The 72,089-nt window shown below is 32.0% G+C and overlaps 6 protein-coding genes and 1 long non-coding RNA gene across 9 annotated transcripts in view; 1 reads left to right on the top strand and 6 right to left on the bottom strand.

Annotated features, from left to right (window-relative positions):
• LOC131623144 (uncharacterized) overlaps positions 1–1,245 on the bottom strand; it is a 1,834-nt gene extending 589 nt beyond the window's left edge. Inside the window, exons 1-2 of the long non-coding RNA XR_009290154.1 lie at positions 772–1,245; positions 479–546 (exon numbers count right to left, since the gene is read on the bottom strand). This is a non-coding gene — a long non-coding RNA (uncharacterized LOC131623144). The remainder of the gene's footprint in view (positions 1–478; positions 547–771) is intronic.
• Positions 1,246–18,809: 17,564 nt separating this feature from the next.
• On the top strand, positions 18,810–20,126 carry LOC131623143 (uncharacterized). Its single transcript, XM_058894150.1, has 2 exons — positions 18,810–19,036; positions 19,444–20,126. Exons 1-2 carry the CDS (start codon positions 18,866–18,868, stop codon positions 19,969–19,971), a joined length of 699 nt encoding a protein of 232 aa, XP_058750133.1. The 5' UTR covers positions 18,810–18,865; the 3' UTR covers positions 19,972–20,126.
• Positions 20,127–24,981: 4,855 nt separating this feature from the next.
• LOC131623141 (kunitz-type trypsin inhibitor-like 2 protein) lies at positions 24,982–25,957 on the bottom strand. Its single transcript, XM_058894149.1, has one exon. It carries the CDS (start codon positions 25,912–25,914, stop codon positions 25,243–25,245), a length of 672 nt encoding a protein of 223 aa, XP_058750132.1. The 5' UTR covers positions 25,915–25,957; the 3' UTR covers positions 24,982–25,242.
• Positions 25,958–34,062: 8,105 nt separating this feature from the next.
• LOC131623150 (DEAD-box ATP-dependent RNA helicase 28-like) lies at positions 34,063–42,811 on the bottom strand. Of its 2 annotated transcripts, none has more exons than XM_058894158.1 (4): positions 42,731–42,811; positions 42,385–42,599; positions 35,070–35,322; positions 34,063–34,573 (listed from the first exon to the last, which is right to left on the bottom strand). In XM_058894158.1, the coding sequence occupies exons 1-3, from the start codon at positions 42,803–42,805 to the stop codon at positions 35,286–35,288; spliced, it is 327 nt and encodes a 108-aa protein (XP_058750141.1). In that variant the 5' UTR covers positions 42,806–42,811; the 3' UTR covers positions 34,063–34,573; positions 35,070–35,285. The 2 variants fall into 2 exon arrangements, with proteins under 2 accessions (XP_058750141.1, XP_058750140.1); XM_058894157.1 differs by having other exon boundaries at positions 35,070–35,264.
• Positions 42,731–44,667, bottom strand: LOC131623149 (DEAD-box ATP-dependent RNA helicase 3, chloroplastic-like). 2 transcript variants are annotated; one of them, XM_058894156.1, is made up of 6 exons: positions 44,451–44,667; positions 44,242–44,297; positions 43,829–43,978; positions 43,603–43,742; positions 42,980–43,385; positions 42,731–42,811 (listed from the first exon to the last, which is right to left on the bottom strand). In XM_058894156.1, exons 1-5 carry the CDS (start codon positions 44,554–44,556, stop codon positions 43,013–43,015), a joined length of 825 nt encoding a protein of 274 aa, XP_058750139.1. In that variant the 5' UTR covers positions 44,557–44,667; the 3' UTR covers positions 42,731–42,811; positions 42,980–43,012. The 2 variants fall into 2 exon arrangements, with proteins under 2 accessions (XP_058750139.1, XP_058750138.1); XM_058894155.1 differs by having other exon boundaries at positions 43,829–43,990; positions 44,451–44,666.
• Positions 44,668–45,736: 1,069 nt separating this feature from the next.
• LOC131623140 (kunitz-type trypsin inhibitor-like 1 protein) lies at positions 45,737–46,711 on the bottom strand. The gene has a single exon (XM_058894148.1). It carries the CDS (start codon positions 46,659–46,661, stop codon positions 45,999–46,001), a length of 663 nt encoding a protein of 220 aa, XP_058750131.1. The 5' UTR covers positions 46,662–46,711; the 3' UTR covers positions 45,737–45,998.
• Positions 46,712–58,315: 11,604 nt separating this feature from the next.
• Positions 58,316–59,312, bottom strand: LOC131623139 (kunitz-type trypsin inhibitor-like 1 protein). Its single transcript, XM_058894147.1, has one exon. The coding sequence runs from the start codon at positions 59,276–59,278 to the stop codon at positions 58,583–58,585; it is 696 nt and encodes a 231-aa protein (XP_058750130.1). The 5' UTR covers positions 59,279–59,312; the 3' UTR covers positions 58,316–58,582.
• Between the last annotated feature and the right edge of the window lie 12,777 nt (positions 59,313–72,089).

The raw sequence follows: 72,089 nt of genomic DNA, 5'->3' as shown, positions 1-72,089 counted from the left end.
AAATCCAAACATTCAAGAGCCAAGGGCCATGCACGTTCAAGCTTTTACACATTGCATACATTTAACTTACACACAATCTTGAGTCATTTTCTAACCTACATAACTTAACAAAACCATTCAGAACAATAAACTATCACCATTCATCATTCATGTCAATTCACCATGCAACATCAAAGGAAATTCAATTTTGATACAAAACAGTCCCAAAGCCAACATACTAACAGTTGATTGCAGATTCTCTAATGTTTTTCAAACTACTTCAATTAGTATAACATTTCTAACTAACAGGAAATAGTATCCAAAATACACATCAAAACCCAAGCATTAATCAAACATCCTCTTATTTGAAGTCAATATGCAGAGGCAGCGCAATATGGTGTTATATTCAGAGTACCTCAATGGCTCACATAAAACCAAAGGGGCATACGGTTCAGAGATCTATGCATATTAAACATGTACCAAACTTGCTGCAACATACCTATTGTGCCAATGAACCTACTCCAGTTTTGAGCCATGCTCCAGTCCAAAAACCGACTTGCCACGACTCTGCAAAACAAAATAACCAAATAACATGAAAAAATAATAAGCACTCAACCTCATCAATTTACTTCATCATATACTTTCCCAAACAAATCAAAACCATATTGTTTAGAGAAACTCACTATGACAAAACTTACATTTAGAGAAACTCAACAACGTCTAAGATTCACTATTTATGAGTAGCATCATATTTTCAAGGAAATAAAAACAAAAATACATGAAATAGAATACCAGATTCATCCATGTTCGAAGTCTGAGGTCTTGAGGTGAAATTAGAATCAAGCTTTTCTTATTGTTTCCTCTTCTTCTCCACACCTAATAGCATGCTCCTCAATTTTCTGGCGAAAAACATTAAGGAACAGAGAAGCAAATTAAAGAAAGAAAGATGTAGATCTTCACCTCCCTTTCAACCAGCACCGTCATCGGCATCAACCATCTCAAACAGCCAAACAATGCCCTAAAATTTACTACCCATTACAAAACAAAAACAAAAACAAAAGAAATATAGAAAACAACAGAATATATTAAGCATAATTTGAAAATTGAAAATTCAAAACATCTATTAATATGGTTTAGGCAAGATTCAAATGAATGAATCTCGGGAAAGGATTTTTGCAATGTAAATAGTGATTTTCTCAAGAATAGAATATTTATGATGGATGTTCAATTTTGTCTGCCACCATAAATGCATCCATACATCCCTTATTCGTTCAATTCAAGTTATTTGTTAATGGAATATAAATGGAATATAAAAAATATATATAAAATGCGACAAAAATTCTTGGTGTGCCACATCAGCGGTATTAAATACCAAATCAATATAAATCAAGTAATGTGCAATTAGTCTGTTTTACCCTTGTAATTAGATTAGATTAAATTTTTAATCAGTTGGGTTAACTTGTAATTATCAGATACTTTACATTTTATATATTTATATAGATTCACATAGACATAGTGGTCCACCCCACCATCACGTACAGCACACATCCTTCCTCTTTTTTCTCTTAATATCTTCTTTTTCTAATATTTATTTCGTTGTTTATTTAATTAGTTGATAATTATGACATTAGAATTTTAATAAATGAACTTTGGGTTTGTTTTTGTGTCTTCATTTTAGCACTCCCATGACTACTTGGCATACTTTTTAGAGATTTATTTCTTTTGGATTAGCTTGTTTATTTTTCTTATTATTTTGTTTATTTAATTTTATTATAAAAATAAAAAAAATCATAAAAATATATTTATTTTTTAAAATTTTTTATCAGATCAAATTAATTAAATTATTAGTTAATTTCTTTAAATAATTTTATTTAACTTAATTAATATTTTCATTTAATTTTTTTCTATAATTAAAAAACCTTTTTTCTTAATGCAAAAACCTCTTTTCTTAACCAAATCAAAAGATCGAGAGATAATTGGAACACACCTCTTGAATACCTTGATCTTTTGGATTAAAACACGTTAATTAAACAAGGACAACAAGTGACAATTGGACTCGCTTACTTTTGAATACCTTGGGTAAAGACGCACTAGGAAAACACCTATGCTCAAACCTTTACTAAAAGTCCGCAAATATCCTTTTTTACCAACTTGGATAACAAGTGAAAATTGGACTCGCATCCTTTTGAATATCTTGGGTGAACAACGCACTAGGAGCACACATATGCTCAAAATGTTCACTAAACATCCCTTCAAAAATCAACCAACAAACTCGTAGTTTTTACCTCCAAACTACAATTGCTCTGACTTTCCCATTGCACGAGGAAATGCGTAGGCACAAGATGCAATATCTTGGTGAGCACAATAATAAAAAAATAAAAACCCCTTTCTTTATCTTTTCTCGTAATAATTAGAAGAACACAAACATCACGCCAACACTCATTCACAAAACTAACCAAATGGATTCCATCGGGTATGATGGATGTGAGGGGTGTTAATACATTCCCCTCACATAACCGAATCCCGAACCCGTTCATGGTTGCGATGACCATCGTATCCATTTCTTTCTCTTATGGGTTTTATATGATATTCTCCCTTTCCTTTCTTGGAATAAATAAAGATCGGGGCGACTCTGTTTGTACCTCGAGCGTGCGATGCGCTCGACGGTGCGAATTTTTGGCCGGCCGCGACACCAACATAGTTCTAGTTATAAAGAAAAATGGGATTCTTAGGGTTTGTATAGATATTAGAGATTTAAATTCTGCAACCCCAAAAGACAAGTATTTGATGCTTGTGGAAGAAATGTTGGTGGATTATGCTACATGACATGAGTACATAAGCATGCTCGATGGATACTCTAGTAGTTACAACCAGATATTCATTGCCGACGAAGATGTCCCAAAAACAGCATTTTGATGCCCTGATACGTTAGGCACCTATGAATGGGTAGTGATGTCTTTTGGCCTAAAAAATGCTTGGGAAACTTACAAAAGGGAAATGAACTCAATTTTTCATAACTTTATCGAAATGTTTATGCAAATTTATATTGATGATATTTTTCTTAAGTCTGTTTCAAGAAAGAGTCATGTCGACCATCTTCGACAATCATTTGAAAGAATGAGAAAGTATGGTTTCAAAATGAATCCTCTTAAATGCGCTTTCTGTGTGTAGGCTTGGGATTTTTTAGGTTTTGTGGTTCACAAAAAAGGGATTGAGATAAATCAGAATATGACCAAGGCCGTCATGGAAGCGAAAGCGCCATTCACGAATAAGGAATTATAGTTTCTACTGGGTAAAATCAACTTCTTGAGTAGGTTTATTTCAAACTTAAGTGGCAAGACTCAAGCCTTCTCACCCTTGCTTCGACTGAAGAAAGAAGGTTATGAATGGGGGAAAGCTCAACAGGAAGCTTTCGACAAGATTAAGCATTATCTTGTTCAACCTCCAATACTTCCTCCTCCTTGTAGAAATAGAAGTATGAAATTGTACATATCTACATCTAATGTAACCTTAGGGAGCATGTTGGCTCGAGGGGATGAAAATGGCGTCAAAAGAGCCATTTACTACCTTAGTCGAGTTTTAAATGATGCAGAAACTATATATAGTTCAGTTGAAAAATTGTGTTTATTTCTATATTTTTCATGTACAAAGTTGAAGCACTATATAAAGCCAGTTGATGTCTATGTCTCTTCTCATTTTGATGTTATTAAGCATATGTTATCTAAACCTATATTTCACAGTCGAATCGGAAAATGGGCCCTTGCATTAACTGAATATTCATTAACATATACGCCTTTAAAAGCTGTAAAAGGGTAAATACTGGAAGACTTCATAGTCGACTCCATAAACGATAGTTCTTTAAATTACCTCGAACTAGTGCCTTGAAAGTTATATTTCGATGGCTCTAGTCATAAGCATGGAACAGGCGTGGGAGTCCTTATTATTTCTCCTAATAAAATCCCAACAAAATTCAAGTATAAGGTCAGAGGCTTTTTCTCAAGCAATGAGGCCGAATATGAGGCTTTGATAGCCGAGCTTGAAACCTTGTTAGAATTAGGGGCAACTCGAGTCAAAATAATGGGTGATTCTGAGTTAGTTATAAGACAAATCACAAAAGAATATAAATGTGTCAAGGAAAATCTTATTATGTATTTTGTGATAGCTAACATGCTCTTGCGAAGGTTCGTAGCGGTAAGAATTCGATATATACCTCGGCTTGAAAACCAAGAAGCCAATGATTTGGCTCAAATTGCTTCATGATATAAAATATCAAAAGAGAAGCTCCAAGAAGCAATCGAAGTCAGAGGAAGGGTCGTTTCAACCAAGATGTGCCCATCTGACCTGGAAACCACGAAGTTAGGGTATGCCGACGAAGAAAAATTTCAAAATTCTGGCCATAGACAGCTTAACACACGAAGATTGGAGAAAGCCAATAATAGAATATTTAAAAAATACAACGATTTCCATCGAACGAAAAATCAGGTACCGTGCTTTAAGTTTTGTTCTTATGAGTAATGAGTTATTTAAAAAGACACCTGAGAGAGTCTTCCTTAATTGTCTTAGCGAGTCTGAGGCATATTTAACCCTCTCTAGTGTCCATAGTGGGGCATGTGGGGCGCATCAAATGAAATGGTTTCTATTTCGACGATGATTATATTGTCCCACAATGCTTAAAGATTGCATAGAGTTCGCCAAGGGGTGTTAGGGGTGCAAAATGCATGCAGGAATACAACATGTCCCTGCAAGAGAATTACATTCGATATTGACACCTTGGCCTTTAAGAGGTTGGGCCTTAGACATAGTTGGAGAAATTCGACCAACTTTGTCGAGAGGACAACAGTATATCTTGGTAGGTATTGATTATTTTACCAAATGGGTTGAGGCGATACGATTGGCTTTTGTCGATCAAGAGGCATTGATCGAATTCATCCAGAAGCACATCATCTATAGATTTGGAATCCCAGAGACTATTACAACCGACCCAGGATCAGTTTTTACTGGTCGAAAGGTACGGGAATATGCTAATGAAATGGGATTCAAATTGTTAACATATACACCCTTTTATGCCCAAGCAAATGGCCAAGTCGAAGCGGCAAATAAAGTGATAATTGGCTTAATAAAAAAGCATGTAGGGAAAAAGCCAAATAATTGGCACAAAACATTAGACCAAATAAGCCATAACTACTACACCTTTTCGGGTAACGTATGGGCATGACGCAGTTTTACCAGTCGAAATATATCTGCAATCGATGAAGATTCAAAGACGCCGTACGATTCCATATGAGAATCATTGGAATATGATTTTTGATGAATTAGTTGATTTAGATGAGGAAAGATTAAATTCCTTAGAGTTTCTGAGAAGGCCAAAAAAGAAAGTAGAAAAGGCTTCTAACATGAAAGTTAAAGTTAAATCATTTCCGAATGATGATTTGGTTTGGAAAGTTATTTTGCCTATAGATCGAAAGAATAGGACCATGGGTAAATGGTCCCCTAAGTGGGAATGTCCTTTCCAAGTTATCAAAGTTTTTTCCAATGGTGCATATGAAATCGAAGAATTAAATGAAGATAAAAGAATCTTAAGAGTGAATGGAAAATATTTGAAAAAATATAGACCTACACTTGAAGAGATTAAAATATTACAAGAATAATACGCATAGAATAATCGAAGCCAACATTGGCAAATAAAGAAGTTTAAATTTTGCCAAAAATGGCTTTAGTCATTACAAAAAGGCCTTGAAAGGCCATAATTCAGTACAATAAAAAAAGAAAGGGTACAATTTCAAATGTGAATTTAGAAAGGGAGTGAAGCCTTCATCTTGTCCTATTTCGTTCTCTGCAACATCATACGCTTTTCACATAGGGATTTGAAGGAGGTAAGCCTATCAACCTCTTTTCCTAAGGCTTGGGCCTTATTGACATGTTGCATTCTCACTTCGACTTCTTTGCTCAACGCATTTTGGTCGAGTTGTTGAAGTTCTTCTTTGCGCTCCTTGGTCTTCAAGATTTTGCTTTGAAGTTCTTGGATTTGCAATTCCTTGGACAAGATGTTCTGATAGCAGGTGTCGATTTCCTTTATGTTCTCTTCATTCCCTCTCTCTAGATTCTAATTTGGAGAGGATTGTTGCTGAAGTGTCCCTGACCCGGTTGATATCAGCAACAATATGATTGATCATCAATCCTAGTCCGGACACCAGCCTTAAAATCATAAATATTGTGTGGTTTCCAACTATTGCCGGCTAACCTTGGATTACAAGGTGTTAGTGAGTTGTTCAACACATGTATAACATTATTCGACAACAAAACTCACGAGAGAAAAAAAATTTCTTTTCTTAGAAGAAATATTGCACAACGCGCCTCCAAATGGAAACACCACGCATGCAATCGTTTCAAAGAAAAGCTAAACTTTCGTTCCTGAGCCGATCGTGTCATGGAGGAATGAAGCTTCAAAATCACAAAATAAAAAAATCACGGTAAGAGCAAGAGGAATTAGACTACTCTTTAGATCCTTGGGGGAGATCGGGTTAGCCATGTTCCTCCTCAAGAGTAGGTAGAGAAACCACTAGCGATGGATGAATAAAAGTGTCATCTTTGCACTTGCATCCTAGATAGTTAGATATAGAATTGATGGAGAAGCCTCTTAAGCTGAATAAGTCTGATAGGAATGGATATCCCTACGAACACGTAAAAATTGTTAATAACCATTTGAACTACCTCCTCGATGATGACGCTTCTAAGTGCAAAATATTTGCACTAACTCTAATACAATAAACCATGCTCTAATTTAAAGCTTTGCGGGATAGGAGTATTGAGCCATGTGATGACCTACGCGAGAGCTTAAATTCTCATTTCACCGCCTGGAAAAGGCAGCTAGTGGTGACAAGTTCCCTAATAGGTATACCACGTGGAAATAATGAGAGCGTATAGTTGTGCATCGACCGATTCACACAAATTGGAATAGAAGGAGCTGAATAGGGTCTCAAATACTGGATTTTTTAGAATGGCATGATACCATACATCTCCTTCACGTATAAGCTAAATCGTAGGGAGGGTCGTAGTGTGAAATAACTACAAAGTAGAGCCCAACCCTTCATCGACCTAGAGGAGAAGCTTAATGCATGGATTTTCAATAGTCAAGGAACATAGATGGAAACTCCGACCGCTCATTTGGGAAAGCCTCAAACAGGAGGAAAGATTAATCTGATTGTAGAACCTATTACGATAAGATAATTGCATCTCTCTAAAAACTTGTGGATAAAAGATTTATCAAGTGTGCACCAACAAAGAATTCCCGAAGGTCGGGGTTAGAAGCCCTTTCCTGGTTCGGGAAACATCTAGACCTAACAAGACCAAATATTATCGCTTCCACAAGGGCCACGACCATTCCACCAACAAGTGCATCAAGCATAAAGATGGAATTGAAAGGCTAACAAAGAAAGGCCACTTATATAAATACACAAAAGGTAGCGAGGGAGACATGGAAGAATCACCAAAGCATAAATCTTCATCTAAATTTAGGGAAGTCATAGTAAATAGTAAAAGAACTAGTGGCACAGATAAAGAAGCCAGTAAGGGAAGGTAGTAGCATATTGCGGTCATTATTGGTGGAGAACCTCGGGCGAGGGCCCCATCAAAGTGAACTATGAAGAGAAATATTGGTGAAATGATGATCGTCCATAACAAAGACACGCGCACCATAACTAAAGCTCCATACATGCCAATATTAGGGCTACGGGACAATGATAAAGTTAGCGAAAATTTGATGTGTCACATATACTTATTGATGGAGGCAGCTCCTACGATATAGTATATTTGGAGCTATTCGAGAAGATGGGCCTTAGGAAAGAAAATTTATGGTCATACAAATGACCGGACCTGCATACATTTAATGGCACGAGCACCTACCCTTGGGGGTACTTAGAGCTAATGGTATGTGAAAAAGAAGGGATGGATGTTGGAATAGTGGACTCAAAGTTCCTAACGGTCCCCTACAAGAGCGTCTGCAAATGCATTTTTGGCAGACCCTTCGTGGCAACCCTTGACCGATAGCATCACCAGTCATCTCAAGCTCAAATTCCACAACCTTCAAGGTAGGCTGGTCACGGTTAATGCTTACCTAGAGGGAGATAAAAGGATCTACTAATAACTCTAATAGGAATAGTGGTGAAGAAAATCCATGGAAATTAATGTAGCCTCCATAAACGGAAAACTTAGGAGCATTAACATCCGTTCTCTCAAAAGTAGCGAAGCCGATGATATGCAAAAAGGGAGGAAAAACGGTGGCTAGCATGTTTGTAAGTGTACGATGAACTCCCAACTGCTAATGAAAATTTAAAAATCTCGAAATATTTTTTGTTTGTGATTATTTAAGATAATGACTAGTTTGGTGTACGGTCGAAGCCCAAACACAAAGACTTTGGGGTATTGTCATAAATGTCACGCGTGTGTGACTACTACAATCAAAACCCCACAATGCAAAGCCCAAACACAAAAAGTGGCAAAATCATTAAAATGGAAATAATAACCCACCCCACTTTAGGGGCCGGAGTGGGTTGGCCATAGTCAAGCTCGGATCAGGTTTTCATCTCGGAGGGGAGGGGGAAGGGGTAACGACACTTGGCTTTGCACGATTCTAGAGGTGTCCAATAAAAGTTGTGGGAAGACCTTGTAAGTTCATGCAAAGTTTGGAGTAAAGAACTCATGATCAAATATTTATGCCTTAAACAAATAAGAACAATGACGCCACACCTAATTCATTTAACTCTCTATTTATAGTGCATGATATTACAAAAAAAAAGTGTAATAAGAGGGTCGATAATCCTTAAGGGAGCCACTATTCCTCTCTTTGAGAAATTGGTCTGGCCGTACTTGCTATGTCGTAATACACAGATGATAGTGAAAATGCTCTACTTTAGGCAAGGTATTCTCCAAGTACTCTGAAACGGCTGTCGTACTATAAGCGAATGATTCAATTAAACTTCGAGCCAAAGATGCATTTTCAAGGCATGTGGTTTTTTAGATCTCCTTGAACCAAAGACAGGGACGCCTGCGTAGCCAATATAGTAGCCCACGTAGAAGCTAGAATTTATCTTTCATATTGATATACCCCTCACCAAAAGGGTTAGGTGGTAAACTAGAGAGTCGGGGAGATTGAGTGCACTCAAACCATCTCCCACCGTTGTAATAGAAAAAGAAGCTTTATGTGTTTTTTGCAGGTATGTATCCCGTTAAAGTGTCAAGCTATAAATACTTTCCTTTAGCTGTTGCTTGTGCTTGTGTTGCTGGTTGGACAGTAAAGCAATCGAACGGCCGATACCACCAATGGCCAAAATAGCAAAAGCGCACGTATATAGTATGCTAGAATTGAAAGTTTCTCCCCAACCACGTTTCTCAAGAACTCTACAATAGCAGAAGGACCAGACACATGCAAAGGGTGTTGGCGATCATTCAAAGCACCAACACCTCCAGCAGACCCTAAGGAGGAAGAAGTACTAACCGACCTCGAAGCATTTGTAATGCCTGCGAAAGTCTCAGTTGGCTGTGGATTCCGAGTCTTAGTTGGTGGAGCTCTTCTTCATCCTTCATTGAGTTTGCAAATAAATATTACCAAAGTAAGCACATTACAAATGATCGAATTGAAAACAAAGAGGTCAATTACAACTGAAACTCATCAAAAATGACCTTATTCTCCTTCTTGGTGCGAGCATCCACTAGCATGTGGATTTCGATAAGTCATTTCAAGTGCTTCCTTGAAGCTTCATCACGGGGAGTAACTCCCCTAGGAAAACTCAAATATTTGACGAAAGTTAAATATTTGGTAAAAATCCAAACGTTTACCTTTAATTTTATATGTTTAATTTCTATCAGATTTTTATTTAAGCTTCCAAATTTTTCTTTTGTACACACTTTTCAGAAAGTAAATTCATTCACAAAACTATAAGAATGAAGATAAGTAAATTATGAGAAAGATATTTTAATATTATGAAAATAAATTAGGGTTCCAGATATAGTGGTTAGGGTGCCAGACATATTTCTTGAAAATTAGGAGTTCCGGATTTTCGAGGGCCTTGTGTAGTAAGCCAAGTTGCACAAACAAAAATTCAACTTTGTCAGTGTTAGATTTAAGTCTCTTAGATAAGACTAAGAAGTTATCTTTTAGACTTAATACATCCTTTGTTCCCTTAAATTAATTTTATATTTCACTTTAGTCCCTTATTTAATAAATGTTACTTTTGAGTCCCTCAAATCACATTCCGTTACTCACATTAATCCCTTCTGTTAAATTTGGAAAAATCTGTTAACTTTTGTAGACGTGGCATGCCATCTGTATTTATTTGATTGACATGGAATTATTTTATTTGATTTAGAATATTTTGTTTATTAGAATTTATTAAGAATTATTTTTATAAGAAGTTACCTTCTTCTCTCATCCTCAAACCCTAGTCATTGCCTCTCTTTTCCATATATCTTCTTCTTTTTTTCTCTTATCCTTCTTTCTACAACAACAACAAATTCATATGGTGTTCTCCATCTCTCTTTTTTTCTCTTATCATATTGTTGGTTTTTTCTCAACACATGGAGTGCAAGGAATCCAATGAATCGTATTTTCTTTATGTCTAGATTTGGTTGGAATTTTGACTATCTTCTTATGGTTTTTTAGTGGAGAAAAAACATTAATCTAAGTTGTTGGTTGTGGTTTGTACAAGAGAAACGTTAACCTAGATCTAGTTGGAACTTTGACTATCTTCTAATTGCATTTTTGTTCAATCTGTTTATGATTCGTACAGGTTCTTCAGAATAATATTGATTGGTTGTGGAAACACCTCCTAAAATGGAACAAAAGAGCGTGTCTACTGAGAGAACCACTGAAGCTTTGAAGAATTTCAGTGATTTAGAGAGGTTAATTTAATGTAATTTATCAAGGAAATCCAATTGGTAAAATTGCTCATTTTGCAGCTATTTCATCTATTCATGAAGCTTCTATGTTGGAAGATTGTGATGAAATTCACATAATAGATTTTTGTATTGGAAATGGTGTTCAATGGTCTTTTTTATTGGAGGCGGTTTCGAAAATGAAGAAAAAATTGAAATTGACATCAATAGAAGGCGGTTTCAATTTGATGCTTGGTCTTCCTCATATGGGAATGGAAGAAGCATAAGAAAAAGTGCTTTTGAGTTTTTGAAAGTAGCTGAAGATTTGATCAAGAACTATGGTAGCAAAGGAATGATTACTTTTGGTGATGGTGATGCATTTAAAAAAAAATAGTATGAATTTTAAGTCACTTTTTTTAAAGGGAATTTGGTGCATTATAAGGCTTTGTTGGAATCTATTGAATAACAGTTTTCTAAAAAGTTCTCAGAAGCAAGAATGACTCCATTGTGGTGTTTATGTCCAGGATTTACAAATTTTTTAGTAGTAAAATGACTTTTTTAAAAAAGCTTATCCGAGAAAAGTTGTTATATTTTTTTTTACATATTATTAATAATTTGCGGGGGTTTTTAACCTTCGATAACAAAGTTCTGTAGTTTAAAAAAAATCAATTTTTTAATACATATGTTGAGTCACAAATGCTAAATAAGCCTTGTTATCATGCCAGATCATCCAACTTAACGTTTTCACACTCAAATTAGCAGAACGAACCAACTTGGATAACAGAAATTTTGCTAAAGGACTTAGTTGTAACATTTATTACTTAAAAGGACCAAAATGAAAACTGAAAATTAAATGATGAGACTTCGAATAAATAAGTCTATCTTTTAACTTTTCAAACTCTATCTCTAACTAAGATAAAACTTAAAAGTTTTGCAACAAAAAATATTGTACTACATATTAAAATATGTTTTAAGTGTCTGTTTCCAAATTTGTGTCAAATGACAAGGATAACGTATGTAAATATAAATCTTGGTCCTTAATTCTATTCATGCAATGTTTCTTTTCAAAAGCAAAGTCATAAAATTTTACGTGTCCGTTATGTCGCCGAAATGACGTTTTATCTAGTTTGCCTTTTTACTTTATCAATTCTAGTTCTTGACGTTTTAATTACGGTTCAATTGGAGTCAAAAGAAAATTACGGTTGGTTATGTTTGTTGTTATTTAATTTGATATAATTCTCTTTGTAGTGTTCTCCAATTAATCGATTTTTATTTTATTAATATGTAATTTTGTAATATATATATATATATATATATATATATATATATATATATATATATATATATATATATATATATATATATATATATCAAGTCTATAAATTTTAACACCAATCAGAAATTATTTGATAGGTTAAAGAGAATGATCAAATGACATTTTTTCCCATCTCATTGACATGTTGTTGGAGCAGTAAAGCGGCAGCAAAAAGTAAATATTTATTTAGTGTTATCTTATCGTCTCCACAGGGATTAATAATTTTAAATTGTTGTTCGATAGTTTCTTGCGTTATTATGTTTCGGTTAAAATGATTTAAAAACGGCAAATGCGGGAATTTAACATGTAAACAAGAAAGAATACATTGTTCGAAGAGTAGAGAACTCTCAAGTTTGCATTTCATCTACCATATCAAATAGTTACACTTACTACTCAGTTGTACTCGATCTAAATCACTCGTCAATATTATCACGTATCACTCACACAAAGGTTATCTCTAACGCAAAGTGATATATCGGCAGTTTTGATCTTGTCGGCGATGTCTCGCGCAACTCAATCAACACGGAGACATTAAGAGTCGATACCCAAAGTGAATACTAAGCCTAAATCCATCTCTAGAGTCTAGGACCTAGCAAATATTCATCCAAGAACAAGATTTGAGAAGTTTATGTCTAAAGCAACTCAAATTCAAGCACAAAGCAAAAACAAGGATAAACATCAATATTGATTTGTAAAGTAGATTTTACATAATACCAAGAGCAATAAAAATACATATAATCAAGGTAAAGTTACATACAAACTTCAACAAATAGAGATTACAAAGAGAAGAAAATAAGAGGAATCAAACATTTCTTAATTTGTCTACTTCAATCGATGAGAAATTCGATCTCGGGTCATCTATATGCAAACTCCATTGTTGTTTTCTAAGCTCTCAAGGCCAAAAAATGAAGGTTGATGGAGTTGAGAACAAATACCCCAAAACCATACCTAAAAAATGTGTGTTTTTTTCCCTAAATACACAATTCTGCCCAGCTCATCCCGCTTAGTGGAACAGAGCCCGCTAAGCCCACTCTACTGCAACTTGAGATCTTGTTTCGGCCATAACTTAAGAACCGTAACTCCGATTTACGTCCATTTTGAAGCGTTAAAAAGCTCATTCAAGATATATCTAACAAAGCCTAAATATAAATCAAATTGATGATTTTTATCATCTTTGGTTAGAGACTTATTCTTTGATGAATTGCTAAAAATTGTATTCTTGAAGCTTAGCCTTTGGCATTTATTACTCAATGCTCCAACCATGAATGAATACCTACAAAAGACATAAAAACTATCAAACGGTATATTATATATACAAAAACTCGATTAAAAATAATTCATACATATTTATACACAAAGTGGGAGATTATTCAAAGGATATTACAAAAGAATCGATAATTGCCACTAAAATATACACAAATATTACGATTATTTTACACTTAACACATTTCAAATGATTTCTAATTTATGTTAAATTTCATCAATATGATCTATATAAAAATAAATTTCAATCTAACGATAGATTTTGTTATATGTACATGCGGTAAAAGTTATCGAAGGTGCCATAATATACAATTTCATTTAGGTTAGATTTCAATATTCGACATGCTTTTATAATGGATATCTTTTAGGTTTCAAGCGAATCACTCATGGGAGCGTTTTAAACGTTGATAATCATTAAATGGATGACAAAGATTTGTTAAGGCCTGTGTATATAGTATAGAAAAACGTTTAACTATCACCTTGGTCATGATAAATCACCAATGTGAATGTGCATTTTTTTAATTACATTGTTTTTACATAATATTAAAAATACATTGTATGCAATAAAACTTCTATGATATCATGATTTAGATGCTATATGTCCCATGCAAGATGCTAGAGATCTGTTTCCAGGGCCAATGAGTATTTTTATTTTCTGCACTTGTAATTCATCCCAGAGATATGTTGTAGCGGTGATAAATATTTCCTCTTTTTGGGGCGGCTTCATGTTATTAAGGATTAGAGTAAAATATGTTTAACGAGTGTTTTTATGGTAAAATATGATTATTATACCCCTCAGTTTACCTAGAAAATGAAGGTAAAATATAATCTTCTTTAAAATATCACCTCGGTTTTGGATAAAAACCGAGGTGAATAATTATTTTTTATTTTAAATATTACATTGTTTACACAGAATATTAAGATAGATTGTTTACAACAAATCTTTTCCAAGGTTAAGCTCTCTTCTTTGTGTAAGTTGAAGCTCCTTGAGTTACAACTTCTAAAAGAACGATGCTTGAATGTCAGAACTTTGCATTCAAATTCACTATTTCTTTAGCAGTGTGTTTGTTTCAAGAGAGGAAATGTACAATAAATATTTGAAGCAAAATTGATTTTTTGCACTTGCAATCTATCAAATGTGCAAAAATATAACAACAACATCATCAAAACCATTATGAGAGATAGATTGCAAGGGCATAAAAACTTTTTGTTCTAGATAGAAAAACATTGAAGATTTTTCTGTCTTGCAATCCATCCCAGAGAATGATGCATGCGAATTTAGGGAAGCTTCATATAAGTAAGTATTAGGTTAAAATCTGTTTGACGAGTGCTTTTATAGTGAAATATGATTATTTGATCCCTCGGTTATATCGAAAAACTGAAGGGTTAGTTCATTTAATTTACACTTATAAATAAATAAAATGGAGAAAGGACCTCAAGCCACCTGATAGGTTAAGGTCCCATGACGTTAGACCTCAGGGCTGGCGGGTATGGAATGTCATCCATATGAAGGACCTCAAGCCATATCTTCTTGTAGATATTTTTCAAATGCAGGAAGCTCTTGCGGGTTTCCCATTTCGTTTGAACATCAGTCTGTCTCTGACAGGGGTGATGTAATGATTTTATGCAACTACTGCGAGTTATCCGGGTTACCAAAAGTCTGCTCTTTGACATCTCATGCCTTTTTCTCAGTTTTTCTTTCCTCATCCTTTATATAACACTCCTCCCTGGGTCCATTTTGAAACACTCCCAAAAATATTTCCTTGTTGGGGTGGATGACCTTGATAGTCGCCTCATTAAAGTGGGCGCGATATTCACTCAAACATTTAGAATATACTAGGAGAAAGTTGAAGAGGTTAGTTGTAGACATCTTTTGGTGCTAGTTTGCTGCAAACTGATGGACCTGTTTCTTCACAAGTTCCTGGTAGCTAGTGACTGAGAGTCTTGGTAGGTTCATGTATAAACTTTGCGCTTCATCTTTGAAGGTGCCAGAGGGAAGTTTGAATTTCAAGAAATTAAAGGCTTCAATAATTCTCATTTTCGTGTTGATGGAGGCAACAAGCTCGTTGCGTTAATCAAATTTGGACAATGAAGGCGACTAAAGTTCTCTGGAACTGGCGCGCCCAAAATCTCATTAGAGAGAGGTAAAGGTCTGGGATTTTAATTTTCTCAAGAGAGATAGCCTCCTTCTGTCATTGTTGGATGTGAAAGGCATTATCCTCAAAAATTCTGTTACGGTGACATAAGTCATCCATGGCGGCATGCATTTCTACCTAGCGTCCTCATCATTATTGAAATCACTGTTGGCCAGAGTTTCTACCTCCAAATTTATCATGTTGGATAAAGGGGTTGAACACGTGGGTCGCAATCTAGCCGAAAAATGTTATGGTATAGGGTTATTAGAGGTTTTAGAGTTTTTGTAGTGTTAGAGAAAGCTCACGTATGGATAGTGAGAAGCTCTATATCTCTCTCTCTCTCTCTCTCTCTCTCTCTATATATATATATATATATATATATATATATATATATATATCATGTTTTCGTAGTGAATTGAGTATCCAGACATTATCCTCAAAAATTATGTTATGGTGACATAAGTCATCCATGGCGGCATGCATTTCTACCTAGCGTCCTCATCATTACTGAAATCATTGTTGGCCTGAGTTTCTACCTCCAAATTTATCATGTTGGATAAAGGGGCTGGACACGTGGGTCGCAATCTAGCCGAACAATGTTATGGTACATAGGGTTATTAGAGGTTTTTAGAGTTTTTGTGGTGTTAGAGAAAGCTCACGTGTAGATAGTGAGAAGCGCTCTCTCTCTCTCTCTCTCTCTCTCTCTATATATATATATATATATATATATATATATATATATATATATATATATATATATATATATATTTATATATCATGTTTTCGTAGTGAATTGAGTGTCCGCTCTCAATCTTAGGGCTCTGAGATATTTATAAGAAGCTCTTAGGCTTGAGTCTTAGAAACAAAGAAAATATCTTGTTCAACTCATATTTTAAATATATATTAAATAAATATCTTGTTGAACTAACTAATAAATAAATATGTCATTAATTTAAATTCAATGGTTATTATTAAAAGTCTTCAGTTCTCATTATAGCAAAAGTTCTCATTTGATACGTCCCATATATATATATATATATATATATATATATATATATATATATATATATATATATATATATATATATATACGAGGAGAGATCAAATTATACCCGAATTGTTACACCATGAGTTACACTCGCTCAATAACTTCACATCGGATATTTATTTTTAAAAATCAACCGTTAGGTTGAAACATACTATCATATTGATCATACCTATAAAAGTTTAGAATAGTCTTTAATGATTTGTTATACCATCCAGATATCCAAAGATTAACCTCAAAATGAACTTTCATATAACGTTAATTTTGAGGTAATTCAATGACATAGTAAATCATTATAGATTAATCTCAAACTTTATAGATATGATATATATGATAGTATGTTTCAATCCAATGGTTGATTTTAAAAAATATTTATTCGAGATGAAGTTATGAGCAAGTGTAACTTCTAATGTAACTCTTCGGGTGTAACTCTCTCTCTCTCTCTCTATCTCTCTCTCTCTCTCTCTCTCTCTCTCTCTCTCTCTCTCTCTCTCTATCTATCTATCTCTCTATCTATCTATCTATCTATCTATCTATCTATCTATCTATCTATCTATCTATCTATCTATCTATCTATCTATCTATCTATCTATCTATCTATCTATCTATCTATCTATCTATCTATCTCTATCTATCTAGGCAGTTCATAAAATAATCAATTAAAAAGATGAAGGGGCATAAAACCTAACCAATTAAAAAATCGATAGTTGGACATGCCCAACCTATTACTAAAAAACTTTCATAAGTACAAATATGAAGTGAATCCCACCGAATATCATAGTTAACAAAAAACTTGCATTGGTTAATCTATTTGTAGATGCATTTTGCTCTCTGAAAATGTGATATAATCTAAAGAAGCGTAGGTTGTATAAAGTATGCTTGAACTTAATTAAAATATGCCTAGTGATAATATTCAAATTTGAAAATGATTGAATAGTTAGCATCGAGTCAGTTTGTAGCCAAGGATTTTTTTTTCTTTCTATTAGCATATTCAATATAGAAAGCATGATTTCATAGGGGGCTACCAGAGCGCTTTTCTGGAAAAAATGCTCTTATAGGGGGGCTACCAGAGCGCTTTTCTGGAAAAAGCGCTCTTATAGAGGGGGCTACCAGAGCGCTTTCAAAAGCGCTTTCGTTACCTACGGCAGCACTGGCTTTGGCAGCGCTTTAAAGCGCTTTAGTAGCCCAAAAAAATTGCTTTGGTAGCCCTTTTCCGTAGTAGTGAATTCAGTTTGAAAATAGATGCAAACTTTAATCTTAGATGAGAAAGCTTCCAAGAATCTTCCTAATTTATCTTTAAATGTGTCACCACAAGTTGATATTTCAGGATTTCCTCTTGAAAATTCATATATGTTGTACTTAAACCAATTATGACTAGGAAAGCACCGATTAACGTGTATGATTTTAGATGCCGGAGGAAGTCGAAATTTGATTTCAAAGTATTTAATAATTATAAACTCTTGAATTGAAGAGTACATGTTTCATTTAAAAGAAGTAGATGTCATATAGACCAATTGTTTAAGATGAAAAATGTCTTTATCAAGCTCAATGTTACAATTTTAAAATCTAATATCATTTCTTGTGTGTCAAATTTTCTAAATAATTATTATGATGAAGGTCATGATCAATTTTTAAATTTGAAAGTTTTAACTTCTACTAGCAAATTTGAATAAACTTTAAATAAATATATATATATATATATATATATATATATATATATATATATATATATATATATATATATATATATATTGAAATTTAAGTTTAATTTCCTGGTATAATGTTTTTTGATAACATATTTTTTTTAAAAATTTTAAAATAACTAATTTTTTTTATACATAGTTGAATAAATGGCTTACAAATGTCACCACAAATCTTACTAATCATTTGAAGCATGCAAAGGGGTGCTCAAATATATTTAAAAAAACAATAGTCAAATATATCTTTGTGTATCGCTACAAGATATTCAATTTATAAAATATTTAATTAAAATTTTTCAAAAGGATAATAAAAAAAGAAAGCATAAATAATTGATTATATGTCTTTATCTCACTCCTTTCATGAATAGAATATGAGAATATTTCAAACTAACCCTTAGGTTATCAATGTACCAATAGATGAAAAATATATATATATATATATATATATATATATATATATATATATATATATATATATATATATATATATAGATGTACACAAACACATAACCGATTGTGCCCATTCAGCTAAAGAAAATCACATATTCAAATTTAAAAAATGGTTGAGTGGGAAAAATATTATATGGATTTAATGTTTGTACCATGTGGATTTCTCATCCTTGTTTTATATCATTTCTGGTTATGGCATATGACTCGAACACAGCCATTCACCACAACTTTGGGAAGAGATGCAGATGGTAGAAGATTTTGGGTTCTTGCGATGATGAAGGTAACACATATATAAGACCATAACTTTAAATATATTTTGTTGTTCATATCATATAAATTTTTTTACATCTTGTAATTTGTTAATATTCTTTTAATCTTTTTTTACTTTGTTCCATATCAAATAATTATTTTCATGCAGAGATTTGGTCTAACTTTAATCAGAACCCCGCAAATAGACAATGAAATTGATCTATTTGAATTAATCGGTTACAAGATTGGATATCAATTTTTTTTTTTTTTAAAATTATCTTCATGCTCTAAGCTATATGCGTTTTAACTACATCCTCTACTTCAAATTATAAAATATATTTTGTTTTGTTTTGGTTTTTACCAATAATCACAAATAAATATTAAGGAAAATAATTACTTTTCAGTTCTACAGATTGAATTATTTACCAAAATATGCAGGATATTGAGAACAACCTCGTTGCAGTCCAAAGTCTTCGAAACCTAATAATGGGAACAACGCTAATGTCAACAACATCAATTTTCCTATGTGCTGGTCTAGGAGCAATTATAAGCAGCACTTATAGTGTCAAAAAACCAATCAAAGAATCAGTTTTTGGAGCACATGGTGATTTTGTGGTAGTACTAAAATATGCAATAGTACTAACAATATTATCATTCTCATTTGTGTGCAACACTCTCTCTTCAGCATTTATCAATCAAGTGAATATGCTAATTTGCATTCCACAAAATGTTAAGTCTATGGTGACCCCAGAATATTTGTCCCAACATATTGCAAAGGCTATGTTACTAAACTTAGTTGGAAATAGGCTTTTCTATACTGCAATTACAATTCAACTTTGGATCTTTGGGCCATTGTTACCTTTCCTCTCTTCAATGTTAATGGTTTGTATACTATATAATCTTGACTTTGTTGGTGGGACCCGCCCTAAGAATGAAGAGATGGATTTTATACATAGTGATGCATGAGTGATACTACTAAAAATATATTACATTATAGAGTCGTTTAATATGAATCCGATGTAAAGATGGAATTTACTTTTTTTAAGAATGATATTGAAATGTTTAATTTGTATCTTAAATAAACCTAACTTGTGAAATTAATAGAAACTTATTTTTATTTATGATATGTAAAAAAAATTGAATGGAAAATAATTATATATATATATATATATATATATATATATATATATATATATATATATATATATATATATATATATAGTGGAGCTACCAAGAAAGATAGGGAAAGAAAAAGCACAACTGACGACCTACTAAGAAATCATTTTTAAGTAAATGAGATACACCTATCTTTCAAGGCCTCCTCGTCAATTGGAGATCTTGTTAAGATAAAATTATTAGTGGTTTTCCATAAAGTCTAAGCCACGAAATGCCAAATCATTATAAGACATTTTCTACTCCTAGCCAAATCCACCAAGTAGGAAAAATCCTATATCATAAGATTGCAAAAATAGAACAAGTGATAAATATATGGGAGGCAAACTCTAAATACATAGCACATAAACTGTAAGAAAGACCACAACAAAGATCTAAAATAACTCGCCCGATACGTATACTCTTTCTGGTCGGGATCTTATCTTGGAGAAGTTGTCAAGAAAACAAAAACACTTTTGAGGAAGCCTAACTACCTAAAATGGAAGCTAAGAACATGCTAAACTAGATGCTAAGGAAGAAATAGAAGCATGAGACTAAAAAATATTGCGGTAGGCATATACGACAATGTAGATATACTAGTCACTCCTAGTGACCAGTGAAACAATGACTCTCTAGTGAGAAAGTAATACTCTGAATGGTTAGGAGAAGGTCATCCCCCAAATCTTACTCATGGTCAAAGAGAGGTATCCTTCATTGATAAGGAAAAAGGGAAGTGACCTTGAGATAAATGTTAATTATAAATTGCTTGAATTATTTTATTTCGTTTATGTTACTCTTGGTCCTGTCTAAATAAATATTTCTCACTTAATTCTCTCCAATCCGAATAATCATTTGAAGGTCCGACTTCTTGTTGGGTAGGTAATGGAGGAGAATGAATGGTGAAATCATTTGACATTGGGACACCTGTTTGGGTTTCTTCTAGAAAAATGTCCTCTTATTTGAAGAGGTCATTCTAGTATTTGATTTTGCTCGTAAACAACCAATTATTTTTATTGTTTACCATCATCGTACTTGGATTAGATATCTCAATTAATTTCTCTTTTGTCCGTAATCTGTTTGCAGTGAGAAAAGTGAAACAATCATCTGTATGAGTGATCATCCCCAATATTATCGCCTCTAGAAAACATAATTTAAACTAATGCTCTATAAATGCAACACATACATGGGTTTTGAATGGTCGATAACTTGTCACCAACGAAGGTATAAATATCTCCATTTAAATTACCCTATAGTGGTCTGACATTCAACTGATTAGGAAACTTTAGTACATTGCATCTAAAGCAATATGTCATATTGTGGTGATAATGGTTGTTTTTGGCATCTTTTCTATATCAGGGATGTCAAAGTTACTAATGGTACAATGGCCTGGATACCAAAGTGTTATTTAACTAACAACTTGGATCCACTATGTGGGTACCTAAATTACCTGTTGGATTTTGGGTAGGAATGTCTTGCCTCCGCGAAAAGGTTGCGGTTTCTAGATATCAGGTGTTTAAGACACATGACGGGAGACACTTTGATGTTTATCAAGTTTGATCACAAAGAAGTAGTCACATAAATTATAAACACAAGAAAAAAGGTAAAATATTAGAAGAAGGGGTTGTATGAAATCCCTTCAAAATTACCCTAGAAAGTATTTTATTGGTTAAATAGCATAAACACAATTTACTTAGTATTAGTTAATTATATGACAAACGATATTGTTTTCGATACCTTGAGTTTCTTAATTGAACACAAGTCAAGTAAAAGTCTTGTGTTTGACGTTTATAAAGTTGATAACGTCTATTTTCTTGACTTGGTTGATGTGTCAATGTATCGTACTGAATGTTTAGTTGCTAAAATTGAAGTTTCTTGGCTATGGATTAGACATTTAGGACATGTAAATTTTGACTTAATAAATAAGATACATCAAAATATACAGTAGTAGGTCTACAAAAATAAATTTTTCTAAAGAAAGACTTTGTGATTTTTTTCAAATGAGGAAGCAAACCAGAGTGTCTTTTAAATCAAAATAAAAAATTGTTTCAACTTCAAAACCTTTCGAACTTCTCAATCTGGATTGCTCGGTCGGACCGAGAACTAGAGGATAAGATGGTCTTGCAAGGTCATAAGATTGTAGTTGTGATTGGCCCGATAAAAATGATGTGACTCGACCATATCATTTCTCAGCCTACTAGTGGGTTAATCTTTTTATGTTTATTTTTCAACTCATCAAAACAACGTCGTTTTGAGTGAGGAGTAAAAAACAAAACAAAAACTAAAAGAAACAAAAAATGGTTTCCTCTCTCCAATTTAGAAAATATTTTGAAACCTAATGAAATAACATGTTTCTTTTCTTTCCCTCAATTGGAACCCTAATCTCTCTAATCCTTCGATCTTTGTAAAACTCGGAACTTCAATTCTTGCAATCAACTATGAACTTCGGTAGAAACCGTATCCCTATTATTGTAGCCTCATCTCCTTATCTCATTTCATTCAATTTCATCATTTTTGTCAAAATATTAAGTCCACGTATGTTTAAATTTTTCTTCTATTGAGAATGAGATAAATCTTGCAAAAGTAACATCTATTTTTTTTTGTAAGCAAGAATTATATTGATAGGAGAACCCAAATTCTCAAAACTTGATACAAAAAAACCCCCGAGCAACTACTCAAGAGGAATTACACGCCAATTGCATCTTACGATAAATAAAAAAGAGGATTTCTACTAAACTCGTAAAAATTACAATTGAGTTGGGTAATTTTGCCAACAAAAGCCCATCTCCAAACCAACGCTTTGAGGCCCCAAACTATGTCGGATATATTCCACGAATCTCCCTTAAAAATGATATTGTTTTTCACCGTCCAAAGAGTCCATCAAACCGCCAACCACACCACTCCCTCCTTTCCCTTTCTAACTTTCTCTATCTTTCCGAACTTGAACCATTTCAAAAAGCTTTCCATAAAATCCCCCGCCTTATAATCAACGAAACCAAGCCATTCAGATATATCCTTCCAAATTAAATCCGAATTATAACATAGGAAAAGCGAATAAGTCGTAGTTTCTTCATTCTCACAACAGAAAACCCAAGAAGAGTTAGAATAAGATAAGATACATCTATAAGATAACTCACATCTCGTTAGAAGATTATTGATGAAACACCTCCATTCAAAGGCTTTTATTTTCATCGGCACATCCATCTTCCAAACAATTTTAAGCGCCGAGTCATACTTTCCAAAAGGGCCAGAAGGGGTGTGCATGCAATTGATGATATGAAAGCAGCTTTTCATCGAGAAAATACCTTTCCCGTCTGCATTCCATAATACAGTGTCAATGCAGTTTGAAACAGGCCTAGCAGCGTACACCGCTTGTTGCAACTGCAGCAGCTCCGCTGCTAATGCAACACTAACCAAACTGTTTCGGGTGATGCCGAAGTCCCCCATATCCAAACTCCGTTGCACCAACCACCCATGAGAGCCACCGGGACATCTTGCAAGATAGATTCAGTGAATTTATAAAGTTCGGATTTATGAAATATTTCAAAAAAAATAAATTATATTTGCATAATATAGTAAAGCAAAACTTTTTTTTTATTTCATAGAACTTTTTTTAAATTTTATAGATATAAAATTTGTGTTATGAATTTTTATTTTAAAATTTGGATCGATTTTTATTATCGAGTAATCTTATTGAGGATTGAAATGTTATCAATCAAAGAGTGGGAAGTAGGGATTTTTCGGATCATTGCCCAATCTAGTTAAATTCGGGAAGGGTTAATTAGGGGCCGAAGCCGTTTCGTTATAATAATGCTTGGTTCAAACATGATGGTTTCAAACAAACATGAATATAGATTTATTCGTAATAAATTTGAAAAAATGAACATACAACATTATAAGTTTATGACATAAATCAATGAAAAAAATAAATAAAGTGAAATGGAGAGATAGAAAAAAGGTGAAAAAGAATAAGAAAATATAATAAGTGAGATTGAGAAATATTAAGAAAATATAATAAATGAGATTGAAAATAAGAAAAATGGTGAGAAGAGAGTTGGATTTGATCCACCCTATTTATTAATGAAATTGACTATGAGGATAAATGGAACAGAGGTAGGTTTATAGTATTTGGGAGAAGGTTAAATATGTGAGGATTAGTTGAAGAGGTGGGTTTAGAATTATGGTTGGGGAAAAGTTGGGATTAATTGATGAGGTGGATTGTGGATTTAACCATCTAACAATTTATATACTATTAATTTTTTATTTGCATGAAAAATTACTTGCCATTAATTACTACTATTATTTAATGATATTATTAAATTAATTAATTGAGAGGTGAGAAGGTTTATGGGTTGGTAGGTTTATGGTTATTGAGAAGTGTGGATTAATTGAAGAGGTGGATTGTGGATTTAACCATCTAACCATTTTTACACTATTAAATTTTTATTTGCATGAGAAGTTACTTGCGATTAATTACTACTACTATTATTAATGATATTATTGAATTAAGTAATTGAGATGTGAGTGGGTTTAGTAATTAGTTAATTATTAATAATTTTTATTTATATTTTGAATGAGTAATGGATCAATACGTGTGTTACTTTATTTTTTTTTAATTTTTTATTTAATAAAATATATAAATTAGTTAGTGGAATATTTTTAGATATTAATTAAAAAAATTAGTTAGTGGGAGTAAATAATAATGAATAATTAAATAAATCGAATTATTTTTTTAATTTTTTATTTAATAAAATATATAAATTAGTTAGTGGAATATTTTTAGATATTAATTAAAAAAACTAGTAAGGAAGTAAATAATTAAATAAATAAATAGAATAATAAGAAATTATTAATACATAATTTTTTGACTGAGTGATTTATAATAAATAACGGAGGGAGGAAGCAGTGTACTATATTATGGATTTGGCATAATGAACGTGGCTCCCAATTTTAAGCAACATCAAGAGTAAATAAAACACAATAAAATGAAATACAGGATCAACTCCAACAAAGCAAATGTGTAATTATGTATTAGTTTAAAACTAACACAAATTACTCCATTTATTCATTATAACATAATAACTAAACCTAACGCATATTACTAGTTTTATCACCCGCATCAGGATTAGGATCAACACCGTCATTAAAGAATTCGACAGGAAAATCATTAACTGACTTCAAAACCAAACGTGAAAAACCTTCTTCAGAATTGAACTCGTTCAGTCCAAGAGGAGCACATTCACCAGTCATTTTGTAACAAAATAAAAGACTATAAGAGCTGCTTCCAGATCGATATTCCGTTATCACAAACCTTCCATTGATTTTTTCAACACCATGATCGTTTCCAGGACCACTAATACCAACATATCTCAGTTGAGTAGTGTTATCAACAAACACCGACCATTCTGATGATTTAGCACAGAGAGGTTTGTCCCTGAACTCAATAACAACCTCATAACCAGTAAAGATCTTAGCCTCGGGGCTTTTTGGTATGGTGAACTTAACTGGAAAGCCAAATTCAAAACTAGATTGTACGACATTTAGTGGACATTTTGAATTAGCGGTTTTGCCTAGGGATATCCCTCCACTATAAGCGCTCTCATTTACTGGTTGTATGTAGTATCCGCTACCTTGGATAAGGAGGTCACCATCAGTGTCCAATACATCAGTAGGATAAGAAGGACCAGCGGTGTTTGATGGAAGATTGGTGATGAAAGTAAAGAGGAGGAAGGAAAGGATGAGAGATAAAACGTGATTCATGGTTTCTTGCTTATGTGTTTTGGTGCTTTCGTTACCTCTGCTGGATCAGTTAGTTATAGAGTTGTAAAGATATTTGGTAGTTTAAATTAGTGGCTGATAGCTATCCTCGTGTTACACATGCTACCTTCATTATTCATACTTCAAGACTTACTATACTAAACTCTTTATAAATTCATTTTAACACCATCAATTCCGAATTAAATAATTTTATATTTGTAGAAACATGTCATGCTAACAATAGTAAGATTTTCGATAGTGTAATTTATTGAGGTTGGATGAAAAAATACATGTTAAGTAAGTTTCACATCGATAGTTAAATATTTTTTCTTTTACAAATATAATTAAATTGCTGATACTTAGAAATTCATAATTTAAAAAAAATAATAATAAGAGTTTATCTCAAATACTTTTTTTTTTCAATAAAAAATAGTAAGAGCTTATCATTATTCTCTTTATAGTGGTCTGACTTTAACTTCCCCTCTCACAGTGAGTGATCCATTTGCAACTAAAAAAATGCCTAAAAAGTAATCTTCCATCACTATACTTATAGTGTTATGTGTGAGAACAAGATGATGATCGGAATAGTGAACTTGAATTTGATGTGAAAGAATAGGTTTTATGAAGATGATGTTTTGATGAAGATAAATCTTCCCCTCTTCTTGGATGTCGGGATAGTTGATTCTGTCAGTGAGAATTGCGATCATGTTTCTTGACAACGGGAACCTCGGGTTCCCCTTGGTTGGGTCGGCGATATCGGAGCCGAGGAGAAAGACTTCTAGAACGTCTTCGGTGTCTCCGGAAGGGAGATCTTAGCAGGCGTGTTTCTTCTAGGGCTCTAATCCTCTTGTTTTGTTGGAGGATCAAAGCGTTGATCTTGTTAATGGCTTCGAACATGCGGGTCAGATGGGGGTCGGCGTTGGCGGGCACGGACAGTTGTTGAGATCGTTTTGGAACGTTTTCTTGGGCTTTCTTGGATCTTCCTATTTCTATATGTTGGACGGCAAGGTCGCGAGTGTCATCCGGGGAATGAGAGGCGGTTTCGCCATCTCTTTTTGGAGGGATTGCATCCTCCAAGAAAGGGTTGGTGAAATCGATGTTGGACTTGCGCTCGGGAGAATGAATGATGGAACGGACATTGTGGTTGTCGTGTTGACTGGCCATAATGTGATTGTTGAAGATTGCTTTGGTCTACGTTCGCAGGGGAGGAGAAAAGGGGGAGAGCAAATTTTCCACAGACGGCGCCACTGATCTGACCTGTTGATCAGAACCCGAAAAGGCCTGAGACGTCCATTCAATGTTGGTGATGATGAGAAAAGGGGGTGTACCTGCAAGGAACTCCGACGATCAAGTAAGTGGGAGCACAAATATGTTTTAGTGTTTCAAGGGTTTGAAATTGTGTTACTTGACCCTTTTAAATGAGAGGGTTTATATAATGCCCCCAGTGCTTGGCCATTAGTCCACATTTTGGTCTGGATCACGGATCTAGGCCCAAAACGTGTGGCTGTCAGAATTGTAGGAGTAAACTTAGGAATCCTGGGAAACTGCCTAAAACTAGCCGTTGGCCGGTCAGAGGGGCATTCCTGGTCGACAGGGACGCTTAACAGGCTTGGAATACTCTGCTCCTCGACGGGGAGCAGGATGTATGCCTTGTTGCTGGCGCGGAGGCTAATCTGGCCGAGTGCAACTATGGTGAGCTGTCATCAACATGAGGGGGGAGCGAGCCCGACAATGAGACTGGGGAGATGGCGTTCCTACTGCCCTTAGGTGACTGGGCTAAGGCTATTGGGTCGTCCTGGGAGCAGAAGCGGATTGGGCCAGGCCTAGTCATTGGGCCAGTCTAGAAGAAATACTATTAATCAATTGGGAGCTACTGATATTAAGCTGGACTATGAAAAGAGTTATTATTTCTTAGTTCTTTGACAGGTAACTTGGAAGTTCTTCTATTGACAGAGTCACAGTGAATTATTGTGCCAAGTCAAGAAATAGAAAAAAATTATATGCTACAATAGTGGTGTGGTGGGACACATAAATAATAAAATGAAAGACACATCTACTGAGTTATGTCATACACACCTCGGTCACCTTATTGGGAAAGGACTCAATATTCGTTTTATTACAATTTTCTTCTGGTAAATGCATTACTAAAAAATTCACTTTAAGTGACAGAATTAGAGACTAAAAAACCCTAAAAATTAGTCACTATAGCGTTTTACGATCGATTCAGTGACTACCAATTTTTTGATTGGAAAAGTGATAGTCACTAATCTTTTGTGAATAATTTAATGACCGAACTTTGGCGACCATTCTCATTTGATAATTTAAATTATTTTTAAATAAAACGAAATTAAAAGATGTTGACTTAAAAGATTAAACTCTAAACCTTGACTAATTTTTCCTGCTCATTACCACTGCACCACTATGTTTTTTTAGAAACAGTATTTCAACATATATAAATATTACGACAGAAATTAAAATTTCTAAATATCTCTACAAATTTTCAAATAATTATTTAGAAAATCACTCTTTTCTTATTTAATTTAAATATGTAATTAAAATAACATTTTATTTCATCATGCAAGTATAAAAATTGTACAATCAATATAAAATTCACTTTTATGCATATATAAAAATGAAAATTCATAATTTTTATATAAATATATATTTTATTTGTTAAAAAAATAAAAAAAATTAAACTAAACTTTTTATTGAAAAATAAAAAATTTGGAGATATTAAAATCTTTAGAACATAGAAAAAATTGGGAGAAAAATAATAGCTTAATAAAGATGATTAAAATATAGAGAAAAAATATATATTAGTCACCAAAATTTCAGTCATTGATTTTTTTTATAAATAAAATTTATATAAAACTGTATTTTTGAAGACTGAATAATAGCACTAAAGACATGTACTCATCATTTTCTAGTAAGCTATATAGAGTTTTCTTTCATAGTAATGGTCTTCATATGATGTCAAATGTTCTAGATTTAATTAACACTGATGTTTGCATGATGGATGGTAATATTTAAGGCAATGCATTATTATTATTATTACTAGTATATAACCCGCGCGATGCGCGGTTGACCTATTATATATTATTGTGATTTTATATAATATTTTAAACTTCAAATTATAGTTATTATATTTATTATATGACTATAAAATCTAAAAAATATATGTTATATAACTATAAAATCTAAAAAAATACATATTAAATGATGATAATTCAATATCACCCATTTATATACACATGATTATGAATATAATAATAAAATATATGATAAAATATATTGTAAGACCATTTTTTAAAAATGAAATAATATATAATATTCTTAAATTTATAGAACAATAGTGCTCAATAACTATTCTTTTCATCTTTAAAGAATTTCAAAGGTGAATAATCAAATTAAAAATGTTAATATTTAAATTTATTTATAAAATAATAGTGTTTTAGAATTATATTTTACGAAAAAGTGATACATAAACAATAAATAAGAAAAAAAGACAATTAATCATTAAGTAACGTCAATTAAGTAAAATATTCTATTTTCTAAATTTATTGTTATTTAGAAACAGGTAAATTTTAGAATTGAAAGACCGGTAAATTTATTGTAATTAATATAATAATTAAAATTTATACTATAGAAGAAAATTAGAACTTATATCCTAAAGAAAGCACAAATCGTACCATTGTAGAATTGTGAAGAAAGAGGAAAGAAATTAAACCAAAAAAATAAATAAAAATAAATAAATACAAAAATAAAAAAACATCTTTAACATAAGTATATGTATTAAAATTTATAGAATTTAGATTCTCCAAATGAATGCAATAGAGGTATATTTCAATATTCCTTCTAAGATTGTTATTTGTAGGAGCTTGTGCCTATTAGACTCTTTTTCAAATTGCAAAACATGCAAAGTAATAATTAGAAATTATATTAGACAATATGAATATGAGTATGAAATGAATTTGAATATAATCATAATAGTATTTATGAAATATAATCAAAATAGTAAGATAAAATTTATTCGAAAAAATATGGATATGAAATAGATTTGAATAGATGTAAAAAAATATGGAAAACCTTCCAAAAGCTTTTGGATAAGATAATGAATCGGTATAGAATAGTTCACTCATTCATTCAAACTTTGTCAAGTTATTCATCAAATTCTAAAATATACATGGAGAGAGAAAGTGAGAGGAAATTGTCTATTTAAGGAAGAAAGGAAACAAAATTATCTTTTAGAATAATAAAATGATATTATGAATGGTCGTTTCATAAAATCATTATTTTCTAAACATTAATTTTTGCAATAATTATAAAATTTGTAACTGATTTTTGTTCCAAAAATAAATTGTAATTAAATTAGTAATTATTGTTGAAATACATTTTAAAAAGATTAGAAAAATTTGTTGTTTATTCTTTATATAATGAGATTAATCACTAATAATGAGATTTTTATAATGGATAATCACAATAATAATGAAATTAAACTCCAATAATGAGATTAGTAAAATTATTGATGATAGCATTAAACACTAATAATGAGATTTTTATATAAATTAGTAATTATTGTTGAAACACATTTTTCAATAAAATAAATCGAGCAAGAATAAAATTATTTGTTACTTTATATAAAATTTATTTATGAATACATATAATATAATTATATAAAATATACTATTTGATTAATCTATATAGTGTCTGTGATTCGAAATAAAGAAAAACCAAAAAATACTTTTTTAGAGACATATATAATGTATTATATATAAGATAAATGAGAAGAACATGAAGTTTTAATTATTATATATAATATTTATTATATATTAAAAACTTACAATTTTTTATATATGAAGTAAATAATTTTGTATTCATCCTAATAAGTAGTAAATAATTTATTATATAAGTATTTTTGTTTTCATTTACATTATAAATTTATATTTATTTTATCATCATATCACCTATATCTTAAAAGATAGAGGATATCATAATATGCACATCACTGCATGAAATTTATATTTCTCCACAAAATAAAGGATGCTCTTTCTTTTATAAGTTTTTGTTTATTAAGATTAAAAATATATAATTGTAATTAATTGTAAAATTTATTTGTGAATTTTAATCTATATAAAAAATTTTGGCACAAATATTTTTTTTTTGCCAGATTAATATTTGGGACAACACAAATTTATTTTAAGAATTTAATTTTATCTAGATTATCATAAACTTTATAAAAAATTGTTTTGATAATTATTATTCTAATTATATAGCTATATAATTATTCAGATAAAACAAATATAAATTATAGAAACATTTAAATTATAATAACAAAAAAATATGTAAATTAAGATACTATTAAGAAAAAATAAGTACAAAATATACAAAATAAAAATATAATTATCAACATTTAAAGTTATGTAATAATAACATAAAATTTAAATGACTTTAAAATCATTATAATGTCATTAATATTCTTGATCAACATATATGATCAACTCTTAGAGAAAAGAAAACTATAAAACTATTAATTTTATAATTTATACACTAAAATTCACAATATATAATTGTAATTTGTTGTAAATTTTATTTGTGAATTTTAATCTATACAAAAAATTTTGGCACAAATATTTTTTTAAAATATTTTTTTTGCCAGATTAATATTTGGGACAACACAAATTTATTTTAAGAATTTAATTTTATCTAGATTATCATAAACTTTATAAAAAATTGTTTTGATAATTATTATTCTAATTTTATAGTTATATAATTATTCAGATAAAACAAATATAAATTATAGAAACATTTAAATTAATAACAAAAAATATGTAAATTAAGATACTATTAAGATAAAATAAGTACAAAATATACAAAATTAAAATATAATTATCAACATTTAAAGTTATGTAATAATAACATAAAATTCAAATGACTTTAAAATCATTATAATGTCATTAATATTCTTGATCAACATATATGATCAACTCTTAGAGAAAAGAAAACTAAGAAACTATTAATTTTATAATTGATACACTAAAATTCATATGAAGGTACGACTAAAAATCATAACAAAAATTACATCAATGAAAGAGAAGAATTTTATTTGACGCACATATTAGGACTAAACCGTGTACTTATTTGAGCGATCATTTCAAAGTCTTTCTCAGTCGTAATAATCCAACAACATTCATCCTCTTCTTTCTGATTCACATAGAAAAATTATATCAATAGATTCAGTTGAAAAAATTATATCAATAAAAAGAAAAGTTTAAATATTTGTAATAGAACAATATGGTCTCTATTATGCCATACAAACCCAGACATACATGTAAAAGAGAAGAAAAAAAACTATTACAAAAAATTGAAGATTACCAAAAAGATTTGATGTACAAATGATGATAAACCAATATCAGATATTTATATACACGATAATTGTGCATATAGATAGAACATAATAAAAAAAAATTTATTAATTAAAATTTAAATATACAATAAATGGGTGAATGATTATAATTAAATAAAAGGAGTTACAAAATAGCAACAACAAAAAACTTTTCAAAAATTTATATTACATATTTATTTCATCAATACTATTTTTAAATTATTCTTATATTCTATCTGCTTCATTTTTTTATTTATTTTTTATTATCGTTACTATTCTTTCTCAGTAATTTTTATGTATTTTAAGTTATTCATCCATGTTGGTCAAAAAATTTGTTTTAGTAATATAGAAGATTATTATATTCATAAAAATGTAAAGGTTAAATTTTTATTAGTTTTAATTTATTAAGTGACTACAAATTTATAAAATAAAAATTTTAAAAGTTTATAATATTTAACGGTTATAAGAGTTATAAAAGGAGTAAAATACTTTAAAGAGGATTAATTGTGATATAAATTAAAAAAAATATTAATGACATTTATTTGACAAATTTTTGTAAACAAAATTTATTTGAGACTTATCTCAAAAAGAAATATAAAATTTTATAAAATATTTTAAAAAAATGGAAATCTTGACTTAAATTGAGAAGCTTTGTAAATATGCCACATAAGCATCAAATTATGTGAGAATGCCACATCAGCAGATTGTGTCTAGGGTTGTCATCATCACAACCTTACATTTATATTAAGTAGATTTTGCTTTTATTAACGACCAATCTAAAAGAGTATGATCATTAGTTTTGAAATCTAAATATCAGGTGCTCAGTGTTTTCAAGTGAAATTGTTGATATAAAAGAATAGCTGAAAGATAAAATATGAAAATGATGATAAGTATAGGGGTCTGTTTGAATATTATTGCAAAAGTATGAAATTTGGGGTGAAAGAGAGGAAACTTTAGTGTATTTGATCATAGAAAAAAATGGTAAACTCTTTTAAAATTCATAAAAACCGGTTGCAATTGGTTTTGTAAGGTCATATGAGTTCTTGTAAGGTCATAGGACCGTAGTTTATATTGGCCTTATAAAAAACGGTGTGACCCTAGGAGTTCGTTAGTCAGTTAGTGAGCCGCTGGATTTCTTGAACCGATGAATTGATCTTTTAATATTTGTTTTTCAGCTGGTCAATACAACGTTTTTTGAATGAGGAGTACAAATAATCTAAAAATTGAAACTCCCTTCCGTTTGGAAAATATTTTGAAACCTGAATTTTCTAACTCAAAACTTCAACTCTTGCAATCAACTCACACTACAAGAAAATTGACTTTTTGTGACACTCAAAAAATGTCACTAAAAGTCAATAATCCGTAGGTAAAAAGCTTGCAGATATTGAGTGACGCCCACCCCTAGCGTCAATTATAAGGGGGTGTAATGCTATGGTATAATAAGTGTCACGATAGCTTTTAGCTACGGGCAGATATTTACCTGAATGTCACTATATCATAGGTTACTGTTACAAATATTTCTCTTTTTACCTACAGTTTTAGTTTTAATAGGTGTCACTAGAACTCTATTAAATAATATTTTTTTAATTTACCAAAATATAATAAAATTATAAATTAATTTTTTTTATAATTGAAGAATATAATATTAAAATTCCATTATTCGGTAAAAAAATTTACAATACATTTTCTATTATTTCAATTTAAATATGACAAATTAACTTAATATTAAAATTAAACTATTATATCAATTTCAATTAAATTCAAATATTTCAATATAGTAACAAAGAATTTCAGCTACATTTTCTTATTTTCTGTTTGAATAAGTATAACTAGAAAGACCACTATTTTGTATGAATCTAATCAATGACCAAGTAAAATATTCAAGAGGATTCAACAGAAGCACTAGCTTTCATGTATCTACAATTTTGAAAGGTCGTGTATCTTCACTTTCATATATTTGAATCTAAATTGAGTGACACAAAATCAAACCTCTTCAGCTATAGCTCGTAAGACCTCGTTAACTTCTGGATCTTCAGAAAACCGCATTTGAATAACAGAAACTAGATTTCCAAGCAAATTCTCTAATGTTGCAACTCTATTATCTGCATTAGAGCTAGAACTGGCATGCCGGGGAAGCTTGCCAAGACAACACACTCGTCATCTCTTTTCAGGTCCTTTAACCTTTGAATAAGCATCATTCTTCCAGCTTGTAGAATCTTTGGTGGTTTGAGAATCATGTGAGCTGCCTTCCTCCTCTACCATATGTTTCTTTAACTCTTCCTACATGCAACACAAGTAACTTTTCAAATGTAACTCAATATTATTTCTCGCAACCTATGCTATCAAAACGATAAATAATAACTCAATAGCAAAAAATGGGCATTAGCAGAACTCAATATTATTTCTTCTTTGACTCTCTATTGCAACCTTTCTTAGATCACGACATTTTAAAATCATGTTCTGCATTAAAAGGGGATTTGCAAAATAAGCCAAACGGTTACACATAAAAAAGATCAAAATATTTTATGACAGACAATTTGCATCAAGTGGCCATAATAGCTACTGTAACAACATCATTGAAAGGTCTTGTAGCTGCCAGGGGAGAGTCTTCTTCTATAATTAGCTAATGTTAAAATACTAATTCATTTATTTTAAACAATACATCAAAAGATATTAAAGTCTAATAAAATGTCTCTTTAAGAGGGACATAAAAGTCTAAAGTAATTCATTGATAGAGTGACAGCAACACAAGCAAATACAACCAACACTATTTTACCTTACTTAAATCACCAAATTGAATATCACCACCTGAGGTGTTGTCGACAATGAAATGAGCCCGTTAAACAATATGATAGACCCCATGACAGTCGTGAATAACAATTTCAAAATAATGTTCTTCTACTAAATCAGCCTTGAAGAGTTGCAACTTGTCCTTTGCACCATCAAGTTTAAGTAAATGGTCAACCTGTCCCTGCAGTTACTATGTGACACATTAATCTCTTGCATTTTTAAAAAGTTTCAACCTGTCCCTGCATCTCCAAAATGTTTCAAAGCTTTAATCTCTTGCATCAAATTTCCTATGAATCATTTAGCTTCTAGTTCAACATTTAGCTAATTAATCTGGAATACACAATTTGTTATTGCACAATTCCAAGCTCTCGACATCCTATTTGTTAAAATTCATATCAATATAAATATTGTTGAGATTTACGTATTTTAGAATTAGTCTTTCTAGTGTCTAATAAAGCTCCTAAATATTAGGAGTAGAAGTTTACTTTTGAATTGGTCTTTTGCTGTAATCTAGTCCTTCCTAATTATAAGGAGGAGTTACCTTTTCTCTTGCACTTTCTGTTATTTGTAAGGCTATTTAAAGCCATGGTTGATTCTGCTATTAATAACAAATATCATTTGCATATTCTGTTCAATAGTTATCATTTGGTATCAAGAGCTTTTATCAAAAGTTTTTGAGAGAGAAACACGTGAGAAGAGTGTGAGAGAAACACGTGAGAAGAGGGTAAAGAGAGATGGCAGAAAGTACCAACAATGGTAGCTTTGTGCAACCAGCCATCCCAAAATTTGATGGCTTCTATGAACACTGGGCAAAATTAATGGAGAATTTCCTTCGTTCAAAGGAATACTGGAACCTAGTAGAAGATGGAATAACTGAGATTCCAGCAGGAAGAGTGCCATCAGAAGCAGAAAACAAGGTTATCGCAGAACAACAATTGAAAGACAAGAAGGTGAAAAATTACCTTTATCAAGCCATAGATCGAGAAATTATGGAAACCATTCTGAACGATGATACTTCCAAACAGATTTGGGATTCAATGAAGCAGAAGTTTAAGGGGTCATCAAGAGTTAAGAGAGCACAACTCCAAACCCTACGAACAGAATTCGAAATTCTGAAGATGAAAGAAGGGGAAACTGTCAACGCTTATTTTGGAAGAACACTTTCAATTGTCAAGAGGATGAAAGCATGCGGTGAGAGTCTCAAAGAAGCTGACATCACATCAAAAATTCTTCGATCCTTACTTACAAAATTTAACTATGCGGTATGTTCGATTGAAGAATCAAATAATGTTGATATCTTAACTGTGGATGAACTCCAAAGTAGCCTTTTAATTCATGAACAAAGGATGAAATCATCGGCAGAAGAAGATCAAGCATTGAAAGTTACACATGAAGAGCAACTTGGACGAGGCAGAGGCACGTTTAGGGGTCGAGGAAGAGGCAGGGGCAGACAATTCTTTGACAAATCTGCTGTTGAATGCTATAAATGTCACAATTTGGGACATTTTCAGTATGAATGTCGTAGTTCAGAGAAGCGGGCTCACTATGCTGAGATCGATGATGAAGACGAAATGTTGTTAATGGCGCAGGCTGATCTCAAAGAAGGCAAAAGGGAAGGGATCTGGTTTCTTGATTCCGGATGTTCGAACCACATGTCAGGAAACAAAGAGTGGTTCACACACCTTGATGAAACATTTAAGCATTCTGTAAAACTTGGAAATGATTCCAAGCTGATGGTGATGGGGAAAGGAAGAATCAAGCTAGAAGTTGGAGGCCAAACTCGTACTGTAAGTGATGTTTTCTATGTACCTGAATTGCGCAATAACCTGCTCAGTATAGGTCAATTACAAGAGCGAGGCATCACCATTACTATCAAACATGGAGTTTGCAAGTTGTATCATCCTATCCATGGTGTTATAATGGAGAGCATAATGACAACAAATAAAATGTTTGTTGTTATTGCTAACATTTTCATAAAATCACCTTCCTGCTTCAACACACAAATTGAAGAGCCAAGTGAAATTTGGCACAGAAGATATGGGCACCTGAGCTATAGAAATCTAGCTTTGCTTCACAGTAAAGGGATGGTTAAAGGACTTCCAGATATCAAAATTCCAACAAAAAGGTGTACAAAATGCATGTTGGGAAAGCAACAAAGAGAAGCTATGCCAAAGAAGAGCAATTGGAGAGCCACAAAGAAGTTGCAGCTCATACACTCCGACATATGTGGTCCTATTTCGCCTGCTTCGTACAGTAAAAAGAGGTACATATTAACATTCATAGATGATTATAGTAGAAAATTATGGGTTTATTTTCTAAATGAGAAAAGTGAAGCTTTTGTGACTTTCAAAAATTTCAAAATAATGGTGGAGAAAGAGTGTGGTTTATCAGTGTGCAGCTTGAGAACGGACAGAGGAGGAGAATTCAACTCTAAAGAATTCTCAGAATTTTGCAAAACACAAGGCATAAGAAGACAACTCACTACAGCATATACGCCTCAGCAAAATGGAGTTGCGGAGCGTAAAAACCGTACTATCCTAAATATGGTGAGATGCTTGCTTGAAGAGAAAAACATGCCCAAAATGCTCTGGCCAGATGCTGTGAAGTGGACGTGTCATGTTCTCAATCGGAGTCCAACAACTTCTTTGAAGAACAAAACTCCAGAAGAATGTTGGAGTGATCTAAAACCGAATGTTGAATATTTCAAGGTGTTTGGGTGTGTTGGAAATGTGCATATACCAGATGCAAGGAGATTAAAATTAGATGCAAAAAGCCAAAAGCAGGTTCTGATTGGCTACAGTGAAGAGTCCAAAGGTTACAAAATGATTAATCCTTTTACAAAAAAAATCACTATCAGTAGAGATGTGATTTTTGAAGAAAATGAAGGATGGGATTGGGAGAGTACAAAAGAAGAGACAAGAGATATACTTGATTGGGGTGAAGCTTATGAGGAAACTTTCAGTCAGGATGAAGAAAGTGAAGAAGAGGAAGAAGCAAATTTAGATGAAGGTGGTACAGCAGATGAGAATATCACCTCTAGTGATGCAACAACCTCTTCAAGTTCAGACACAGCAGATGGAAATACCACTTCTGGTGTTGATGCAACAACCCCACTTGTACGAGAACGAAAGGCTCCGGCATATCTAGATGATTACACAAGTGGAGAAGGACTCTCCGAAGATGAGGTACAAAATTTTGCTTTACATATATCTGCTGATCCTTTGTTTTATGAACAAGCTGTGAAATCAAAAAAAATGGAGGCAAGCAATGGACCTTGAAATCAAGGCAATAGAAAAGAATTGTACCTGGAAGCTTGTAAAGGCTCCTGTGGGAGTAAAAGTAATAGGAGTAAAATGGGTGTATCGAACTAAATTGAACGAAAATGGAGAGATCGACAAGTGTAAGGCGCGATTGGTGGCCAAAGGGTATGCACAAGAAAAGGGGATCGATTACGACGAAGTATTCGCACCTGTAGCAAGATGGGACACTATTCGAATGGTGGTCGCATTGGCAGCAAGAAATGGCTGGAAGGTGTTTCAATTTGATGTTAAAAGTGCCTTCCTGCACGGAGAACTCGCCGAAGATGTCTATGTTGCTCAACCACAAGGTTTTGAGGTGAAAGGGGAGGAGAACAAGGTGTACAAACTAAACAAAGCTCTTTACGGCTTGAAACAAGCCCCAAGAGCATGGTTTAGTAAGATTGAAGGCTATTTCATCAATGAGGGGTTCGAAAGGAACTACGATGATCACACTTTATTCGTAAAGAAACGTGAACACAACAAAATTCTGATCGTAAGTCTCTATGTTGATGATCTTATTTTTACAAGTAACGATTTATTCATGATGCAAGATTTTAAAAGCTCGATGCAAACCGAGTTTGAGATGACTGATCTTGGAGAGATGAAATACTTTTTGGGGGTGGAAGTGCATCAAGGTGTCAATGGCATTTTCATCAACCAAAAAGGATATGCTTGTGAAATACTTGAGAAGTTTGGATTGAGCAACTGTAATGGAGTAAGAAATCCTATAGTTCCTGGAAATAAGCTGTCAAAAGAGGAGAACGGAATAAAAGCAAATGAAACCTTGTTCAAGCAGATTGTGGGAAGCTTAATGTACATGACAGTAACAAGGCCAGATATAATGTACAGTGTTTGCCTCATAAGTAGATTCATGTCTAATCCAATGGAGACGCACATGCTAGCAGCTAAACGAATACTAAGATACATTCAAGCTACTGTTGACTTTGGTATCTTTTATAAAAGGGGATGCATAAACGAGCTAATGGCGTACACGGATAGTGACTATGCTGGTGATTTGGACGATAGAAAGAGCACCTCAGGTTATGTATTCAAGCTAAGTGGTGGAGCTGTCGCTTGGGCGTCTAAAAAGCAACCTATAGTAGCTTTATCATCAACCGAAGCTGAGTATGTTGCTGCTGCCTCTTGTGCTTGTCAAAGCATTTGGATGCAACGAATTTTGAAGAAGATTGAAGGTACTCAAACTGATTCTGTTAAAATTCGCTGCGACAATTCTTCCACCATCAAGCTTGCAAAAAATCCAGTTTTTCATGGAAGAAGTAAACACATTGACGTGAGATTTCATTTTTTAAGAAATCTTACAAGTGATGGATCAATTGATATTGAATACTGCGGCACAAGCGAGCAAGTAGCGGATATCATGACTAAACCATTGAAGCTTGATCAATTTGAGAAACTTAGAGAAGCTCTTGGTGTTAGAAGTAGCTTGGCTATAAACTAATATGCAGCACACATGTTTAGTTTATGGGAGGGATTTGTTGAGATTTACGTATTTTAGAATTAGTCTTTCTAGTGTCTAATAAAGCTCCTAAATATTAGGAGTAGAAGTTTACTTTTGAATTGGTCTTTTGCTGTAATCTAGTCCTTCCTAATTATAAGGAGGAGTTACCTTTTCTCTTGCACTTTCTGTTATTTGTAAGGCTATTTAAAGCCATGGTTGATTCTGCTATTAATAACAAATATCATTTGCATATTCTGTTCAATAGTTATCAAATATCACCCCTCTTGAAACAAAAATTTCAATGAATTGTGAAGAACTAATATTATGCGTACAAAATCAATATGCATGACAAAGTTGATTACCTAACTTAACATATACTTATTGATAGATCATTAGCACTTTGGTCATGTACTTGTACGTATCTGCTGTAAGAAGTAAAGACTGCTGCACCTTCAGCCTTTTTAGCACGCGACACAGTTTGTGTTTGGTTGAAAGTTCTTTTCTTTTGACAAAGAAATTTGAAAAGTAATATTTAAATCTAAAGAATCTCAAAATAAGTTAATCACCATTTTTGGAAACTTGAAATCTATTGATTTAGTCAATCAAATTTACAAACTTACAGTTTTGTGCATGTACCAAAATATTTGTTCAGTAAATCTCCATCAAAATAATGAAATATTTGTGTATCATTTTAAATTCTCTTTTCTTGCATCAAAACATATTAATAAAAACTTAAAAACTGTGGTGTTAAAATTTTAAAAATATTAAATAACAATACAATAAAAATGGCAACACTAATAGTACAAAGAACATTAAAATTGATGTCTGCACTTTATCAACTAAACAAATACCTTAAATACAAAAAACTTTAAGTAGCCAGCCTATTGTTCCATAACCCTTGTAACCTAAAGACAAGTGCTGCAAAGAATTAGAAACTTGTACCAAAGAAATACTGTACCAACATAAATTTGATTTACTTGCTTATAAAAATGGTATAGTAAGTCAACTCATCAAAATCATGTGTCATTATTCACAATTAACTTCAACCTTTCCAAATTAGCATAGATTGTTCTTAGCACATTATTAGGGGAATGTTCCCCCAAATTAAAGACCTGACATTTACATTGCACTACTCAGCTCACTTACAAGGCTTGCATAAATGAACCACCATTTTAATCTTTGAAATTGCAAGACTAATGAATAGATTATAGGCATGTTCGGTGAGAGATCTCTAGTTCAGAAATAATGTTGGACAGGTAGTGGTCAACCATCACATACACCACTATATATAGCCAAAAGTACTTCAGAGAAATTCGAAATCAACTATGAACAATAATTAAACACCAATTATACGTAGCTAAAAGTAAGAAGCGTTGAGATTAATTCAACAAGCCATTACAAATGAGTATGACTATTTACTAATTACTTTTGATGGTTTCAATTGTAATTGTATTTGAAACATCATCTCTGAATAAAGTATAAGACTATTTTTCTGATGCAAATAGTTAAAATGGGCCAGTGCATCAAGAGGCAGTCTTATTGATGCTAAACTCTTTCTTAAATTGCAATAAGGCATGGCTTTCATATTCAAGACACTTTGGATGAGTTAAAGGAAAAGGTGTAGTAAATGTGAAAGACAAAAGTGAATAAAGAAAAAGAAACCGGACTGACAAAACAAGAGACCAAACAAACATCATTGTATCTTAATTCAGAACATGTTCTGAAGCTGTGAGATGAAAACCCCAAAAAGGAAGCTTATATAGCCAATGTTGTACCCACTATATATGTATGTATATTCAAACACAACAATACTCTTACATCATATTCAATGAACAAATAAATGAACAGCAATTAGCTTATATCGAATTTACTCTTAGATCAGTTCAGCTTCAACCAAGAAAGCTATGTAGCAATTTCATAACTTCAAAATCTTTCGGAACATTCAATCATACTCTTAGTACATATTGTGAAAACATTTAGAATGACAAAACATTAACATAACAATTCCAAAGAGTTCACACACCCTACAGTGTCATCATCATGCAAAGGGCACAAAACAATCACATACTACATTCAAATTTATACAGCCATGCAGCTAGCAGAAGAAACAGGTTAAGATGAACCAAAGAGTTAAAAGAGGCAGTCTTTTTGGGGTTTTCATCTCACAAGCTCTATTTGTCGATTTGATGCTTTACCATGTAGTGATGTTTTCTTCATTATCATCTATCATCCACAAACTTAATTTTCTGTCCATTTATAGTTTTTTGGTATTCTATTTCTTGTACATTTGTCTCTACTATTTGGCTTACCAATTTTTCATTAATTCTCTTGCTACTTGTATATTTGGAAAACCATTTCAATAATTTAAATGTCTCCAATCAATTCCATACATAATGAATTTAATATATTGACAGAGCCAAATATAAGATTTTCAGTTTCGACTGTTTATACGCAATTTTATTTGGTATTAGTTGATGCGTGAAATTATAAATATTCAAGGATATGTAGAAAGAAATACCCTGAATCAAAGCACTATTTAATACCTTGACTTGCTTTTGAATGATTTTTGGGGCTTCTTTCCAACTCCAGAACCCCTCTGTTTCGACTTTTTATCCTTCATGTCAGTCTGGAATAGTTCCCACATCTCTTCTGTCCTTGAAAAGGAATTCTTTCGAGATTTAATAGATTTCTGCTGAGGCTTTTCCAACATCTCCCTAGCTGCTTCCAATTTTCTAAGTTTCTTTCTAGGCATATTTTTCTGCATCGTAGATATTTCCATCAAGTAAACATGTAAGTCGGAACAAAGCATACAAGCAATTTTATTTACCTTCTATATGTAACAAAACAAGTTGATTCGTATGTAAAACAAGATTGGGAAACACTTCTTACCTCTCGCTCTCGTTTCCGCTTTTCCTTCAATTTTAAGTCTTCAGCTTTCTGAGAAGAACCATTTTCCTTATCCATGGATACCTGTTATCAGTCAGTTCACATCTTATTAACATGCGAGAGCATTTAAGGTCTTACTAAGGCTACCTATAAAAAAGGGAGGTGCATCTACCAACAAACAGTTATCAATTTGCTATATTCTATGTATATTTAAAGGATAAAAACCCGAACCCTGAAGTAAGAACAACATACCAAATCAATTTTCAACGGATTGTCCAAATATTTTCAGGCCAATTTCTTCACCCAACTAGGCATGGTTGCAGAAAAAAGCATGCTCTGTCTCTTAGCTGGAAGCTTTTCCAAAATGACTTCCACAGCCTCCTCAAACCCAACAGCAAGCATTTGATCAGCTTCATCAAGCACCAAATACTCAACTTCGCTCAAGTTAAGTGTGTTCCCGTTGATGAGATCAATCAGTCTACCGGGCGTTCCAACAACTACATCAACCCCACGTGAAAGTGCACCCTGCTGAGAAGTATAAGAAACACCTCCATAAATACAAACCGTTTTGAGATAAGGTTCAGATTCTTTTATCTCCTTCTCCACTTGCTTTGCTAACTCCCTGTTAGGTGCAAGTACCAAAGCTCTAGGAAGTCGCCTAACAAAAAAGAAACAAACACATACATATGAAACATAAATATAATAAAAAACTAGTAGACTAGTATCGCTAGCTATTGCACATGACATAAAATTAATATCAATGTATTGACTTATTTGAATTTATCTACTCTGAAGTACAAACACGACATTGATATTGACACATCAACATTAGTAATAATTTAAATAAATTAAATATAATCACCAGTGTCGATTACCTGCTACTGTAACTATCTGAATCCTCGCCATTATCGAGGCTATTGATAATAGGAATTCCAAAAGCCAGTGTCTTCCCCGTTCCAGTCTTTGCACGAGCAATGATATCTCTACCTTGAAGTGCAGGCACTAACACCGCTCTCTGATTACACAACAAACAAACAAAAATCAGTAACTATTTGTGAAACTAAATTAAGCAAATTAGCATGCTAGGTTTCAGTGACGCACCTGAATAGGAAAAAGTTGCGTAATCCCCCTCTCACGGAGCGAATCAACAATTTGTGAAGGCAAATCAAGTTTCGAGATGTCGAGTTCATCAGCGTTAAGAGAAGCAGTTCGGGAAGGAAAATCATTGTCTTCTTCACCCTCGAAAGCACGCTTGGAATGATTCTAAAAACTAGAATCAGTGGTAGAATTGCAGTAACAATCTATATCTTAAAATTTCCTCTAAACTATATCAATCTAGTGTATGAAACAACTAATCCCTAAAGTATATATGAAAGACATCAAATTAGCACCTAAAGTATATGAAGTACGTCAAATTTACATTAGAAACTATACCAATCTTAGACCTAATTTCATAAAAAAAACACAAAATCTAAATAATTTTTTATTAAGAATAAAAATGTAAAGAAAATTACCTCATAAATTTCATCACCAATATATAAGGTTTCATCTTCTTCTTCTTCCATTTTCCCTGCAAACAAAAGATTAATTGTAAAACACATTGAACAAAACAAAAACGCAACCAAACCTAATCTACGTCACTCAGATCTAGTGGTGTAAAGTGGTTTTTGGCGAATTTCTAAGATAATTTACTAGATCTGGAAAAACAAAAACGAAACCAAACCTAGTGGTGTAAAGTGCAGATGGAAAGGAAATGTCGACGGCGAAAAAGAAGAAAGAATGAATGACGATGAAAAGATGGCCGGAGCTGCGGCAGCAATCGGCGGCATTGATGTTCAGCTGATCCGATCGATTAAAGTTTGAGAAAATGTTAGGTTTACGTTGAATAGAAAATGAAATGGTGAGAAAGAGAGATTCCAAAAACTGTTATCGTCACTTTTTTTTGTTAATTTTTGAAAATGATTTTTAATTAAATTTATGATATACGAAATTAATTAATACAAATTAATAGTTAAAGTATAATATAAAGTATTTAAGTATGATTTCTTCTTCGGTTAAGATTAGAAAATAATATAGTTAAAGTATAATCTAAAATAGTTAAATACAAATTAATTATTAATTAATAAAAATTAAGAATTAAGATTAACTAAAAATTAAGTTTAGTAAAATAAAATTAATTAATATCATAAAAATTATTAAATTTATGTTATACCATATTTTTCGTTCTGATTTTTATTCTTGGAAAAACTACTAGTTTTTTAATAAAAAAATTATTAATTTATTTGTTGAGTTACATGTACTATTTTGTTAGATGAGAAATTGTGATGGATAAATATTACTGTAGGTAAAGGTATGGGCAAATGTGATGGACAAATTTTATTGTAGGTAAAAGTAGTATTTAGTGACAAATAGTAAGGGCATCACTATAGATGAGTGTCACAATGGGGCTTTTTTTGGTAGTGTCATATCTTTTGTAGAAATCCTATCCATATCGTTGTAGCCTCATCTCCCTAACTCATTTCATTCAATTTCATCTTCTTCGTCAAAACATTAAGTCCATGTGTGTGTAAATTTTTTCTATTAAGTATGAGCTACATCTTGCAAAAATAACATCTATGAAATTATTAATTATAGATTTATGAAAGATTTCAAAAAATAGATAATACATTTTCACGCAAAGCAAAACTTTTTCAAATTTTATAGAGATAAAATTTATGTTAAGAATTTTATTTAAAAAATATTTTTTTTTTATTTTAAATTTTGTATAAAATTATGTTAGCAGCTTTGTAGTCCGATTAGTAACCCATCAGTAATGACGAGCATCTTAATTAATTTGCTATAAATGAAACATTTATTTTAAGCCACTAGACTCCCTCCGTTATTAGATATTTATTTTGAACTTTTCACCCGTATTTAAGAAATGTAATTATTATTGTATGAAAAAAAACAATAAAAGAGAAAAAATAGTATGAAAAAAATAAATTTAAACCATTAAAAAGAAGAAAAAAATAATAAATACATAATTTATTAACATAAATAATTGATAATTTAATACATGATTTTTCAACCTAGTAACTTATAATAAAGAAAGGAGTGAGGAAGGAAGTAAGTATATCATGTATTTGGCATAATGAACGTGGGCTCTCAAATTTAAGCAACTTCAAGAACAAATAAATGGAAATAAAGTTGAATCCAGGTTCAACTACAACAAAGCAAAGGTGCAAATTACTAATACAAATTACTCCATGTATTCATTAGAACATAACTAAACCTAACGCATATTACTAATTTTATCACCCACAACAGAATTAAGAGGAGCATCCTTAACGAATTTGACACGAAAATCATCAACTAACATCAAAACCAAACGTGATGTACCTTCTTCAGAATTGAACTCTTTCAGTCCAACAGGAGCCCATTCACCAGTCGTTTCGAAACAAAATACAAGACTATAAGAACTTTCAGATAGATATTCTATAATCAAAAACTTTCCATCGATTATTTCAACACCATGATAGTTTTCAGGACCACCAATACCAACATATTTCAGTTGAGTAGTGTTATCAACAAACACGAACCATTTCGATGATTCAGCACAGTCAGGTTTGTTAGTGAACTCAATCTCAAGATAATCAAAAGTTAAGATGTCACTATAGGGGCTTTCTGGTATGGTGAACTTAACTGGTATGCCTTGTTCATGATTGTTTTGTATGACATTTAGTGGACATTTTGAATTAGTGGCTTTGCCTAGGGTTATCCCTCCACTATAAGCGCTACTATTTGCTGGAGAAATGATGTATGTGTTATCTTGGGTAAGGGTGTTCCCATCAGTGTCCACTACATCACCAAAAGAAGGAGCAGCATTGTTTGATGGAAGATTGGTGATGAAAGTGAAGAGGAGGAAGGAAAGAATGAGAGACAAAACGTGATTCATGGTTTCTTGCTTATGTGTTTCGGTGCTTTCGTTACTTCTGCTGGATCAGTTAGTTATAGAGTTGTTAAGATATTGGTAGTTTAAATTAGTGGCTGATAGCTATCCTCGTGTTACACATGCCACACTTTCCTAATTCATTCTTCAAGACTTACTATACAAAACTCTTTATAAATTCATTTTATCACCGTCAATTCTGAATTAAGTAATTTTACATATTACTATAGAAACATGTCATGCTAAGAAAATAAGAGTTTATCTCAACAACTTTTTTTTTCAATAAAGCAACTTTTTTCCAATAAAAAATAGTAGGAGCTTATCATTATTCTTTTCACAGTGGTTTGACTTAACTTCCCCTCTCTTATAATGTGTGATTCATTTGCAATAAAAAAATGTCTCAAAAACATTCTTCCATCACTATACTTATAGTGTTATACGCGAGAATAAGATGATGATCGGAATAGTGAACTTGAATTTGATGCGAAAGACTTGGTTTTTATAAAGATGATGTTTTGACGAAGATAAATTAATGGATTGAATAAAAAGATTAGGATTGAAGTTTTCGTGGAAATGGATTGATGAAGCTATGTTTTATGAAAATGTATTTATACTAAGGTACAATTTGCATTTCAATTGTTATAAGCCTTAGGTACTTAAGAAATAAACTTTAACATTGATGCATGTGTTGTTTTAAAGTTGCATCTTTAATTTAGAAATCTTTCAAAGTTTTAAGAAGGTCAATCGATTGACCTTATTGATCCAATAGATTGACATTTCCTCAGTGAAATAAAATTTTAAAAAACAAAAGAGATCAATCGATTTACATGTTGATTCAACCGTTTTACCATTCCATTTTTTACATATGGCAATTGATTGACTCAGTTCATTTTCCTCCAATATTATCAAAAGAATTCATCTGCATTTTATGAAAACTCTTAGAAACTTTATTGCATACTTTTCAATCATTCAGAAAAATGTTTTTTGAGCACTTAGAGTTCGTAATTCTTGAATTTTATGGATTATCAAAATTCATATGTACTTAACAATTTTATCTATATTCAATTATTTGTTTAATTGTAACTTATTTGCCTAGTGGTTGTAAACAAGAAAACTTAGAAGAAAATAGGGTTCTTGCTTTGTGCATTATAAAATCAGAAAGTGGTATGCTACCTTGATTTTGTTGAAGAATTGAAGAAAGACTTATTGTGAGGCTGTATAATTTCTAACATAGCGAAATCCTTCATGGGGTATAGAGAGACCGGACTACCCTTGTTTGGAAAGAGGAATCAGGATATATCTTGTGTCAATTTTCTTTACAAAATTTTATGTTTCCTGCTTTATCCTTCATCCATTCATCATAACTTTTCGGAAAAATAAAAAGAACCATAACACATGCAAAATAGTTGATAAAGTTTTTAAACCTAATTCACCCCCTCATAGGTTGCACTTTATATTTACAATGGACATCAGAGTAGGTTAAGGTAGCTTGGTCCTCGATCTAAAAAGATGGCTTGCGCATAGTCGTTTCTTGGATATGGTGGAAGTAACAACAAACCTCCATGTTTCGTCGGTGAATATTACGACTTCTGAATAATTCACACGTGGATGTATGTATAAGCACAAGGAGAAGAAATACGAGATACTATTAACAATGTTCCATACATTCCTATGAAGATCATCAATGAAATAGAACAAGTAAAAGTAAAAGGCTCTTGAAATGACGATGCCAGTAAAAAATGCTATTTGACAATAAGGCTAATAACATGATTTCATAAGCCTTAGGTATGGATGAATTCTTCGTGTTTCTAATTGTAAAATAGAAAAAGATATTTGAAATACTTTGGAAGTGATTCATGAAGGAAATGTAGAAGTAAAAAGATCAAAACTAAATAATTTATCTTAAGATTATGAAATGTTTAGAATGCAGGTCGGTGAATCAATTTTTGATTTACAAAAGAGATTGTTTCACTTAAAAAACCACTTGATGAATCATGAGAAAACCTTTAGATTTGGCGTACTAAATCTTAAATTCCTTAAATTATTGACAAGGGCATGACATCCAAAGGTGACGACAATACTAGAAAAGAAAGGTCTCTCTAAAATGTCTTCTGCAACATTGTTCGATAAACTCTATAAACATGAGGTAGAACTTGAAAAATTGGAGAAGCATGGAGAAAAAGAGAAGAAACCTAAAATCATTACCTTAAGAGTAGAATCAAGGGAAATAATTTGGCTTTCACAATTTTGAAAAAAAAAAGGAAGCTAGATTCTTAGGTTTTGAGAGTCTCTTTAGTGTGTGTTGTTTGTGTATGCCACTCATGTATCATGTTGATACACAGAGGTTGACTGATTGTTCATTGTTCATTGTCAATCACTCATGATATTTTAAGCAAAGAGTTTATTATGTTTAATTGGAAGTGTATTATTCTATTTTTGGTCTTTTGTTATTATCACTGAGGTGGTCGTGGGAAGTGAGAGGGGGTTCTCATATCTAGGAGTGTCCGTAGAAATTTCATAAGGTAGTGAGTAGGTGATAAGTTATAAATTAGGTTTGTTCCGTTTTGATATAGTACTATCATAATGGATTTCTTTCCTGGGTTGGATACCCCCATAGTAGGTGATGCATCATCAAATTGGGTTAACAATTGACTGTATTTTTTACCTTTTGCTATTTACCTATGCATAATTTATTGTTTCGGTAAAAGTATTTTGTCAACAGATGATATCTTAACCTTCATCTTGATATTGTGTTTTGGTGTTGGGGTGTCATACTCGACATTTATTTTAAAGTTTCAAAATTTCAATTAGCATCAGCGTAGGCACCCTATTCTGTTTTGGGTGAGCCCCATGGAGATAGTTTTCTAGTACTATATGACTATTGGAATTCTGGACTGGTAGCTTTCCTGAAATCAATGGGCAACACAATTTGGAAATTTGTCATCAAAGGTTGGGAAAATCCTGTTGTTAACGATAAAGAAGGTAATGTTACTTTTAATCCAGAAAAATATGAATTGGCTCTTGGTAACTCTTAAAGCTTTGAATGACATATTCAGTGGAGTTGATCAAAATATGTTCAGACTGATAAACACATGTGTTGTAGATAAAGATGCTTGAGAAATTTTCAATACCACTCCTAAAGGCACATCTAAGGTGTAAATGTCTAGAATATAGTCGCTTACAGCTCAACTTGAAAACTTGAAGATGAACGATGATGAAAGCATTCATGAATTTCATTTGAATGTTCTTGAAATATCAAATAATTTTTGTGCTTTAGGAGAAAAGATTTCACAAGAAAAGTTGGTCAGGAAGATTCTCAGGTCTCTCCTAAGAGATTTTACTTGAAGGTGGCAGCCATTGAAAAAGCTTAATACATCTAGAACATGAGATTAGATGGACTTTTTGGGTCACTCAAAATTTTTAGTTGACTATAAAATGACAAATCTGAAAAGAAGAACAATAACATAGCTTTTGTCTCCAACACTATAGATGAAGAGGAGCAAAGTGACCTTGATACTGATGAAGGATTATCCAATGATTTTGTGTTACTTGGAAGGAAATTCAACCAGGTATTGAGGATAGTGGATAGAAGATCAAGACCAAATGTCGAGAACATCAGTCTTGACATCAGCAAGAACTATGATGCTCAAACAAAAGCTAGAACAGAATAAAATGCCAATGAAAGTAAAGGCATTCAGTGTCATGAATGTGAAGGATTTGAGTAGAATGTCCTACCTATCTCCAGAAACAACTTAAGGGACTTTCTTTTTCTTGGTGTGATGAGGAAAGTGACCCTGATGATGAATCTGCTAAGCCTATTACTGCCATAATTGGAAGGTCGGCCTCTTATGTAGAATCATGTGATGAAGAAATATCTTATGACGAGCAGGCTTTTTTTACAAAGAATGGTGCATCAAAAGTTAAGAAGTTTGTCAACAAGGTGAAAAACAAGAGGTAACTATTTCTCAACTACAGGATGAAAAGGAAGAGTGTTTGTCTACCATCTATAACCTTCTGAATGAGGTGACTTTATTAACCTCCAAACTTGAAAACAAGATCAAGTATGTGAGGATGTTGAACAATGGTTCTGCTATGTTGGATGAGTTTCTTCAAGTTGGGAAGATGACTAGAAAACCCTAAAAGGGATAGGGGTTGATTATCAAGGTTCTAACAAGCAAGGAAAAACTCAAGTGACAAACCTTGTTCCCCCCAAAAAGGCAGGCTAAGTCAATGATCTCAAACCAAATGTTTCGACTTAATGCTAGACATCAAAATGCTTAAGCTAAAGGCAGATTTTCACTAGAGATGTCACTTCTGTGGTAAAGTTGGTCATATCAGGTCCCTCTATTTCAAATTGTATGGCTATCCCAAAGCTCCAACTCTGCCTAAGGTTAACCAAGTAGTGGTTAAAACTAGGAAGGTATAGAAACCCAAGGAAGGTGCTAAAAAGTGGGGCCATGGGTCATGAAAGAGGTTGAATTACCTTATTGCTCATACCTCTCTCAGAGCTTCAGCAAAAGATGATTGGTATTTTGACAATGGTTATTCTAGAAACATGACTGGAGTAAAGAGTTTCTGGTTGACATTAGGGGTGTTCAAAATCAAACCGACCCAGTAGAAAATCACAAAACCAAACCAAACCGAAACCGTAAAAAACCGCATTTGGTTTGAATGTGTTTGGGCCATTTTTTAACAAACTGCATGGTTGGGTTAGGTTTGCAATTTGTATTTTACAAACCGAACCAAACCGCATTATGTAACAACCCCCAAACTTCAATAAACTTATATCCAACCCAAACTCAAACATATTATGCCTTAGCCTTACAATTACAAATGATTTTCTCTTCCTCATACTTAAGGTTTCAGTTTAAGTCTTCTCAAATCTCTCCTAGCGATATTGCACCTTCTTCTCATCTTCTTTACCAAATACATATCACATATTGCTTTCTATTATTTCATCTCTTAAGTTATTTATTTTTTATCTTATTATTTTTATTCTACTGTTCTCTCTTCCAATTACGTTTTTAATGTTCCTCTTCTTATCTAATTGCATCTCTTTTGCTCTTTCTTTTTCATCTTCTCTAATATTTCATCTCCTCTTTTTTCTATTTTATTAGAATATTTTTATATTATTTTATGCTACTATTTTATGTTTTTTATTCCACTTTTATCAAATTTTATTTTTTTATATTAAATAGAAACTAGTTATCCAAATATGATAAATTTTATTGTTATTTGATAATGCATAAATGACTAAATACAAAAAGATGTTTTATCTTGTGTATGTATGACTCAATTATTTTTATATAAAACCGAATCAACCGAACCAATCCAAACCGCATTGGTTTGGTTTGGTTTGGTTTGGTTCGGTTTTATTTCCAAAAGCCAACCGAACCAAATCGAACCACACACTTTTTCCTTTTGCGGTTCGGGTGATTTTTTACGTCAAAACCGCTCAAACTGCACCGCAAACACCCCTAGTTGACATAAGGTCTCACTCTACCAGCTATGTTACTTTTGGAGATGGTTCCAAAGGTGAAATTAAAGGTGTTGAAAAACTAGAATATATCGGATTTCCTAGTCTTGATAATGTTCTCCTTGTTAAAAGTATGACAACTAATTTGATAAGCATGAGTCAGTTGTGTGATCAAGGTCTAAAGGAAACTACTTGCTCATCCACATGCTTAATGTCCATGGAAGATGAGGTCAAGATGTCACGCCAGAAGTTGCAACATCAGACTGCTGCCAAATTTTTAGAACTTCCTCTTATGGGTCTAATAAGACCAATGCAAGGTGAGAGTCTTGGTGGACAAAGGCATGTCTATTTTTTGAAGTCTTCAAAAGCCTTTATTAACTCCTTCAAAGAAAACAAAAGGGATAGATGGCTCCCAAAAGTACTTAAAGAGAGAGCTCTCAAGAGAACAAAGTTCCCCCTAAGTTCATAAAATTTATCCAAAGGAATTCATTAATTAGAGTTTTGTGAAGGAATCACCATTGGATTCAGAGATGTAATATCTATTTTTGTTTTATCTCAAATTTTGTATTCAAACATTGAATGATACCATGATTAGTGAATTTTAGAGTAAAGCTATTGACACAAAATGGATTTACATGAACAAGTCTGACGGAGATAGTGTTGTTGGAGGATAGTTATTCTTGGGAAACAATCTTGTCCCTTGGATCAACAATAGTATAATTTATTTATCCCGGTCTTTAACTTAATCTAAGTATAATGCTGAAGGAAGCTGTTGCTCTCAATTGATTTGGATGCTTAAATAATGCAGTGTAAAACATGATGTCACGATATTGTACTATGACAAGCTGATTACAATTAGGATATTTAAGGATTTCATTTTGCACAACAGGACAGAGCTTATTGATACTGGTCACCACTTTATCAAGGGTTTTACTACAGGCAAAATTGTTTCTTCTGAACTTGGGGGTCATTGAGAAGCTACTGAGAGATATTTACTAAGACTTAGGATGCAAATCGGATTGAGAATTTAAGGGTGCTTTGAGAATTTGTACTGCCGAAGAATTATATAAATTACAGGTTAGGAGGCATACAAACAATATTTTCTCTTCCTTCCATCTAGTGGTTCATACAAATTCAAAAAAAAACATTATCCAATGTCAAACCCGGTGTGGTTATCTTTGGACAAGGGAATGTCATAAGAATACCTTGTAGTCAAAGCTTGGGAAGAGAGAAAGAAGAACAAAAGAGTGTCTCTCTCTCTCCTATTGTGAGTCCTCTAGTATTACTGAGAATGGTTACACTTCTTTAAAAACTCTTTCCTTGACTTGTAAATCGTTACAAGCGAGGTTATTCTTCTTTGTTAAACTTAAAACCTTATTGCGTCTCCCTCCTCTCAAGTTGTGTTTCAACATGAGTCAATATGCCAAAAAAATTTGATGCTAAAAAGGTCTAGGAGTCAAGAAAACAAGACATAGAGTACTGATCCAAAGAAGGTTGAGTCCAAGGTGGAAACATTTGTTGGATCATCTACTTGAGCATTTGTGACAGGGAAAATTTATAACAAAGATAAAGTCTTTCAAGAAAAGTCATGCTTAATTACATGACTCTAACTTAGTTGCTGATGAAGATTGAGTCACTTTCATCGACTCAAGTGGTCGATCTGAATAGCTAGTTTAAAAGATGAAAAATTCCTTCTGTTGTTTTTCTTGGTTGGTTCTGTAATAACTTTCTAACATTCTTTTTCTGTTATGGAATCATCTGGATCTATGTTAACAACATATAGTTGTTCTAATGCTCTGATATGATTAACTACATGATATGTTCTCTACCTAACATCTGATTACATCTAGTTATTTTTTTCTTCCATCTGTTGATTATGCTTGTATGTATGTGTGCTTCCAATTTTATTGTACATTTAATTTATTTTTCTAAAGTTTGGATAAAAAGAGGGAGTAAAGTGTTAGTGTGGGAGTTTGTTTGTCTTGATGTCATGTCAAATGTCTTGACATATTGAGTGACATGTTGATAAGAATTTACTACTACTTAGGGAGAGTAGTATTTGGTGGCTAGCCATATATGCAATTGTTAAGGGGGAGCATGAGTGTTTGTGATGCTTGATGTTGGTGTTTAAGGAAATTTTCATGCTTATGCTATTACTGTTGATATGTGTGCATGATCTCATACCAGATGTTCTGACATCTTGACTGAAGTTTTTATGGAGTAGGTTGAGAAATGCAATAAATTTAGTAAAGATGCTCCAAACTTCAAGAGATTGGTATATCTAATTGTGGTAGCTAGTTTGATAAGAAATATTTTTGGTTTTGGAAAATATTATGAGAGTTTGTTCTTGTGATTTAGGTTTTACCTTTACAATGGGTTAAGACTACAACAAGCATAGTCCAGCTAGATGGTTTGGCCAAAACCATGGCTAAAAGGGGGAGACATAGTTGTTAGTTTGTACCCTTAAGGGGCGTTTTTGTATCATGAGACAGCGGGAGTACTGTGATAGGGGAGCATAAAATTTCTTGTGTGTTGAGGTTAATATTCTCAATTTTGATGCGTTGATGTTCTGTGATGTCATACCACATGTCATGACATTTGATCTCTAGAGATTTCTGGTGTTTGATTTGTGTATAGATTTGTTGTGCATATAACTCTGATGTTTTATGTTTGCATTTTATACAAAGTTTACATGTATTTCATGTAGCATGTGCTTTGTTAATTTTTGGTCTTACTCTTTATCTCCAGTTTTTTTTTTTTTTTGCAAATGTTGCTTAAGACAAAATTTTCTAAAGGGGGATTGTAAGTTCCTTTGTTTTATGATTGATAGAAATTTTGCGAAAACATGTTTCATTTTTTAAAACATGTATCTGAGCCAGGTTGTTGGATAAGATGTTGTAACATCTTGAACAACTGATATAGCAGGAGCTGCTGTTACTTTCTTGACAGATTTAATTTGATTTTGTGATATTCTCTATGAATATATCTCACTTATTTGCGCACGTCAAGAAGATTTTATTTAGAGGAATTGATTTAATCTCCAACAGTGCATATGTTTCTAAAATTTGATGTTGAGACAATTTACAAAACTTGTGATGTTTTGTTCCAAGATTCAAGGAGATTTTTCTGCATAATTGGTGTAGCCCTCGGCTTGTGGATCAAGAAATATTTGGATGAAGACTTTTGTTTTTAAAAGGACCAAACAAAAATTTTCTAAGGACCAATAAATGATGAAGACTTTTGTATCATTGCTATCCAAAAATATGCAAAATATGTCATTTGTTTTTATAAGACCAAACAAAATTGTTCTATTTTATAGAGATTAAAAATATATTTAACCCTAAATTAAACACTTATTTTTAACCACCCAAACTGTTTTTTCATTTTATATTGTAAGTCTTTTTGAAATTTTTTCACATATTAATAAATTTAACTATATTTATTGTTGTACAAAAAAAGAAACAATAAATGATGAATTTAATTGACATTCACCGATAATATAAAGATATTTTATATTGTCCATTATTTATAACCGTTTGATTTTTATAAATGTAAAATATTATTTTTAAATTGTTATGATGCACCGACCGTGTAAATTTTTTTTTTAATTTATAATGTATATTAATTAATCTTATAAATGATTTTAAAAATTATATTTTGTTAATGGTATGAAAAAGATAAATTATGTATTAATTGATCATTTAATACATAATTTTTTCACCAAAGAGAATTCTATGTTATAGATTTGGCATAAATGAACGTGGCTCCCAATTTTAAGCAACATCAAGAGTAAATAAAAGACAGTAACATGGATCTACTCCAACAAAGCAAAAGTGCAATTATGTATTAGTTTAAAACTAACAAATATTACTCCATTTATTCATTATAGCATAGCAAAACCTTTTTTTTTTATTTCACATAACTTTTTTAAAATTTTATATATGTCAAATTTATGTTAAGAACTTTATTTTAAGATATTTTTTATTTTTAATTTATATAAGTCAGGTTAACTGTCATGCGGTCTAATCAATAATAAACCAATTTGACCAATAACATTCAATATCTTAACTAGAATTTTTTTTTTAAATATAACTAAATTTTTTAATTTTAATATCAAACTAATCAACATTTTACCATAATTTTCAAAATAACAATATTTATAAAATAAAAGATATAAAAGAGAAGGCGTCACTTGAACTGACGCCTCCTATATTTAATTTTTTTTCAGTTACTTCAATATTTATATGTCAGATTGTTGTTAGATTTTCTAACGGATTTACTTGCATACTTTTATATGCAAGCCCGTAATGGACAAGATTTCGCATGCAATTGTCACATCACTATCATTTAAAGTTAATGTGATTTAAAATTAATGATTAATTTTTCCGAAGCAACTTTTTCACATGCCTATCTAGTGTTTTAAAAATCGGACCGAACCGGCCGGTCGAATCGGTAACCGGTCTGGTTCAATAGTTGGATCGGAAATGTCTTTGAACTAGTGTGAATCGGTCAAAACCGATGTAAACCGCTAAAATCGGAAAAATCAGCGGTTTATGTGAACCGGCGGTTTAAATGCATTTCTTTATTTTTTTATTTTTTATTTTAAAAAATTAAAACAATGTCTTTTTGACTATTTTAATGAAAAATTAAAATAAAAAATAAAAAAATAAATAAAAATAAAAAATTTATTTCAGATGCGGTTGATTTTGTTACTGATAATTTTGATATTGAAGAAGGAGATTCCAACATTGAAACACTTTTTTTTATTGAAATTAAATTTAATAGACAATGGAATTATTTTATTATAAATTATTCAATTAGATTATATTGCGATTAAACTTTCGTTTGTAATTATATTTTATAATTATATTCTATTTTATTGTGTGTGATACCTATGTGTAAAATTTGAATTTAAACTATAAACTTGTGAATTTATTTATAGTATGATATTTTCAAAAAATTTAAGTGCTAGTTATAATTTGAAGAGACTGAATCATCCGGTTCGACAGATTTTATACCTATATAATTTTGTTATAACGACCGGTCTATTCAACCGAGTTATCCGGTTTAACCCGATTTAATCATGCGGTTCGAAAAGTGTCTCGATAGTTCGACCAATAAACCAGTGACCCAATACCCTCACCAGTTTGATGTCCGGTCCGGTTTTTAAAACACTGTGCCTATCAAATGGAATGTCATTGATTGATCAAATAATCAGATGACATAATAACCGTATTAGAGCACTATTATTGGTGGGTGTTGCACAAAGTTCAATTTAATTGTGTCAGTAAAATCAAAAAAATATATTGTATTCCCTTCATTTGTGTTTATAAGCAAATTTTAACTTTTTAAATTTATTAAATAAATAATGTATTTAGATTATATACAAGAACATCAATTATTAAATAATTGAGAAAAAGAAGGGAGGGGTATATGTGTTGCAAAACTTTCCAAACAGTGCCCTACAAAGCAACGTATTAATATTGACCAACCGGACTAAATTCAATACAATTGTTCAATTATATATTTATTTATCAATGGTAAATATAAATTCGGAATAAATTAATAATCATTATGTCAAATCAAAAATTATTCGAAAATGCAAATTAAATATATTAAAATAATAAGAATCATTTTGTCATTATTTAAGAATAGAAATGCTAATTTTAGTTATTTGAAAATTTATGTAGAAACCTTATCTTAAAAATTATAAAATGTTTTTATTAAAAATTTATATTAAATGTGCTTTTTGGTTTTTTCCTTTACAAATTTTATATTTTTAGGTTTATTAACATGTGAAAAAAGTATAGTTGCTTGGTAAGCCACTCCCATCTGCAAATTTTAGTTGGCTTGCCAGGTTGGAAGAAAACAATGATTTCTTATTCATTTACTTATAAAATTTCTTTATTTTAATATTAATTAAAATTATTATAATTTGTTATATTTTAAATAAAAACAAAATTTAATATAAATGAAATATTAATATGTAAGTTTAAGTTGTGAAATCTTATTATGAGTTCTTTTAAGCTTCATAGAATTTTTTATTATAAGTTGTGTTGAATTTTTCACACGTCTTAAAAAATATAATCAATTTCATAAAAAAAAATTAAATAAATCATTAATAATATGAAAAATGTAAATTTAAATAACTGATGAGATGGAAAAAAAATATTTAAAAGTATAATAGAAAAATAATATTAATAATTTCTTGATATTATAACTTGATACAAATATTTTTTTTCAAGAGGGAGTCCTATATTATGTATGTATTTTGCTTGATGAACGGGGCTCCCAAATTTAAGCAACATCAAGAACAAAGAAAAGACAATAAAGTTGAATCCATGTTCAACTACAACAAAGCAAACAAAGCAAACAAAGCAAAGGTGCAATTATGTATTAATTAAAAAACTAATACAAATCACTTCACTTATTCATTAGAACATAACTAAACCTAACGCATATTACCAATTTTATCACCAGCAACAGAATTAAGAGAACCATTTTTATCACCCGCATCAGGATAAAGAGAACCAATCTTAAGGAATTCCACAGGAAAATCATCGATAAACCTCAAAACCAAAGGTGATACACCTTTTTCAGAATTGAACTTATTCAGTCCAAGAGGACCACACTCACCACCAATATCGAAACAAAATCCAAGAGTATAAGAACTTTCATCTCGATATTTCATTATCAAAAACTTGCCAGCGAATGTTTCAACGCCGTTATAGTTTTCAGGACCACCAATACCAACACGTTTCTGTTTAGTAGAATTATCAACAAACAGTAACCATTTCGATGATTTAGCGCAGTCAGGTTTCTCGACGAACTCAATCTCAAGATTAGTGGCTGTTAAGATGTTATCATTGGTGCTTTCTGGTATGGTGAACTTAACTGGTATCCCTACTTCAAAACCGTACTGTGCTACAGTTAGTGGACACTCTGAAAGAGGGCTTAGGTTTAGTCCTCCACTATTAGGGTTACCATTTGCTGGAAAAATGAAGTATTCTTCATCATGGGTAATGGGGTTACCATCAGTGTCCAATACTTGTGAAGGAGTAAAAGCAGGAGCAGCGTTGTTTGATGGAATGTTTGCGATGAAAGTGAAGAGGAGGAAGGAAAGGATGAGAGATAAAACGTGATTCATGGTTTCTTGTATATGTGTTTTGGTACTTTAGTTGCCTCTGCTGGATTAGTTATATAGAGTATTCAAGATATCGGTAGCTTAGATTCGTGGCAGATATCGGTAGCTTAGATTCGTGGCTGATAGCTATCCTCGTGTTACGCATGCAACTTTTCATAATTCATACTTCAAATATTTTTTTTTTATTTTTTTTGGTTACAATTCATACTTCAATTACTCCTATACAATTCTGAATTAGTAATTTTTTTTAAACGCCAAAAAGCAAAATTTTATTACTAAAAGGCATGAGTGAATATCTCGTTACATTCTCAGACGCATAGTGAAAGTAGATACATATAGAAATACCTTTTTTTTAAAATTTAGTTTAGTCTTAGGTCCATCTATGAAGCGTTAAAAATATAGGAAACGTTGAGAAAATGCAAATCATTTCAGTTTAGTAAATTTTTCGGAGATGCATCAATGAAATGTGTTAAAAACAGAGTGTTCCATAGATATATTTACGAAATATTCTAAATTTAAATTTTTTTAACAAAAATGGAATATCAAATTATAATTCAATTTATACAAATGTATTCTTTTGGTGTACTATTTTCCATTGTCTTAGAGGTTAGGGTTTAGGATTTAAAAAAATGGAACATCAAATTATAGTGCAATTTATTTATGCGATGTATACGATGTATTATTTTGGTGTACTATTTTCTAATGTCTTAGGGTTTAGGATTTTAAAAAATGGAACATCAAAACATAACAGAATGTTCCGTAGGTACATATACAGAACACTCTGTTTTTAACAAATTTCATATACATCTCCAGAAGATATAGTGAACTAAAATAATTTGAATTTTCCCAATGTATATTATGTTTTTTATGCTTCCGTAGATATACCTAAAAAAAACCAATTTTTAAAAAAATCATATTTTCGAATGTACATATACAGAAACAACGGAATTTTTTTACAATGCACGTAGTGCATAAGAGACCTAAACAATGGAGTTAGAGTTTCTCATAAGAAATGCCAATCGTACAATTTAACATGATCCAAAACATCTGGACAAAATATTACATATTAGTATGCATCAGTAAAATTAATAACTATAAAATTAAATTTACATATTAATTTTATTTTACATATTACTATAAAACTAGTAAGATTGCAGTACTATCGCATCTCTGTCGAAATTCCCATCTACATGCCGCGATATATAATTTATCACTTAAGAAAAATGTTTTACAGTCCATTAAATTTTCACAAAATTTCAAACATAGACGAACTAAATGCATACCATTATCCATTGATCCAATCATTACTTTCAAACAAAATGAAAATATGGCTAAACTCATCAAAAGCGAAAATGTTCCTTTTGTTATGTTCTAAATTTATGATTTCTTACCTTCAAAATGTCAAAATAAAACATTGTTACAATGCACAAAATAAAAGTTGTCAACTAATTTATTTTGTAGCTCCAACCCTGTAGTTAACCGTTCTGGCAATATGCTAACCATTTTTTTTTCATCCTACAATTGCATGAAGAAATACGTCAGAGTTAATCCAATTTTCAAAATGCAAAATATATAATCTAAAGTTTTAATTTCAAAGATACATATAAATTAACCAAGGATCATATTACACAATCTACAAAGTAAAGTGTAAAATCTTACCAATTATGAAACATACCAATTATCAAAGGCTTACATTTGAATTACTATGATATGTCAAAATCAAACATTTTGAAATAAAAAACATTTACATTTATTCATCAATTAAAAATGTATAACTATTTATCTTAACTAAATGTTCATAAAAACAACAAAAAAGAAACAGTCAAGATTAATATTAGACCATTTACAATGGTTTCAACACTCAACACCCACTTTTTCAACTTCCAACACTTCACATCATTTTCTCTCTCTTCCACCTAATAACTCAACACTCATTCAACTTTTACCTTTTCCAATGGTTTTTCACTCAACACCCTACCCCACCACTTTTTATTTTGATATTCTTATTTAAATTTTATTTTTATTTTTATAATTACATAAAATTACAATTATCGATTAAAATTAAATTAAAATAATAAATACTTAACAATTTATTTTTTAATTTTTTGTAATAAAAACAAAATTTATTTAAATAATTGGATACGATACAAATCATATTAAATTAAATTAAAATACAACACACAAGTGAAAAACTTGGTTTTTTTTTCTGTGTCCAAATCAAATGAACCAAGTCTCTATTTATAGAGAAAAAAAATCATGAATTTTGGTAAAATAAAAAATAAAAAAAAAATTTGCAACGAAATAATTGAGTTCAAAGTATTAAATGGATAAAAATCTGGCCAGCCAATCACAAACAGCCACATGCCCCCCTGCGTCAGCCTCAATTGTGTTGAGTTTTCTCAACACCTCTCTCTTCCACCTCACACTCAACACTACTCTAAACACCCATTGGAAGAGATTTTGCATGTTGAGTTCAACTAAACACACCCATTGCACATGGTCTTAGTAATGAAGAATCAAAGTAAAAGAAAAAGCTGTTTACCTTACTTAGAATACCTCTTTGTACACTATATTGGTAGTAGCCGTACATGATTTATTGCCCTTTTTGTGTATTAGTATTTTTAAACCATTCTTCTTCATTCTTAAAAGTGTCTCATTGTTTACAATGATTTACGTTAAACAACCGCTAGTCTTCTAAATTTTTATGTATATTTTTGGTAAATCACATGATCGATTTGATTGATCCTAGGACATGTGCCTAAGTGATTCTGCCTTTGTGATTAAATTCATCTTCTTGACTCTATTCTAAAAATGTATTCGAATTTACAATTGATATGAAGATAATGGAGTATGTAACAATAAAATTTAAAGAAAGACTTAGAGGATTTCGACTGTAAATATAAAAGACATAACTTGACGAAAAGTACGTCAATGACTTGCACTAATAAAACGAAAACAATATTAGAATGACAATGGTGGTACACGTACATTCTCAACAAACTCTTTCTCTCACACTTGGTACTTGAGAATTTTGAGTAACTTTGTACAAAATGAACACCCCTTTTAACATTAAAAGACTCATATTTATACTAATTCGACCCTAACAGTCTTTTTCTAACGAAATTCCACGTTGCTTCCACGTGTCTCTTTGGCTAAACAAATTACTTCGAAATTCAAATACTCCCGCTCGAAAATTTCAAAACACGATCCACGTAACTTATTAAAATGCGTATAACCTTTAAAATATTTTGCAAATATCTTCAATCCTTGCCTTAAACATTTCGAAGACTTTCCAATAGAAGCTTCAGCTCAACACAAAGAAAAAGCTCTTACTCGAAGGAACTCTAAGAAATATCTTTGCATGATTCTCTCTTATTTTCTCTTCAAAACATACAGTCTAACAACTTTATTTTGATCGTCGAAATCTCCAGCTAACAAATTGCCCCTGATAAATGTCTATTTCGAATGAAATGTAGAAATAGAAATTTCTTGCCACTACAAATTTCGACTGCTTTAACCTTTTGATCTTCCAAAACTTAATGGCGTCATTATAATTATGACGTTTCTTTCCAAACGTCTCATCAAGACATGCGCTATCAAGGTAATCATTACTCCTAATAAGTAGGAGTGAGGCTAAAACCTATACAACCGCTTGGACAAACAATCAGTGTCAAACGCGTTTCCCACTAACTTTAAACCATAAAATTTCAGAATTGTAAGAGAATAACTTCCGTCCCTATAAATAGTGATCCTTGTCACTTTCAAAACCTTTCTTCTTGCTTTCTCCATAAAAAGTTCTATAACATCTTCTCTTTCACAAATCCGTTCAAAGATTTTACATTCTCTTCAACAAAAACTCAACTTCAATGGCTCCCGGTAACCAAAAACTCAAACAAACACAACTTGAAGATGCTTCTCAACCAATCGTGAAGATCTCAAAGCCACTGCAAGTGGGAAATCAGGAATACGTACCAGAATCTCCCTATCTTGAAGAGAAACGCAGAATCTATGCTTCTCAGGTATTGATGCCTCTTGAAATATCTGGTGAAACACACGCATTTATGAGTCCACTCCTTGACCCTAATGTGAATATGCATTATGAATTATTTCCCAATTATCATAGGTCTAGACCCCTTGTTAGCAAAAACAAAGTTGATGGTAAGGGAAAACCCATTTTAATTGAAGCCGTAGAAATTCGACAAAACCAAGCTACGTCTTTGATGGAAGCTTTGGTAGCCCAAGAAACAATTCGACTAGAGTATATGACAAACACCCTTAAGGTGTTTAGATCTATCCCTTTAGCGAAAGATCATGAACCTTATTATGCTTGGCTAGAGAAAGTTGAGCCAAGAAAATCTCAATTCTGGAAATACTTAGGGATTTATGATTTAATCCAACTGTCAAAGACTGGACATGAGTACAATTAACCAATGTTAGTAGCGTCCTTGTATTTCTAGGACGCGTCTCACAATACCTTCCACCCATACTTTTCGATATGGCTGCTATTATTAGGCTTCGTCCGATTAGAAAAGATTAATTCGACCCCAACTATATGAATGTAGATACCATTAATTTTGGAGAAAGTAAGGCCACCTACACCCTCTTCACTACGAAACACCATAACAAGGATAGCACTGATGTCTCCGATGAGGAACACATGCGTCTTTTGTTCAAGATCGCTACAAGTGGCGAAAAGATTCCTAGCCAAGGTGAATCAACTCAATTATGGTAGGAAACTTGACCTAAGCCAGAAGATTCTTGGGTATCTCTATGAGTGTCTTGGCGAATCTGCAGACCTCTTGAAAGCTTACGAAGCTGGAACCTCTCTATTATTCGCTGGACCCTTTTGGCTACTGCAAATGTGGTCAAATGCCACCTTCGAATCTGCTTTACCAAAGAAAGGGCTGGTTAACAAAAATGATGATGCTAGCAAGAACAGAATATTCGAAGGAACAAGACTGGTGTACTTGACCCCTCAGGATGAAAGAGGACAACTTCCCGAAGCCTTTTGAGCTTATATGATGATGTTCGCCAAACATTGTCATTTTAGCCCTTCGGTGGCTCCTTTTGCTCAAAAGAAGATAGGCCCATAATGGTGTACTCAAGAGTTCCCTGCTCCTCTGCCAGATCCGCAAGCTGAACCCATAGCTATTTGGGAGGCATTCTTGACCCCTAAGATGTTATCTCATAGACTGAGAACTTCGAAGAGACGTTATGGTCTCCTAAGCTATCAACCTAATTTAGTTTCGAGACAGTTTGGCCTTATTCAAATTAAGCCAAAACCTATGTATGAGAAGAAGAGCCATTTGTGCCTTCACTCTATGTTTTCGACCGAAGAAAGCTTCAAATCCTGGACTGCTAGATACATTGGGACACCTCTCTTACAACCATCTCCTTCAGATCCTCCTTCTACTGTACCCAAGAGTTCTCTACATGGTGGTCGAGTTATTACAACAAAGAGATCATTGATGTTCCTACTCTCTCGAAAGAACTAACTACATCTTTCACTTCTACGCAGGAGTGCTTCAAGAAAGGTACTACGACGCATATCAAGAAAATTCAAGCGTTCCAGATATTCTTCAAAACTGCTTATAGGCCATATGACCTTAGTCGAACCATTCGCGAGGTAGCTTTTACATTACACGAAAAGTTTTCTAAAAAATTGGAGAGTCTAAAATTGCCTTCATACGTTCACCTTCAACAACGTTATGAAACGACTTTTAATATGTATCCTCCAAAATTCCCTCGACTGCCCAGTGCTGACTTTGGTGTGGCTTTAAGTCTTCCATTCCCAGACTGGTTCGTCTATGGGGATATCACAAATATCCTTCGTGAATAATCCAAACAACACGTCGAATGAGTGGTTCCGACTAAGCATACCCTGGACAGTTTCCAAGGACATCTTCACATTGGCCTTGAACACGTTCGTGTTCTAACTCCGATATCTGAAGGTGTGGAACGGGAGAATATTTTGATTTCGCAAGTCTTTTTTCCTCTCTAGGGTTTATTATACTAACTTGTTTGTTTTTTTTTCCTATTTGATTTCAGCTATTGATCGAAGGAAAACCATTAAAGACAAAGTAACTAATGCGCGAAAGCCTACAACTTCGTCTAAAGACAAGAAATCTAGTGAAGATACCAACACCAGCAAATCTAAACCTGTGGTAATCATTCGAGTCTTTATCTGCACAACTGGATTCGTTATTGCAAAATACTGACATCTCTTTTTGTATATTCGACACTTTTTTTCTCCTTCTATATTATTTTTGATTTTCTGTGTTGGTGATGTCCTTCAATTGAAGTCAATACGTTGTTGATGATGCGTGTAATAGGGACTCAGGGCGATTATTGAGAGTTGAACCGAGGGAGGTTGAAAGATTGAGTCACTGGAGATTAAATGAGAGAAATTGAGATGAAGGTAGGATATCTAGGATGGACTTCAGCTCTTCTCCATTGAATTTCAATGAGAAGCTTCAATGGAGCTTTGGTTATGAGCATGTGGTGAGGTTAGGGATGAATGTGAGGATGGAAGAGATGAATGAGAATGATGAGAGTGAAGAGATAATTTGATAGAGAGAGAGGTGAAGAAGATGATTGAAAGTGGTGAAATGAGGCGTGTAGAGCTTCTGAATGGGAGGGAAGTCTGTTTAAATAGTTGATGAGATGGACAAAATCAGTTAGAGGAAAAGAGATGTGAGCCTTTAGATTGAGGGAGGAGGTTATGAGATTGGAGGATGAAGATTGGGCGGTTAGAAGTTTGTTATTGTTAGTTACATGGCAGTTAGAATTGGTTATTTCTGTTATATTTTGAAATTCAGTTAGTGATTAGTTTCTGTTAGTAGTTATGGAAAGTTAGTAATAGGTTAGGAGTTGGAATTACTGCTGAACTATATGTTGTTTTTGATATAACTATGTGCATTCCTTTCTTGAAACCAAATTGAACTTTTGTTATTTTTTTCCTTTTGACAGAACAATTTATTCATGATGTGATGATGATATTCTAAACCTGTTTTGATTGGTAGGTGTATGAAACCTTAAGATTAGCATGTACGTATGTTTAGGCACTTGGCTTAAAATAAGCTCATGAATGACGACAGACTGTGTTGACATGATGCAGGGTTACCATGATTGGAGTTTGATGAATCTTTATTAATTCTGATTGGAATTGACTTGTGCTTGATTTTGGTTCTGACTGGAACTGACTAGTGCTTGATTTTAGTTTTGACTGGAACTGATTGTGTATATGCTCCTGATTTGTAATGAGATTTTGGTTCCTGTATGGACATTTGAATTTGTAATGGAATTTATTTTGTAACAAAAAGGTCTTTTTGGAATGAAATTGATGTAACGGTTGGTAATGGATCACATAATGATTTTTATTTTGTTTTGCATTTGAAACTTTTGAATGAACCTTGAATGAAGTTTGAACCCACTTGCTTGGAAATCCTAATCTTCCAATTCTTGTAACTTGCATGAGCACCATAAGATAAGATTGCATGAGTACCATAAGATAAGATGCCAATTACCATGTTCATATCAAAGCCTTGCATGAGAACCAAAGAGGTAATTTGCAACATAGCTAATTAGAGGAATTTATAGGAATCAATGAGCGACACCCTAATTGTATTGTGATTCCAGCAACTTAAGCAAACTCTTTTTGACCAATGAAGAAAGCTCAAGTGAAACCCCTTTGGCGTAGAATAGCTTTGCACGATGATGAGAAAGAAATCTACAGTGATCATAAGTTAAATTCTAATCCCCTTGATCCATGCTCATAGATAGTCTCAGATGAATTTAACTTGAGTGAAGTAGAAACCCCAAATTCCAAGATCTTTGATCCCAAGTCGAATTTATTGATTAATGATGCATGATGATATGATGACCTAATGAAAATGCATATGAAGTGAGGAACATAAGTTAGTTAATTGTGAAATTAGGAGGGCAAATTTTGAGGTGCAACAGGTATCTAACAAAGTTTAATTTGTTTGGTAAGTATATGCTTGAAGACCTATACCAATACGAATTCTTCAAGCACATGACCAGAGACAAGATAATATTTTCATCTATTACCCTAAAGTCAAAAGGATATGTCACATATGGATACAACAACAAAGGATGTATTCTTGGTAATGGCAAAGTTGGAACTCACTCTTTTACAATAATTGATGATGTTCTCTATGTTGAAGGCTCAAAGTATAATCTCATTTACAACAATTAATTATGTTCTCTACGTTGAAATTATTATAAAAGATGAAGTCACTCATGAAGTAAAGCTTATTAGAAAAATGATCAACAACATCTTCATGGTATCATTAGACAACTTATCTTTAAAAATCAAGTGGCTAGTAGTAAGTAATAATGATGCACAGCTTTGGCACATATTCATATGGAACATCTGAATAAACTATTTAGACATGGTCTTGTTATTGGATTACCTAAGATGAAACTCATCAAATATAGGTTGTGTGATGCATGTCAAAAAGGAAAGAAAACAAAAGAATATGGTGTATATTATAAGGCATATCCAATTAATTCATATTAACTTGTTTAGTCCTTCAAGGACTAGAAGCTTTGGCGATAATATTTATGCTTTAGTTATTGTTGATGATTTTTCTAGATATTCTTGGAAATGATTTTGGATGTAGAAAAGTAACGCATTCAAAGCTTTCAAGAGATACGTAGATCAAGTGTAAAAGGAGAAGTCCATGAATATTGTATCAGTTAGAAGTGACTATGAGAATTTCAAAATGCATCTTTCGAAGAATTTTGTGACGAACATGGCATTTTGGATAATTTTTCAGCATCAAGTAATCCTAAACAAAATGGTGTAGTCGAAAGAAATAATCGGTACTTAGTCTAACTTGAATGAAAAATGTTTAGCGATTCAATTCGACCAAAATATTTTTAGGCAAACGCAGTAAGCACGAATTATTATGTAAGCAATTGAGTTATAATAAGACCACTACTACTGAATATATATCTTACCATGATTGGAAGAAAGATTCTACTATGGAAGATTTTCTATGGTAAGGTATTGTGTGGTTGTATGCACCTTCTTTACATCCACGTGCTACTAGCCGTCGTAAAAAGACACTAGCGCATAACATGCCACTATAATTGTTTAAAACAACTGTATTAAAAAGTCAAGGTTAGGTGTTCGATTCAAAGCGCCTGCATTATTTTTTGCAGATTTCAACATATTTCACCCTGGTTCTATAGAATTCAACCGCAATAAAAGACATAGCGCATAACATACCACCATTGTCCTTGATTACAACTGTGGTGATATGTTTACTTGAATTTATTATAACTTATGTGGAATGCTTGTTTCACCAATTGCTTACTTAACATATAACCTTTCAATGTGATTTAGAAAATTATAATATGAAATATGAAGTTATATTAGAATAACAACTTACACTAATCAATGTTGTAAAAGCTTTTTGCAGTCCATAATCCACATTTCACTCCTTAATGATTAGATCTTGTTTCAGTGCTTCTAGTTATTCAACTATCCATTCCTTTACTTGTATGTTATTTTGAAAAATATTATTTACTTTAAAAACAAAATTAGAGGTGAAGGAAGGGGTAATTGAAGAACTAGAAGCATTAAACCAAGTTCTAACCGTTAAAGAGTGAAATGAGGATAATGGGCTACAAGTATCTTGTATAATATTTATAAGTATAATTTGTTTTATAATATAACTTAATATCTCATGTTATGATTTTCTAATTTAATTCAAAAGGTTATATATTTGATAAGGGGTTGGGAATACATTCAAACCATATACGATATAATAAACTCATCTTCTATGACATGTTGACTAAACGAAATGAAGCTGTAATTAAAAAGGCATATCATTAAACAAACCTTGACAACAACATACATCAATAACAAACCTTAAACAACATACAAAATACAACATAAAACTTTTATTAACAAAAACAAAATCATCAACAACATATCTTAAACAACATATAATATACAATTTTTATTACCAACAACAAACAACTTTTATCAATAATAACATACCTTTACAACAACATAGAACATATATCAACCAAAACAAAGTCATCAACAACATACAACTTTTATAAACAACAACATACCTTAAACAACATACAACATATATAAATAAAAACAAAATCATAAACAACAAAACTTAAGCAACATATAACTTACAACTTTTATTACCAATAACATAAAATTTTGTCAACAACAACAAAAAACATATACAAAAAATAAATAAATCATCAACAACATACCTTAGACAACATACAACATACAAATTTTATTACCATCAACATACAACTTTTATCAACCACAACATACCTTAAACAACATACAACATATATCAACAAAAACAAAATTATCAACTACATACACTTTTCACCTTGGTTGTTAAAAATGATTATGATAATATATAAGTATATTTCACAACAATTTCTATTTTTGACCATGGTGAAATATATATATATATATATATATATATATATATATATATATATATATATATATATATAAGTTATATGCCCAATCATAAACAAACAAAAAAAAGGAAAACTGCTAGTGCTAAGATTCAAAGTTTGTAACCCTTAACATATCACTACGGTAATTCTAATGGACCATAGTGAAAAGTCTTTTACTAAAAGAAAGAAAAAAGCAAGCACCTAACTAAGAGCTATTATCTCGTTTGGTTTAATAGCCATGGAAATATCTTGTTATGTTAGGTGCTTTTTCTAGTAGTGGATCAATCATAAAAAAGACTCCACATGAACTCTTTAAAGGAAGGAAACCAACCATCTCAAACCTTCAGAGTTTTGAATGTAAATGCTTTGTTCTCAACAACTACAAAGACAATCTTAATAAGTTCGATGATAAATTCGGTGAAGATATCTTTCTTGGTTACTCTCTTACAAGTAAGGCTTATAGAATATATAGTAAAAGAACATTAGTTATAGAAGAATCTATGCTTGTTTTTTTATGATTCTAACCCCTCCAAGGAGGATAAAGTTGTTTGTGATAATGTTGATATAATAGAAGTAGCGAGTGAAGACGATATTAAAGAAGATCATGTTGAGCAATCGGGACACAAAGATCAAATTACTCAACAAGAGCAGAACCAAAGTGATCTTCCACAAGAATGAATAATTCATCGTGATCACCCTATTGAGAGCATCATTGGTGACATTAGCAAAAGAGCATATAAAAGGTTCAATCTCAAGGATTCTTGCTTGAACATGATATTTGTAGCTAAAATAGAACCTTCAAATATTAATGAAACATTAAAATATGAAGACATTACAAAAAACATGCTAAAGTTATGAGGGTTTTTAAACCATTTTGCGGGGTTTTCGACCTCAGCAAATTGTTTTGCGGGATTTATGAAAACTCCCGCTTATACGATTGCCATAATATATATGCGGGAGTGTCAGGTGACCGCTGGTATCCTACCGAATATACAGGGGTGGTTTCAAACCCTGTTTTTTTAATAAATAAAAAAAATACTTATCAAATGTTATAAAAATATCATCGCTGAGACACACCATTGTTATATTAAGAGAAAATTGTATTTATTTTAGTTAAAGTATAAATTGAGAAGCAAAATCTATAATTAAGTATAAATTATTTGGCGCCATTTCATTTAGCGCATTCACTTCCAGTCTGTCCCAAACCTAGACATTTTGGTAAATACCCCAAAAACTTGGTTTTTTCTATAATTTTTTTATTAAACCTGGTTATTTTAATTTTTTTTCTACCTTCGTGCCCAACAAAGGTTTTGTTGATCAATGAGAAAAATTGAGTCAACTAGTATTGAATGGGTGTTGTTGGGGGAGATCAGTAAAGTACATAAGTCATAAAGGTTTATTATTACTGCTACCGGTATATGTCTCAATTATTGTGAACTTGAATAGAGTTTAGCTAGTCTTCTAGTATTTGTTTAATAAAAGTGGACATGTGAAGAATTGGACATGTGAAGTATTTGTTTAATAATAGAGTTTAGCTAGTCTTCTAGTATTTGTTTAATTACAAGCCCAATGTCTAATTCCCTTTATGATAGTACGTTGTCCTATCATTAACAGACATTAATGCAGTATGCAGAAACAAAACCAATTCTCAATATTACACATTACAAGTACACTAAAGTAATTCTCCAAACAAGAGACCAATGCATACTAATATTATGAAGGTCCATTTCCAATCCAACATGTTCAAGAAGTTTATAGCAATTCTTACATATTCATATAATATGAGAAACAAAATTTTAAAATCTACCAGAGAATACAGGGTATATTACATGGTTGTAAAAAACTATTAAATAAATACACCAACTTCTTAACGAAATTAAATAAATACGAAATTAAATACACCAATTTCTTAACGAAATTAAATAAATACTAAATTAAAATCAAATGAAATTAAATACTCCTTATCTTTTAGTGTATTACTTACCAATGGAACTCAAATCAAAATTAACCTGAACACTATTTACACTTAACAATTAAACACTAAATTCTTAAATCAAACCCCAAATATATTTCTCATTACAATCAAACCCTCTTACTATTCTATCACTACTACAATTTCAAGCTATAATAGCACTAATTTAATAGCATTTTTTAATAAAGTGCTATTAAATATTCAACACATGGACTTATGATAGCGCTTTTGTCATGGGCGCTATTATAGATACATCCCTATAATAGCACTTTTTCTTAAACCGCTATTACAAAATATTCACCAAATATAAAAATAATAATTAATAGCGCTTTATGGAAAAATGATATTATTTGTCATCCTGTATGATAGCAC

This window comes from Vicia villosa, unplaced genomic scaffold, assembly GCF_029867415.1.
Source record: "Vicia villosa cultivar HV-30 ecotype Madison, WI unplaced genomic scaffold, Vvil1.0 ctg.000053F_1_1_2_unsc, whole genome shotgun sequence".
In the NCBI taxonomy this organism is placed as follows: domain Eukaryota; kingdom Viridiplantae; phylum Streptophyta; class Magnoliopsida; order Fabales; family Fabaceae; genus Vicia; species Vicia villosa.
The sequence above is the reverse complement of the archived record's forward strand: the minus strand, read 5'-3'. Positions and strand labels throughout refer to the sequence as shown.

Excerpts from the sequence above, each read along its gene's own strand:
- LOC131623150 (XM_058894157.1), bottom strand. The coding sequence starts at position 42,805 with ATGGATAAGGAAAATGGTTCTTCTCAGAAAGCTGAAGACTTAAAATTG. Across the intron at positions 42,600-42,730 it reads AGCGGAAACGAGAGCGAGAG|AAAAATATGCCTAGAAAGAA; the intron begins GTAAGAAGTGTT and ends TCTACGATGCAG. Across the intron at positions 35,265-42,384 it reads TCATTCAAAAGCAAGTCAAG|GGACAGGTTGACCATTTACT; the intron begins GTATTAAATAGT and ends TAGTAACTGCAG.
- LOC131623149 (XM_058894155.1), bottom strand. The coding sequence starts at position 44,556 with ATGCCGCCGATTGCTGCCGCAGCTCCGGCCATCTTTTCATCGTCATTC. Across the intron at positions 43,743-43,828 it reads CGCAACTTTTTCCTATTCAG|AGAGCGGTGTTAGTGCCTGC; the intron begins GTGCGTCACTGA and ends TTGTGTAATCAG. Across the intron at positions 43,386-43,602 it reads TCAGATAGTTACAGTAGCAG|GCGACTTCCTAGAGCTTTGG; the intron begins GTAATCGACACT and ends CTTTTTTGTTAG.
- LOC131623140 (XM_058894148.1), bottom strand. The coding sequence starts at position 46,661 with ATGAATCACGTTTTGTCTCTCATTCTTTCCTTCCTCCTCTTCACTTTC.
- LOC131623139 (XM_058894147.1), bottom strand. The coding sequence starts at position 59,278 with ATGAATCACGTTTTATCTCTCATCCTTTCCTTCCTCCTCTTCACTTTC.
- LOC131623141 (XM_058894149.1), bottom strand. The coding sequence starts at position 25,914 with ATGAATCACGTTTTATCTCTCATCCTTTCCTTCCTCCTCTTTACTTTC.
- LOC131623143 (XM_058894150.1), top strand. The coding sequence starts at position 18,866 with ATGGTTGAGTGGGAAAAATATTATATGGATTTAATGTTTGTACCATGT. Across the intron at positions 19,037-19,443 it reads GGGTTCTTGCGATGATGAAG|GATATTGAGAACAACCTCGT; the intron begins GTAACACATATA and ends CAAAATATGCAG.